We start from the raw sequence: 72,089 nt of genomic DNA, 5'->3' as shown, positions 1-72,089 counted from the left end.
CAACCACAACCGCAACCGCAGTTCATCAGGTATTTATGTTCACTGTAAGATATCTTACTCGTTCTTGTGACATAATATATGGTACATTACATGGCTTAAAAATACACAAGTGTGGTGACATATTTAACAAATCCATATATTTTTTGTAATTTAGGTAAGGCTTTTTACTATAAACATTCAGTTGTAATCACTGACAACCACTTCAACAGTCATTTACTCTTTTAAGTGGTTTGCAAGAAGTTTTGAATGAGATTTAAATGGTTTATTTTGCATACGTCAAGTAGTTTTTGATAGATAATACTGCTTCTGGAGGAGCTTTTAATATTGTACTCCAAACTCCTAATTGAATTAAAACACTATACTGAAAATTGGATAGGTCAAACTTAGTAAACGGACTGAAGGTCCAAGTCGTAAAACTGTTGAGACCATTTCTTTCCGGCATTTTAAGGGGCTGACACTGAATCCACGGTCCCAGCCTGGAACGTATTGTCTGATTCACAAGTTTCAATAACATTAAACACCTGGACTTAGTGAAACCTGGACATAATGAAATCTTATTTTATATTAAATTAGAGACCTGGACATACTGAAACTGGACTTACTGAAATCTGGAGTTACTGAAGCCTAGCCGTTTCTTTTGACGAGGGTTTCTGCAGTAACCTACTTGAAGGGGTGTTTCTACATCTAGAGTTTTGAGAAAAATTAATAATAAATTACAGTATATATTAATATACATGAATAATAATGTGGGGATCTTTGTAGGTTAATGTCATCTACCTTTTGGAGTATCAACAAATGATAGGAGCAGCCTTTCTGGGGGGGGGGCGCTGACCAACTCAAAATTTTGAAAAGGCATCTCTCCACATGAGATATGTATTTGGAACGGTGAATAAAAAAGAAAAATATTGGCGCAAACCGGAAGTCGCTATCTATCACCTTTCTAAATTACGGAAATGGGATTTTCAGCTGTTTACAAACGGATATTCACGAAAATGACGGTTGAAAATAAACTCGAATATTTCCAATGTCGACGTAACCTATTTTCGCACCGATAGATATTAATACCACCAGTCTGTATGAATGCTTGCGTCGCTGAGTTTTTTTCAAAGGCCTTTGATTTGTGACCCTATGATTTCAAAATAACATCTACGATTAAGATTACATTTGCTTTGTAAATTTTTCAGAATATGTTAACATTGTACACAGAGTTATAAAATCCATGTTGCAATCATTCTTATCTCAAATAATTTATCCGTTTATTAAGTCCTATAACTGTGCTATTAATAATGTATTAGCACATTTTATGTTTGCCAATCGTATAATTTCCATGGTAAGGAATAAAAATACATCATTAACATTTTATGATTAGAAATTATTTACAAATATCTATTGAGATTCTAATTAAGATTAGTTAATCAAACCTCAGTATTCAGAGTTGGTATAAAGAACTTCTTTGATTAAAATCAATTAATGTCAATCATAATTTAATTATAGCTTTACAATGGTTTATGTTCCCCATGGCAACATATATACATATACATACAAATATATATATATATATATATATATATATATATATATATATATATATATATATATATATAGATATACATATATATATTAATGTTTCTATACTAGTCTTTTTTCTCAATTCTATACTGAGATTTATCGTTAGTTTATGATAGTTATTGGTTTTTAATAACTTTGTAATATTTATAATGAATAAAGAATCAAATGTGATATTATCTTTGATCTTATAACTCTTCCTTTTTATTGCTCCTACTAGAACTATTAAAGAAGGATAAGAATTTTGCTCAATTGCCTACTTTTTAAAAACCAGTAATTTACAGATCACTTTACAAAATGTGCTACAAAATGTACTATATTAGCTAAACGTATTTAAACGTTTTAGTTTTGTAAATTTTAAATAAAGTTGTTTATATTAACTATTATAATAAATATTTTAGTATATTTCCTTATATTCTGTTAAATAATCCTAATAATATTATAAATGCGAAAGTGCCTTTGTTTGTTTGTTTTGCTTTCACGTATAAACTATTGAACCGATTTTACTGAAATTTAACATGGACATTCCTAGGGTCCCTAGGATGAATATAGGCCCATTCTTATTTCGTAAACCCTTCCGAGCTACTCCCCAACGGTCTTTAAAACAGCTAAAAATCCCATCTTGAACTCTAAAGGTGTGTAATGTGAATTCAAAGAGTCAGTTAAATGTATTCAACTGTCGTCAATGTGTAAACATTGTATTATGACAGCAAGGTCATGTGTTTGATTATTTTAACTAATATTTTTTATTTGTTTACATTTATAGAGTGAAAATATAACATAAGTAACAACACTTTTTACTCTAACATCGTGGCTACAAGGCAAACCAGTTTATTCTGCTCCACAAAGCAATACAAGAAAAACTAAATGCAATTTTATGACAGAAAATCGTCGAGGTGGCATTGCATACACTAATGAGGTATACGATACTGATTAGGTATATAAATAGTGATACAATTCCTAGACTGGACTGAGGAAATAGTATGATAGGGAAACAAGAACTTTACCGTATCATATAGATCGTATCTTATCTACCTTATATTTACATATGGGTGGCAACTGTCGTAATGTAAGTATTAAAATGAGTTAGTATTATTGATGTTGATTGTAGGTTTTTATTTTCAATAACAAAATCTATATAAATTCAATTTAGAAACTAAACTGTTTTGAATCCAACCTCATTACAGAATGATACACGAGTAAAGGTCTATTTATATTGTTTCTTGGGGAAAAATAGCAAACTCAAAATTTTCGCTTGAAGTATAATTAATTTGAACTAGAAGTTCGAATTCTGAAATAAACATTACTCACATTTTTGCTTAACTTCTGGTCCTCTTAAACATGAACACTGTAAAATGGGTGCTTTATTCATGATATATGACTAATTTTACTTTAAAAATACCGTAGGACCCATAATATTACAACAAAAGTGCTTTCACTAGGAAAAATATAAACTTAGAATTTGGAGTTCCTCTACATTTATCTAAAATAGTTCAAGTGTTACTTTTACTGTTTTTACTACTTTTACTTGTTTTACTGTTGTTACGTTCGTTTACTGTTTTACTGTTACTGGAATCGTAGCAGCTATTAAAACAAGTACACAGAATATTACATAAAAAATTGCGGGTGATGCCCCGGTTATGCGCTAGTAATTAAATAAATTGCTTTAATTAAAGCAGATATATACGATAATTCATCTATTGGCTCGGTTGATTTAACAGACTACAATAATTTGCACTAGTGAATAGTGTTGACAATAGTCGCAATTGTGCTAATTGCTGAATACTAACGAGGATGCTAATAGTATTATTGCTGGGATTTACCCAATCAAAGCCGTCCCCCAATTATTAACATAGAGTAAACCAATTCCAATGCCAATTTCCTAGAAATTACACATCACTATCAGTAGGCTACTCAAGACTGGTTCATTAGTCACCGATCTGTGACTCCTTGGAAATCTGTGTATTACACACAGGGTGTTTCAAAATTACGTTAAAACATTTAGAAAATTATAAGTAAGATAAATCAAAGAATACAATTCCTATAAACACGTGTCCTAAAATGCTTATTTTTCGGACTGTATGTATTTTTGTGTTTTGTATGTAAGGGCCCAAATGTCACAATTTATTTTAAACTACACAATTTTAATTGTGCATGACTATTTTTCTATTTTCGTCGTAACACTTTTCAAAATGTGAATAAAAAATCTTTTCCCGTTTCAAAATGGCATTCTTTTAGATACTAAAAATCTAAAAAACATAAAAAAACAAGCGATGAAGCGGTTGATATATCAATTGTTAAGTTGATCTATCTAAAGTTGTATTTCTAGCCTGAAGGTTATCGAGAATTTTATGAAGGAATTTTTTTTTTTGAAGGATTTTTTTTTCGAGGAATTTCGTACTGCACCTTATATACAAACTGAATATAGCAAATTCAATCTGAAGTATAATTTTAAAATTCAAAGTTTATAAAACGCATCAATTATACTATTTCTTGCATAACATTTATAACATTGATATAACAGGTCATTTTTTAAATTACACCTTTTGTTCAAAATGAACGAATCCAGGCGCCTTATCAGGGACTGACGGATTTGTTCAAATATTCTTGACTACTGCTAGATCAATTCCATGTTATTACGTATCCTTGATCGTAATTCTTCAACGGTCTCTATTGGAGAAGAGGGGTTTCAAATGACCCCATAGGTAAAATCCAAAGGATTTAGGTCTGGTGACTTTGGTGGCCATTAAATTGGCCCTCCTTGACTTATCCCTTTGATTTGAAAACTCCAATGTAGGTGTTGTCGGACAGCAACACTGTCGTGTTTAGGTACCCTATCGTGCATAAACCACATATTTTGTCACAACTGAAGAAGTACATCGTCTTGCAAAGAAAGGAATTCTTCTCCCAAAAGGCTAAATACACCATTCCATTGACCCTAGGAGGAAGATTGGACATAAAGAGATTGTCTCCTAAAATGCTAGTCCAAATATTTACCAAAAATTGATGTTGTGGACGATTATGTTTGATGGCATGTGGATTCTCGTCCGCCCAAACATGTCATTTATGAACAGTAAATAATTTATTCTTTTATTTCGCTCATATAATGTAATTTACTAGTCACACCAAAGTAGTCAGTTACGTTCACTAATCTTTGGTAACGAGTAGTGATACAGTATCCTTACCAACTGATATTTGTCCATATGAATATCTTCCTGCAACTAACACAACTGAATTAACACGTTCGCTGCGTCAACTGCAAAACAGTTTCTCACTGACCGACCTTTCGCAACAGACTAAGCATGGTGAGAAAGGTTTCTGTATGGACTATACATTTTAAAACATGTTTGCATCAATTGAGGTCCAGAAGAATCAAATATACATACCTCAGAAAAAAACTGATAAATTATACTTTAATTAGCGTTAATTAAGACGTTGTCGGTCTATAGCGTACTTTGAATTGTAGAGAAACTTGTTACTTTTCTCATAGACCGATGTCATTGTTGACGTAACGAACATACTCTCTATATGTGAATGTTGAGTTTAGCTCCAGTTTCTTCCTCTTCTTGCAGCGCCCGAAATCTGACGCTATCACCGACTTGACTCCAAGAATTTCAAGTCATGTTCGTCTGAAGAGATCCCAAACAATCGGTAACGAAGAAGTTCTAAGTAGTTTCGACATCAGAGAATCTGGAATACAAATTATAGTGTAATCTGTGTGAAAGAGTATTCTCTTTGTCTCATCTAGTGCACAGTTCAGTCTACTACGATGTCTTATGCACAATTCCAAAGCACGGTGGAGCAACAGAGTTTTCTACATAGAGCGTGTGATTTCAGTCGCTGGACTAAGAGGAATGTGACTGCAGAACACTGAACATTCACATTGAATCAGCCCTTCCTACTATAGTACGATATATTATATAATAGTTTTTTTGAATATTTAATAAAGCATGGCAATATATTACAATTTTCTATCACAATTTCCTCCCATTACAGTACGGATCAGACATCCGGGGAGAAGGGGATATAGTTACAAGATGAGGATACATAAAAAAAACTATTGAACCATTCCTGAAGACCTACATACTAAATTTAAGTTGATAACATAATGGTTGCAAGAGACAATAAAACAACATTGATGTTGATCCAGTGCATTCAGCCGAGCGTCACTTGTATTGACGTGGGACTATAAATAGAGTACAGCGCCCAATTATTTGACGTTGGGTTATGGACACAGTACTGCGCGTAAACTATTTGACGTTGGGCTGTGGACACAGTACTGCGTGTCAACTATTTGACGTTGAGCTGTGGAGACAGATCTGCGCGTCAATTATTTGACGTTGAGCTGTGGAGATAGTACTGCAGGTCAATTATTTGACGTTGGGCTGAGGAGACAGTACTGCAAATCAACTATTTGACGTTGGGTTGTGGAGACAGTATTGCGCGTCAATTATTTGACGTTGAGCTGTGGAGATAGTACTGCGCGTCAACTATTTGACGTTGGGCTGTGGACACAGTACTGCGCGTCAACTATTTGACGTTGAGCTGTGGAGACATCTGCGCGTCAATTATTTGACGTTGAGCTGTGGAGATAGTACTGCAGGTCAATTATTTGACGTTGGGCTGAGGAGACAGTACTGCAAGTCAACTATTTGACGTTGGGCTGTGGAGACAGTATTGCGCGTCAATTATTTGACATTGGGCTGTTAAGACAGTACTTCACGTCAACTATTTGACGTTGGGTTGTGGAGATAGTACTGCGCGTCCATTATTTGACGTTGGGCTGTGGAGACAGTACTTCACGTCAACTATTTGACGTTGGGTTGTGGAGATAGTACTGCGCGTCAATTATTTGAAGTTGGGCTGTTTAGACAGTACTTCACGTCAACTATTTGACGTTGGGCTGTGGAGACAGTATTGCGCGTCAACTATTTGACGTTGGGCTGTTTAGACAGTACTTCACGTCAACTAATTGACGTTGGGTTGTGGAGATAGTACTGCGCGTCAACTATTTGACGTTGGGCTGTGGACACAGTACTGCGCGTCAACTATTTGACGTTGAGCTGTGGAGATAGTATTGCGTGTCAATTATTTGACATTGGGCTGTTTAGACAGTACTTCACGTCAACTATTTGACGTTGGGTTGTGGAGATAGTACTGCGCGTCAATTATTTGACGTTGGGCTGTTTAGACAGTACTTCACGTCAACTATTTGACGTTGGGCTGTGGAGACAGTACTGCAGGTCAATTATTTGACGTTGGGCTGAGGAGACAGTACTTCTCGTCAACTACTTGACGTTGGGTTGTGGAGATAGTACTGCAGGTCAATTATTTGACGTTGGGCTGAGGAGACAGTACTGCGCGTCAATCGTTTGACGTTGAGCTGTGGAGAGAGTACTGCGCGTCAATTATTTGACGTTGGGCTGTTTAGACAGTACTTCACGTCAACTATTTGACGTTGGGTTGTGGAGATAGTACTGCGCGTCCATTATTTGACGTTGGGCTGTGGAGACAGTATTGCGCGTCAACTATTTGACGTTGGAGAGAGTTCTGCGCGTCAACTATTTGACGTTGGGCTGTGGAGACAGTACTGCAGGTCAATTATTTGACGCTGGGCTGAGGAGACAGTACTGCAAGTCAACTATTTGACGTTGGGCTGTGGAGACAGTATTGCGTGTCAACTATTTGACGTTGGGCTGTTTAGACAGTACTTCACGTCAACTATTTGACGTTGGGTTGTGGAGATAGTACTGCGCGTCAACTATTTGACGTTGGGCTGTGGACACAGTACTGCGCGTCAACTATTTGACGTTGGGCTGTGGAGATAGTACTGCAGGTCAATTATTTGACGTTGGGCTGAGGAGACAGTACTGCGCGTCAATCGTTTGACGTTGAGCTGTGGAGAGAGTACTGCGCGTCAATTATTTGACGTTGGGCTGTTTAGACAGTACTTCACGTCAACTATTTGACGTTGGGTTGTGGAGATAGTACTGCGCGTCAACTATTTGACGTTGGGCTGTGGACACAGTACTGCGCGTCAACTATTTGACGTTGGGCTGTGGAGATAGTACTGCAGGTCAATTATTTGACGTTGGGCTGAGGAGACAGTACTGCGCGTCAATCGTTTGACGTTGAGCTGTGGAGAGAGAGTACTGCGCGTCAATTATTTGACGTTGGGCTGTGGAGACAGTACTGCAGGTCAATTATTTGACGTTGGGCTGAGGAGACAGTACTTCTCGTCAACTACTTGACGTTGGGTTGTGGAGATAGTACTGCAGGTCAATTATTTGACGTTGGGCTGAGGAGAGAGTACTGCGAGTCAACTATTGGCGTTAGGCTGTAGTCACGGCTTTTTCTTAAATGTCGGAAAGCGAACGTGTTAATACCAAAGGCTTTAATAACTTAAAAACTGTGATTGTCTTATACTACGAAGGAAGCAGTTGCAAACTATACTAAAATATATAAAACAATAAATCAAACACACAATAAAAATCACACTACCACGAAAACAATCGTTCGCAAGAATACAAAGCTACCACAAGTATTGCCCGTAGTACGTGGTAAGGTATGAACAACGAACTACAGTATAATACAGTTATTTCAGTGACTATACTTTTTATTGGCAACATTTAAATTATTGAAGTTTATTATTATAGGTGACTTAATAATTAACGTTTTAGACCACGCCAGCCCTCTGAACCAGCGGCTCCGCGATATTCTCACTTCTTTCGGCTTAATCTGGTCAGTGAACTCACCAACACGGGTGACCGCCGCGTCGAGTACAGCCATCGACAACGTCATCACAAATATTCCGGATGTCTCGGTCTCTGTGCTGGGATGCGGCCATCTCCGACCACTTCGCCCAAGAAGCTGTCATAAATAATTCCAAAGCAAAATTCAAACCCCCATTCCGTAAAAATTAAACGAAATTTAAAGCCATCAAATGTACAGCTTTTTAATAAATTTTCTCGGAAGGTATCGTGGTCTTTCTTAGATCCATTCCCAGCGAGTGGACGATGCCTTTAATGCGTTTTTTAACACTGTAATTTTTCACTTAAATGTCCCTTGCCCATTTCAAATTTTCATTGAGCTTTCTCCTAGGAAAGAGGAATACTTGGGTCACTCAAGATATCCTAAAAATTAAGAGAAAGGCTCCGGTTTTATCATTCAATATACGTTAAGTCTGAAAACGAAGAATTTAAAACTTTTTCCGAAATTTTCAAAAAAATTATCGTAACGAAATTTAAAATGCTGACTCGAAATTTTGAAGAAAAATTAATTACAATCGGACAATTTTTCAAAAAGTGCATGGGAAATTATTAAAATCAGCAAAAACTTCAAACATTTTTCTAAATTTTTGCAACTCCTACCCTTAAAATTCAAAACAAAATAATTGAAGATCCTTTAAAAGTGGCAAGTGAATTCAACAAAATTCTTCTCAACAGTGGCCGAACCAGACAACTCATTTAACCCGGACAGCCATCGTGAGGAGCCACTGGTGGGTACCGGTCTCGTCCATGGCTCTCTTCCCCGTGAGTGAGGCGGAGGTGGCTCGTATCGTGCAGGAGCTGAAACCTAAAAAAATCCTGTGACATCAATGGTATGTCTGTGTGGTTACTCAAAGGGTGCGTCAAGCATCTTTTGACACCACTCACAAAATTGATTAATCTGTCGTTCGCACAAGGCGTCTTCCCATCGGCACTGAAGATTGCCAAAGTCATTCCAATTTTCAAAAAGACGATCCTTGCATGTCAAGCAATTATCGTCCAATTTAAATCCTCCCTGTGTTCAGCACATTTTTTTTTTTAAAGCTTTCCTCAATCAATTTCAAAAATTTCTTGACCGTTACGACGTTTCTCTGTCCCGAACAGTTTTGGGTTCAGAAAAAACAAGTCGACAATCGATGCCGTAACGGATCTCATTCATAATGTTGTCGATGGACTGGAGAGGCGAGAACATGTGATTAGCATATTTCTCGGCCTCTCCAAAGCCTTTGACTGCGTGTATCATGCGACACTGATGCACCAGTTGTGGAAAAGTGGTATTCGGAGTCTGCCACATAGTGGCTCTCGTCTTATCTGGAAGATAGGGGGGCAGTGCGTGCAGATTGGGGAGTGCTCTATCAGAGAAGGTAAAAAATGCCTTATGGTGTCCCCCAGGGATCAATACTTGGCCAGTCCCTTTTCCTGATATACGTCAGCAGGTTAAATTCAAAAATCCAATATGGAAAATAGATTCAATATGCTGACGACACGACTCTTTGCATCAGATCAAAATCAAAACACGATCTTGAAATAAAGTCTTTCATTGAACTTAATTCATGTATTGAGTATTTTTTCCAGAACCAACTTGAAAACAAACAGTTTAAAATCAATCGTCATGAACTTCTGTCTTCGGCAGCATGACGACCAAGAGGTCCGGTCCGCGGTGATGGTGGACGAAGTTCTTCTGGATGAAGCTGAATCCACCAAGTTCCTTGGAATTTACCTTTACCGAGGGCTGACATGGAACACCTACGTTGAGAGCGTTTGCTCTAAGGTTGCCTCGGGCATTTATGTCCTGCGCAACCTTGCAAATTGTTGTTCTTTGGGTGTTTTAAAACTGGCCTAACTTTGGTCTTATACATCCATATATGTCTTACGGCTTGATATTGTGGGGCAGTGGTTCCAAAAACATGTTCAAAGAGTTTTTAGATGTCAAAAGAAAGCCGTTAGAATTTTGTTAAAGTTGAACCCCAGAAAGTCGTGCAAAGACGCCTTCAGGAGCCTTGGATTACTGACTTTATCCCGTCTCTTTATTTTAGAGGTTATCCTGTACTTGCGACTCAAATGTGAGTTGGAACGGGGCAGGGATGTCCACCATTGCGGGACTAGAGGCAGGGACAATTTCCACCTCGATCAGCACAGAACGACGGCTTATGGACGTTTACCGTCCCAAGTTGGTGTCAGGCTAATCAACAGGCTCCCTGAGGGTATTAAAAATTTAAACTATCCCAATCATTAAGAGCTCGACTAAAACACTTCCTGGTGTCAAAGGCTGTCATTACTCTGTTGATGAGTTCATAATGGGCCGCTGGGATGAAAACATTAAAAATTAATGAAGTTATTCAAGAGTATTAACACATAACCCGGTTCTGATATGGATAAATAAAGACCGAATGACATCTTTATGATATACTGTGTTTATAAAAAATAGGCCTAACAATTTTATGATGATTTTATTTTAAAGTTTCAATTTAAGTTTCAAGTTAAATTCCATTTTATGACGCTTGCAATGCAATTGTAAAAATAAAATTGTTAATGCAATAAAGATTATTATTATTATTATTATTATTATTATTATAACATCGCACAATACACCATTAGCTGCTGGCAGTTTGCTAGCTAGCGCTTCTTTCAAATAAGCTAGGTATTTATTGTGTTTATAAGAATAGTTCAATAATCAAAAGACGTAATTTACGATTTTTATTTGCTGTTACATATTATTTTAGTTGTTGCCATTGTTACCCTATACCTATTACTTGAATGTTATAAATTTAATATAAGTAATATCTTATATTAATTAATAATTTATAATAATAATTTAATAAATCCCGTTCTGTAAATTATTTAATTTACTATTCCTGTAACCAAAGTTTGCACGAACGTCATCTTGAACCTTAATCCGAAAAAACGCACAGAAATACTTTTTTTGTATTGTGTAAATTTTTGAAAAAACGTACTATTTCGGGTTTATATTGAAAAATAATGCACTTATATTTTTTTCCAGAAATGCGAATAGCCACCAACCTTTTATCGGTTAAGACTGGATAGCGAAATCCAAGCTAGGTGCAAATACCAAATTTAGTTTGGATCTATTTAACATTGCGTCATTTATTGTGTTCACAAGTATTTACGCCATGTTATACGTACACTACACAAACTTTAGTACGGACACTGTCCGGAAGTTTTGCGATGTATACAAAAAATACTCGGACAAATATTATTGTAAAATACATTAGAACTCAAAATCAGTTTTCTATTTTGCTCTACAATGTAGAGTAAGTTAGATGTTACCATTCCTTTCAACCACCAAACTTGGTTTATTATTTTCAACCAGTGCATATTGTATAGAATATTTTATAAATAATGCTATAGAAAATTCGATCCTAGTTAAACCAAGGGAGTTCAATGCTGTGTAACCGTTATATGTTATAAAAAGTATAATACTACGTTTCAAGGATTGAAATCTATCCTCTTTTTCAGGTTAAAATAGACCCTAATGCATTAACAAATTAAAACCTATGGCGTCGGACTAAAGAAATAAGGCCAGAGGCGGCTGCGCGTTTACCCCTCCCCGTGCAGGCACCTACTCTCTGTTTTCTGGTTCAGATTACGCGCCGCGATATCACAGGAAATGCCGACAATAAGTTCTTCGCTTTTGCTCCATCGTCGTTAGTTCGGCTGTGATGTTTTTGTGCTCTTGGCTCCTGTGCAGTGAAATAGCTTGGACTCATTCCCTCCAGTCTGGACTTCAAACAGTTCTTTAGACATTAATTAAATTTTTGTAACTCTGAGTGGCAGCCCATTGCCACATTCTTTTTAGTTTTTTATGCCTAAGGCTTTTTTCCACCTAAAGAAGACGGTACATATAACGATATAATGTTGTAACATATCCGAAATTCTTTTACCTTTCAAACATTCCATCGTCAATAAAAAACTTTTTCCTAAAATCACTACTTTATATGAGTCAGTTATTTATCCGCTCCTTTAGTTGATCAGTAGACTGTAATATTACTATATAGTGAATGTCGTTGCCACTAATTAGTTACAGATATAATACCTGAATAATATTGTTAGTGCAAATAGATTGTACCTGACAATATTATTGTTAGGGATTGACACAGCCATAGCCGTCCCACCATTAGCATACAGTATACCCAATCCAATGGCATCCCTAGCCACTACACATCTTGAAGTTTGCTCACATCCGTTATACTCAAAATCAAATTAAATCAAATTTTATTTCAAAATTGTACAAACAAGCATAGTACACGTAATATGAATGAAATTAGTACCACATGGGCCATAGAGCCTTGTGCGTGGTGACGAGTCTGTTACTAGATGCTGTGCACAACGTTATGGTAGTTATTATTTTAGTTAGTTTATTATGATAGTTATCATTAATAATAATATTAAAGTATTTTATATATTTTTTAAAAACAATTATTATATATCAAATCTAAAATAATCTGTGTAATTTGTAGGCCACAGACAGCTTTAATTATACCACAATAACCCAATAGTCTAATTATTTTATATAAAATATCATAAAAAAATAAAGTATGTTATTTGCTATTGCGTAAATTATTAAATTGAACAAAATTAATTACTAACGATACTTACGTTAAATTTGGGTTATTAGAGGTGTTTAAAACCATCGGAGAGGCGAAACGGCGCAAGACGGTCATCGCAACAATAATAGAAAAAAGTTTGTTACGTGTAATAAAGTAAGTTAGTCCAGTAAATAAACGTGATCATATACATGTCTAGTATATAGATGAGAGCAGCGACTCAGCGTGTTCAGCGCCGACACCAACAGCCAGACAGAGACACGATTTTTGTACGAGGACAGCGGGACCTGCAGGTCCCTTATGTGTTGCGGAATATTTCTGAGTAGGAAATTTGCAATGTAATAGGGATTGGTGTAATTATAGGATTTTACTACTCGGGGAGCCTGCAGGCCCACGCTAACAGCGTTCCTTGTAAAATATCTATGTGTGACAGAGGTGCCTTCGCAGGCAGGTGTTCAATTCTTCAACAGATTGCCCGATTTTATAAAATATGCCCCTACACCCAAGGCGTCAAAACTCGTCTGAAATGCTTCCTAGCGTCAAACGATTTACAGCGTTGGCAAGTTTATGGCATTTAACTGGGAGACCGCTCGATTGGATAACTCATTGCGACGCTGGAAGTGGTTTGCAATTGGCGATGGGCCAAAGAGATTTGATTGTATGAATTTGTTGTAAGTTTGAATGTGATAGAATTGTGATGTGAATGTTCCAAATTTTAGAATAAATAATGACATGCAATGTTTGGCATGCATTGCTAATTGTAATGAGCAAATAAACTATTTGACTTGATTTGAGAGATGGTGTAGTGACTCCTTTTACTTCTCCACATCTCTCTGTCACTCCCCCCCCCACACTATTCACTTAACAGGTCACTTTCAAAGCGGCTCATCTATAATATATTGGTATACAGTTTGCTGATTTTATCTGACCACTGTAATTATCAAAATTGTACCAAACTAATTAAATTCGCGTGTTTTATATCTTAATCAGCGTAATATGTATGCTAAGCTCTCTACGATTACTTTTATGCAATCAGATAATTAGAGTATCCAGTTATGGGATAGCAGTGTAACAATATCAACATCATAAAGGGAATCTTTGATTTGCCTTTCATAGCGACAGTCAAAAGCACACAATAAATAGCTTAGCGGGCGGGGTTTCAGCTTTAATGTTTTCTGAGCTCCACATTTAATGCTACTTTAATTTTTTTTTTGTATACACTTATATACATAAGTAAAAGACAACTCCCCCCCCCCAGCAGGGATCACTTCTGGCTGGTTTATACCTTCCAGTTGAACCCACCACTGGGCACAGCAAAAACCGATGTGTCACTTAAATCTGGGCAACCTTATGGATGTCCAGGAGCGGCACATCACTAACCGCAAATGTTGAGATTCTGGTGTTCATGGACAATTCGATAGGTCTGGTCTACTGTGGGAGATGACTGATGGAGTTGGTGGGGTTTGTTCCCTAACTATCGGAGGTTCTTGCTAACCTCAACAAGGGCATGCCACCCCCTGTCTGCTTTTACTGGAGAGGCTGGTTCAGAGCTGGCCTCCCCTTCTTCCGGGGAGACTTAACTTTGAGATGTAGTGCCCTAATTTTTCCTCATGGATCTCGATAGGAGGCGGCCCCTACTCCCTAACCTTACCCATCCTGAATATCCTGTCACACCGGAAGCAGCGCAAAGGTTCTTACAGGACTACGTGCAGTTTATAAGCTTCTTGTCCTAAGAGAACAAAAAAAGACAATCCCTGTTTAGTTTTTATTTAAATTAAAATAATACTTATATACAGATACTAGATTACGACATTGTTATCAAACGCTTTCGGTAGTTAAGAGACAGGTTTAAAAACAATACATCCGGACTTGGTGGGCCAATAAATTTTTATGAGTGAGAGAAAATTCCAGCTATTTTACCTCGTGGTCGTAAGGTTTCTGAATATTGTGGTACTAGAGAATAAAATGAGAAGAGACAGATATGAGAAGGAAGGTTTGTAAAGAATGATGCTACTCGTCGTTCGCACTATTATTATTAATACGGATTCACCAAAATATTTATCTGAAAACTTTCAGTTTTTGGCGGCGAGTGGCGCAAGAGAAACTCGGTCTGGTGCACTAAGTCTCAGAATTCCAATACACAGAACCTGTAGATTATGGAACTCCTTACCAGATACTGTCAAACAAATTGAGAGCCGAAAACGGTTTGTGGCGGTGGCGGAGCTGAGACGAAAATACCTGGACCGGATGATCGGGGCGGGCGGCGGGGCTACACATCGTGACTGTGTGAATGGAAGAGTGAATGGAATACTGTAAGTGTAAGTTTTAGTTAATTAGCCTTAATTTGAATTATTAAGACATATTTTTTAAGAGGTTAAATGTAAGAAAGGACCATATGGTCCTAATTTCGCCTCAATAAAGAAGTGTTTCTTTCTTTCTTTCTTTCTTTCATGTCAGGCGCTTTGGACGGTAGAACCACGGGCGCAACAATGAAGGGGGAGTGTTTCGAACAGGATCTGTCCTCCCCAATAGCAAGTTATTTTAAAATAATCATTGCCTATTAGTCTTAATGGCGGGAAACAAGTTAGTTTCAGGCTTCATTAATAATCTCTTGAAACTATTAAAAATTTTCTAAGGGAAATCAGTCCAAAAAGTGTCACAGCCGTTTGTTTGTGTCCAATAAGTTCTACTCTGTTTATAACTTCATTGGTGTTATTGGTATAGGTAAAATATAATGGATCTGAAGTCAGTGTAATTTTTGCGTGAATGAAAAAGTAATTCATCGTTTCCCCAGCACTATAAAAAAGAGTATTGTTTCAAGAAAGTTTTCAAGTATTTCAGATAATATTTGTATTTTTTAATGCAAAAACAAAAGAAAACGTTCCTATAAAGTTATATGCTGAAATACATAGTATTTTACCTGCACGTGTGCAATTTTGAATGAAACCATACAAATTTTAAGAACCACTTACTGTACCAACTGAAATTGGGAAAAAATGTTTGCCCGATTCTTGATTGGCAGACATCTTAAAACTTTCTGTTAAAGTCACATTAAAGTAACAAAATCCAAAACATATGAATAACTTATATTATGAATTACCATTTCGAATCCAGAGATAGCTTAAGTGGTCATAAATAACGTATTAGTGCTATCAGCAATTATGTGTTTTATGAAATTACCAACATAAACATGTCATCATTTCTGATTATTCTACTCTGTTATTTACCATACGACCATCCTTTATCAGTTATACTTTAACTTATGTTATTGTAACTCCAATACTAATAGTGTCCATTAATTTTACCTGGATGTGAAACTACTATTTTTATGTTTTATAATGTACTAAAATAATAACTATTTTCTTAATTTTCTCAAATTGGTTTTATTGTCATCCTGTATTTTTATCATATTTTATAATTTTGTTTTCCCTTGGGGCGGCCTACTGCCATGCACTTAAGCCTCAAGGGCCTTTTGCGCACCCCGGAAACACCATGAGGCCTACCAGTCTACAACTTCAGCAGTTCAACAAACCGCCGAAAACAACCTATCAAGTCCTCCTGGGAAAACTCGCCACCTCCTGTTCAAGCTACCAAAGATGGCATACCGCTCTCTTGCTATTGCAGGGCAATCAAAGAGCAGGTGCTCAGCAGTCTCCTCCTGCTCATTACACCTTCCACAGAGCGGATCCTCCTGAAGGATGCCAACTCTGTGTAGATGCTTCTTCAGGTGACCATGCCCCGTAATGAGACCAATGACCTTAGAAGACATTGATCTGTTTAATGAGAAAAGGTCCGAAGCCACCTTGGAGGAAGGTGACTGTAATACCATTCTACTCACTCTCAAACTCGGATGCAACCTCCACCTTCTCCCATGCTCCGCGCGAATCCATTTCGAGACAACCCTAGAGGATTCACACCTTGGAACACCTATGGAACATTATATTAATATTTTATAATTAATATAAACACTATAAGCTAGCATTTTGTAATATGTTATACAGTTTATTTATATAAAGAAATAAGCAAAAAGGTGATTCACGAAGATGAACAGAACCTGTGGAAGCCCATGCTACATACATAATTAATAGAAAAGTGTATACAAAATCGGTCTGGAAATGCTTTGTTAGCGAGTTATGACTAGTGAAATATTTCGCTCAAATTTCAGCTCAGCATATAAATCGAGGTCTTCCCGATAAGGAATTTATTCGAACAGTTATTCGCTTCCTTTGTACTTTATTAACACCATTTTGTTTTTAAATAGTTTCTTTCTACAAGTTCTATTAAAACACTTATCTGTTTCTGGTTGAAATAACAAAGGTATTGTTGCCCAAAGGTGAACCAATTGTGAAAAAATACTTAACTTATAGTTCTGGGACCTGTATTACTCAATTGATCAGGTCAAAACCATAAGAAACGATTGAATTCGCCCCTTAATCTACCTTGCCAGAATTGTAGGAAGACCCCGTTTTACGTGGTGAGCTAAAATCCGAGCGAAATCTTTCGCTAGCCGTAACTCGCTAACGAAGCATTTCCGGACACGTGTTTATATAAACTTTTTTCATTGTGTTTATATGCAACATGAGCTCCCACAGTTTCTACAAACCCTATATACAAAATATGTCCTGAATGATTGACTGATAAACGCCCAAAAACCATTACATTTAGTAAAAAGTTTTATCTTATGCTCTAAATGCTCACTAAGGAAGGATTTTTCCTTCCGATCTCAGAGCTCTTATTTTTACTTTGGCCTCGTTTGGCATAACTATACAAGGTATGGGTATGTCGTTCGCTGCACCACAAGTTACGTAGTGGTATAAACACAACTCTATATTATTTTGTAATGGTATATTTCAATTCTATAGCTCAATTCAACAAGCTACATGTTACTATGGAACATTTTAAAATGTTATATGATTATAAAAATAACTACAAAATGTATCTATTCTGCGTTTTTCTGGTTTTCATCCTGAAAGTATCCATAAAAGCAATGTAAAATGGTTAATAACGCTCAGCCTAATTCCATGGAGTGACATGCACCATCATCGAATTATATGTTTTTTATACAGGGTGTCCCGTAACTCTCTGGACAAAGGTATACAACGTTATTGCACAGATTAATATACACATATTTCACCATATGAACATGGGTCTCCGATGTTTAGTTTCCCATCTGTTTGTCTGTGTTTTTATTTACAAAAAATAATTTCTTAAAAAGTAATAAATTAAATTATACCAAATTTGACTCAAATGTTTATGATAATAAGGCCAATATCATGAAATTATCTTTAGTATTTTCAAAATGGTGGTGACTAAAACTTTTAAACTTTAAATATCTTAAAAACGAGCATTTTTCAAGAATTGTAAAAATAGCAGTTTTTTAGGATTCTATCATAAATCTAATGACACCAAAGTTATTTAAATCTAATAATAAATAACTTCATCGAATTATATGTTTTTTATACAGGGTGTCCCGTAACTCTCTGGACAAAGGTATACAATGTTATTGCACAGATCAATATACACGTATTTCACCATATGAACATGGGTCTCCGATGTTTAGTTTCCCATCTGTCTGTCTGTGTTTTTTATTTACAAAAAATAATTTCTTAAAAAGTAATAAATTAAATTATACCAAATTTGACTCAAATGTTTATGATAATAAGGCCAATATCATGAAATTATCTTTAGTATTTTCAAAATGGCGGTGACTAAAACTTTTAAACTTTAAATATCTTAAAAACGAGCATTTTTCAAGAATTGTAAAAATAGCAGTTTTTTAGGATTTTATCATAAATCTAATGACACCAAAGTTATTTAAATCTAATAATAAATAACTGATTTAGAGCAGATTCACTGTGACAAGACATGGCCCACATTGAAGTTCTTAGCGAACACCCAACAATACAAAAACTGAATAAACGGCAGGTGTTTAATTTGGTATAATTTAATTTATTACTTTTTAAGATATTAATTTTTATAAAGAAACACATACAGACAGACAGATGGGAAACTAAGCATCGGAGACCAATGTCCATATAGTGAAATATGTCTTATCCAGAGAGTAGGCTACAAAATTGGACTCATATTTGTATGAGTTACTAAATTCACAAATTTTTTTTATTTTTTAGAGGTGCAGGACACAAACGTGGCAACTGTGAAACAATATAAACTTTAGTCTCTAACTTGAGATGATAAAGTTGAGACGGAAAACCTGTTTTTCTCCGCCTTGCAGACCTCAGAAAACTTTTCCATATTACTTATATATTCGTTCTTTCTCTCTGTGGATTTCTGTTTCTTATATAATTTGACGACAAATAAGAAACACTCTGTAAAACTTTTAATGTGCATTTCGTGTTTCTAACGTTATTTATAGTTTCGATCAACTGTGCGAACGCAAAATGGATTTTATTAATATATTATACGACTCAAGCACAGTGGCGTATATATTAAATTATTTTAGGGGTGCTAACTCACAGGGTGGTTTAGGAAGTAAAAAAAAGATCCTTCGAAAAATAGAGGCTCAGGAATCTTTCCACCGGAAGTCTTTGGGCTTTAAGGCCTCATAAATGTGTTCTAGCTTAAATAAAACTAATCGGTATAGTTTTTTTATGTATGTCTTTCAAAATGTCAACACATGTCGTTTTCGGGGAGGGGAGAATTGAGCCCCCTGAGCCCAACCTTATATACGCCTATCTCAAGCATGTTCGTACTAATTATTTTTAAAGATCGTGCGGATGTTAGATTTGATGAAACAGTGTTGAAGGGTTCATTTTTAAAATCTCCGAAGAACGAGTTTTTAATTGTTTTAATTTGTTATCTTTAACATTTTTGAACTCAGTAAATCATTACTTCACCTTAACAATCATGGTTTTCTTTAAGAGGAACATTTGCAATTTTTGGAAAACCAATTTTTAACCACTTGGAAGGAACCTAATTTTGATTGTGATCGTTGATTATGCAAAACAGAGTGTAAGGAACATTTTGAGAAAAGTTCTCCCGAAGCAATGTGGTTAAACCAAATATCATTAGAATGAAAGAACGCAAAGATAAGACGAGAAAGGAACTAAAGGAGCAGTAAACTTTTCTTAACATTGTTGGTACGAAGATCATCACATGAATTAATCTTGATGAAACTAGTTTTAAACATCATATCTGTTTATTGATCACACAGTTTAATGACTTTATACGCCCTACATCTTACTCATCAGATTCATCATCATCCGAGTTCTCTTCCGAGCCAGCAATGTTGTCTGCTTTGTCAGCTCCATCCTCTGGTTTATGGAAATCCTCGATTCTCTTGATGCCGTTCATTATGTGGATGTTGAAGTTATCTTGCATCTGTCTGGGGTCTTGAGGTTTTAACATGTTTTTGATTCTGTTGTTGAGCAGATTTTGAGTGTCGAAAGTCGAACTGTTTTTACGGCCGGATGGAACTCCTTGTCCTTGGTGATACTCGGTCTTATCAGTAGGGCTTGTGGCCCTTCTACAATGAGCTCCAGCAACGCCCAACCCGAAAGGGCTTTTAGCACGTGTCCGAAGGTAGTATATTCCACGTGCGCTGAAAAACACACAGTTTTTTATTAAAGTAGAAAATTTATTTACTCTTCAACTATCCATTTATAATAAATCTGTGATCTGACATACGGACAAATCCTCGCTATCCTTTCCATGCAAATGCTCTGAAAATAACTATCAAAGAAAGATACACAAAATACACAAAGAAAGAAAATAAGAAGAAAGAAGAAAGTGATATCAAATACATTCAATCAGACTACCTTGGTAAACATTGTCACAAAATTAACAAATCATTTTATAAACAAGGATATCAATTGGCTTTCTAAACTTCGAACAACCTCGGACTTTTAATCAAAAACAAAAGCAATTCAACAAACCAAAATCAAAATTCAAAATCCAACAATAGTGGAGTATACAAATTAAATTGCAACGATTGTCAATCCCACTAGGCCTATATTGGACAAACCGGCCGATCCTTCAAAATTAGATTTAATGAACACATAAAAGCATTGAAAACATCATCAAATTCAAAATATGCAGACCATTTTTAAATAACACCGACCATACATACACTAATATCGAAAACAATCTTGAAATTTTACACGCAAGCAAAAAAAGTCGCTTATTGTCTACTTTAGAACATTTTGAAATTTACAAAAGTGCCAAAATTAATCATAATTTATTACTAAATGACAAAGACTTTCTAAGAAAATATTTTTTATTCTATAGACTTTTAAACAATATACGAGTACATTGATCACACATAAAATTAAATACAACAAATTTAGCCACCAAGGTAGTGAAAAAACACATGACAATTTGGTTTTAATTATTTATTTTCATGATTTAACTTAACCTCAGTACCTGAAGATGAATTCCCAGAATTCGAAATGTACATAGTATGAAAATAAAAATTTTAAAAAGTGTTAAAAGGTTTATAATTATATACATATTTATCAAACACTTTTCGAGGCTTCATCTCTAATATAACTATCAAGATCGAGTTCTTGGATCGATGTTTGAATTTGAATATTTATCTCTTTAAACCATTGTTTAGAATGCAAAATACTCTGGTCAAATCCAGTATCTGCTAGTGTAAAATAAATAAAACACTCAATATCATTCCAGCATTTATGTTTAGCACTACATAACACATTTCAATCAAATTCAACAATTTTCTCCAATACAGACTATACTATATCTGAAATAAAACACATGGCTTAAAAAAAGTTCAGTATTATTGATATTTTATGTGTTAGTGCTAAAAAGAATGCAGACATTAAGGACTTTATGTTGCTTTTCGACTCAGTGTTTCTCCAGGTAGTAAAATTATTCTTAAATTGTATAAAAAAATATAGTAAACTTTCGCAAATTTTGAGTATGCAGTGCTTGATCTGTAGTAATGCAGATATCAAAGAGAAAGATACTAACTAACTTTTACAACAGATTAAAGACTGTTATAAAAACCCACCTTGGTTATTTTTTTTTTTTTATAGAAGTAACTTAGGCTTCTCAAACCTACGTATGTATATATTTTCTTGATTGGGGCAACAAGGTACACTCAACCATGGCGTTGAAATATAAATCGTTCATGTTCATACATGCGCAAAGGCAAAAATAATAGGCATTCGTAATTAACTTAACCCTGAAGGTCTTAACGATGAAAATTGAAATAATATGTACTTAAAATATACATACTTCGGTTGAAAAATGTAATTACTCAGTCCTTCATCATTTATTATATCATAAGTGCGTTAATCTAAAAGCTAAGGATCTCGTTTTAATGATTCCTCCACACTTGTCTAAAATAGTTCAATTGTCACTGGAATATTTGGAGCTTTTTTCATCAAACATCGTGGAATTTTATTATTTAATTTCACAGCTACTTATAAAACCTGTTTCACTATACGACTTTAGGGTCCCAAAGGGTTATCGGTGTCACATTTACCTTTGAGGAATAAAAGTTTTCTTTCCCTTCTTTAGTTCTTTCTGTTCTTTATTGTTGTATGTACCTTAATACCTCCCCCACCTGACGAAGAGGATAGATCCCAATCCTCGAAACGTTGTGTTATACCTTTTATAACCCACAAAGATGGCAAAATGTCCAAAATCCTGTTATCCTTGTCAAAATAAATAGTATCCGTGACTTTTGCAATGCAATAGATATTATTACCAAAAGCAATGAAGATATTTGTATTCGTATTCAGGGCTGGTAGGTAGTAGGGTGAGATTACAATTATTTAGAGTAAACGATCAATACGGATATGATGTAAATTGTTGTTGGGCGAGCAGTAGTGCTGTTGGCAGGGGTAGGGCTGGCCGATGTGATAAATGATTTCTAGGAATTTATTTACTGCAAAACAGTAATTTAATAGTTTCCGGAAAGGTCAGAAGTGGAAAGGTCAAGTAGCGAGTGGGAAAGTACAAAGTAATTCGGTCGAACAAATTGTTAATGAAATCCGTTTTCAATTAAGTATGTAAGTAATTGTATACGCTTTGAAACAAATTAATGTCAATAAATTAATGTAATTTCTATTTGTAGAAATTAGCGAATCAATAAAGCTGGCTGTGTCAGGGACACAGCGACTCAGATGGTTGGATAGCTGTCACCTTTACGGTACGTAGATATTTATAGACCTCAGAGGCTAGCCGACGCCACAAACTGGATTTTAATCTGCGCTATCTCTACGACAGGTCCAAAGTCCAACATCTTTAGACCGCCGACTAGAAGAAGAAGTTCTGTTTTATTTAAAACAGAACAATTGAATAATCAGGTACAGGCATGGAACCAAGGATAAACAAACACAATACAGCAATGGCCTATGGGCCGTCTACTGGGTTGGCTATTACAACGTGAAAATTTCCAGTATTGTTCATTATTTAATAAAGATTATATTAATAACAATTTTAATAAAAAATCATCATCTTCCGAATCCTGAAAAGTATAAAATGTTCAATTAAAATATTCATTTACATTAAATTTAAGAGTAAATGTAAATTAATAAAATACTAATATAGGAAGTACTTTACAAAATATTATTAATAATAATAAACAACACACAAGTTTGCAATATTATTACCGCCTTGGGTAAAACTCTTGTAACTACAACCTATAATTTGCACACATTAACACAATTAAAAACATAAGAAACTTAAAAGTTTTACATGTTGCTTTTAAAAAAAATAATAACAAAGTGATCAGTGGCGTGATAAGGTGGCTTTCAGCTGTGATTTTAATTCATTAATATTAGTAAAGTCTACATCGACGACGCAATTTCTGCCAAAGGCTTTTCATTCTTTATACCAAATAATTGTTCATCAATTATTTTCTTTGCTAAAATATGTGGTAATCTGTTTTCATTCATCCACAGAACTTTGCAAATATAAATTAGATTCAATGTCATGGTATAATAGACCAACCTATCTAATTTTGTTTCCAGGTAGACGACGTAATGCGGCGTATTATGTGGGAGACGTAACATTTTCATAATAAAAACCCTCAGTACAGATTCCACGAGTTCACTTTCGACGTATCCTCACTGGTTTATTAGAAGGATCTACGACAACGGTATGCTTGAAAGGCTTGTAATACGTATATTAAAACTAAAAATTGTGAAGAGCGAAGGAACGCTTGAGCAAACTAGTTGAAGCAATGTTGCCAACCCCCAAACTGGATTTTAATCTGCGCTATCTCTACGATAGGTCCAAAGTCCGATATCTTTAGACCGCTCTACTATCGCATCTCCCGATTAGGAGTTTTTGTTTAACAAATTTAATCAATCCGTTAACAACCACAAAGAAGCAAAATTACACGTTGTAATAGTGATGAAAATTGTGTAAATCCAATTTAGCACCGGATCACGGCTCAGTGGCTGCCTAATTACCGCATCAATAATAAATCTTCCGCGTACAAAGATAATACTCAGGGGATATTACAGTAATCACGGGGATTTCCATGTTAATTACAGATCTGAATTAGCTTCGCGTTGATTAGTTAATTTAATCATTTGCGCGTGTTAAAGTGATAATTGCAGTTGCAGGAGAAAAGTCTGCGCGGATGCGAGTTACAAATTTAATAAATTTGAGCGGGCGTTCAATTTTTTATTTTTGGTTCATTAACTTGAGTAACTACGGTAAATTGAAATAAAAATATTCTGAATTAAATAATAAATTTCAATTAGTAAATTTCATTACCTAGTAGTCTGATCTCAGAATGAAGGTGAATTTTGAGTTTAGCTCTCGTTCACCTTCCTCTTAGTGCAGGATCTGGTATCTGACGCTGGCTCAGATTTGACTCCTGAAATCCTATGATCTTCAAACGATGTAAAGAGTGCATTTTGATCTTCTTCGTCGCCGCCCTTATTTGATCACTTCAGACTTCAAACGAACATGAATCCAGCTTCCAAGAGTGAAATCTGTGACAGCGTCAGACTTCAGACGCTGCACTAATAGGAATGTGACTTGGAGCTAAACTCGATGCTCTCAATCACACCGTGCACATGGTTTTGCTGTAAAATGTTGACCACAATATTACAGGACCTTTTTAGCCGTTTCCTACGAGTGCTTCTAACGGAATTTGTGGACAGCCTGCACTTTTGATGGTGGTAAATACAAAAATACATTATGTATTTAGGAATAAAACCATTTAATTATAAATAAACACTCTTTACAAAATATATTATGCAGTTTGTTGTGTATAAATCTGACTTTTAAAATCAGATTTGGTTTTTTTCTCTTAGGACAAGAAGCTTAGAAATTACACCTAGTCTAAAAGGATATTTGCGCTGCTTCCGGATTGGACGGGTAAGGTTGGGGATAGAGGCCGCCTCTTGTCGAGATCCATGAGGAAGGATTTTGGGCATTAATCTCAGTCATGTCTCCACGAAAAAAAGAGGAAGTCACCTCTGGAACCAGCCTCTCTCCATCAAAGCAGGCAGGGGTGGGGTGGCACGCCCTTATGTCTAGACTAGCAAGAACCTCTAACTCCAACAGTAATCTCTCGCAATAGACTAGACCTATCGAACTACCCTTGCACCCCAGAATATCGAAATTTTCAGTTAGTGATGTGTCGCTACCAGACATCCATAAGGTTGCCCAGATGTAAGTGACACATCGGTTTTTGTTGTGCCCAGTGTGGGTTCAACTGGAAAGTATACACCAACCAGAAGTGAACCCTCCTGGGCCATCAGGTACGTTATAAAATTCGGTTGCCAAAATACAGAGAAACATTGTCAAAGATTTAATATTTTTGTTTTATTAAGTTAAAAAAAGAAGCCAATCTTCTTCAGTCTTATTCTCTCATCCTGATATCGCCTGTGCGAGAATCAAAATAAGGAAAATCGATACAGTATAAGGTTGACAATATTTATAAATGTGTTATGGTCAAAGCAAGAATTTCAACCTGCACTATATTTAACTCTAATTCAAGATCCGATGTCTTAGAAAGTGCGGCTACTGACTTTCCTAATGGGGAAGAATTGTATTCCTATTGCATTAGAGCCGGGTAAAATAGATAAGTAATTTCTAGTTGCTAAGTTTAAAGTATTGGTCAACTCCACCGTTTTAAAATTAAGGAACGAATTACAAAATGATTTTACGAACTCACACGTGTATACGAACTTGTTAATGCATCGGGAGGGTTGAAAGGATAGTATGATAAGTAAAGTAATATAATTTGGGTATATATGTTACAAAATGTATAACAAAACTGTTCGAGGGTTGAAATCCATCCTCTTCATCAGGTATCTATCCTCGTTTTCACGTACTAATATTATATTCGCACCTGACGAAGAGAATTGATTTCAATCCTCGAAACGTTGTGTAACATACAACGATGGCAAGTGTCCGTAATCATATTATCAGAATTTTTTTCTCGCTCTTCGAGTGACAGTGTTGTCTTTTCATTTAAAACAAAGCACACTAAAGGGACCTGTTGAATATCGTTGATTTCTATAATACCGTACATGGACGGCAGGTGGAAGCTGATAGAAAACTTTAGTAGGTCATAAATGTAAATTGGATATTGATGACCTATGGGTGATCACCAAGTTGAATATCAATTGAATGATGATTGAGCATTAAATATTAAATTAACTGTTTCATGTAGCCCTACAGGAGATTACAACTATGATTATTTTAACGTCACGTGACCCATAACTTGAAAATAAAAGTGCTTATAAAACATTACTAATAATATATATCATGTTTCCGCTACTTGGGTACACAAAATACTATTATTTTATTAATTACTCTGTAGAATTTAATGCAATATAGTAGGTTCTGTACAGTTTTTGTACGATAAATCTCTTCTACGAAAGTTATTTTGAGATTCTTTGTTTAAAGTTTGTTATTGACGATGGAAGGGTTGAAAGGATAACAGGATTTCGGACATTTGCCATCGTTATTGGTTATAAAAGGTACAACACAACGTTTCGAGGATTTGAATCTATCCTCTTCGTCAGGTCCTCTTCCCCACCATATTATATAACCTATAATATAAAAGATAGATCTTTTATAACCTATAACGATGGCAAATGCCCGAAATACTGTTATTTTGAGATAGTAAACGTTGTTTTTTTTCCGTTTTCGTCCTTTCATTGTAAGCTTCAATTACATTTTAAACGAAATTCTCAGTAGTTTTGCGCGTTTATTTACAGGTTTATTTTATAGTTTTAGAGCGTCTAAGTAAAAGCCAGTAAAAATTATTAACAGTACAAACACCAAACCGTTAGTTACAGCAAAGTTGCAGGGTTGAAGAATTTATAATAACACCTCCACAAAATAATATTAGAACCTAGACGTCTCGCACTGGAATTTGGAATTACGCCAGTGGTAATACTAGGTCTGTCCATCAGATGGTGCTTTGAAAAAATATTCGCGTGAGACCTCCTGTGAACTTCAATTTTCCAAAAGTCCACCAGCGATTTGATTAACGAGAAACCCAACTGATCTCAATAGGGAAAACATTATACTATTTGGAATTTAAAAGGACAAAACCCACTTTGATGTACGGGGGGCATGTTCCACTATAGTATATTCATACATTCTGCCACTGTTCAGTGCTAACCTAAATATGTTCAAAACAAAAAGAAATTTCCCTCTCGGAGTTACCTCTGATCTGGAGGGAAAGTGAGGAGTACGCTGTCATGTTGGTCACACTGACACTGCTTGAATTGAGCCCAACTCGGACATCTTCTAGCCACCAGATTCCCAGGATTGGTGATAGCTTCGATGTACAAATTGGGGATTCTTACATGGCTGCAGTTTAGAGCTGGAAATTTAAAATGTTGTGAGACTGTTCTTGAGTACCAAAGTTGAAAATCCTTTAGTACATATCCAATATTTTACCTATTAAATATATTATTTTTATCGATTAGATTTAAATTTATTTAACTTCTCTTTAAATAACTTTATTACTACACATGGTGTCCAAAACATATCAGGACGGTTCAATATTTTTTATGAGATTTAATATAAAGCTATAAAGCAGAATTACTGGACATAAAATATAATTTAACACAAATCCAGTTATCCACAAATTCCTCAGTGGAAAGGCCTAAATGGATTCAGAAGAAACCCTTCAATCTAAGCATAGTTTGGCATCAGATTAAAGATATTTCTTATTAGAGGACAATGCCACAAATCCAAGCTCAAAAGGACAACCAACCCGGAAATGGTAGGCATTCAAAGATTGAAAGATTGAATTTACAACTATAAGGTAAACGCAAACAAGTTCACGGTACTTTGGTTAATCTATTCACAGGCAAAACTAGAGTAATTAATGATTACTGAATCCAGTTACAATCTAGGATTCGAATGGCAATGATTCAAGCATTATTTACAATTCTTAATTGAAAATTCAAGCCAACTTTGAACGACTGCCATTTTCAAGTCAGTCGTTATTTTGTGTTTAGATGATCTCTTTCTCAAGGTATCTTCCAAAAATAGCAAGAGTACATGTATTATTGTGTGCATATTAAAATATCATATGATCGTACTGTTTGTTTACAAATTTATATATTATTCTGCAACGGTTTCGTTGCCATCATGGTTACCAATGAGATTGTAACATCATTTGCTAACGTTTAGCCAAACCCCTTGGAGTGAACGATCATCATCACCGAACTCGATGTTAACTAGATACAAATTAAGGTTCATGCAAAATTTCAAGTCAATGCCTCGGTTCGTTCTCGAGTCATCGTGTGGAATGCGGACAGACGTGCAGAAATGAACATTTTCCCGCTTTTCGAGTATAGGCTTCGCTAACGCTCAGCTAATAAACTCCTGTATTTTTGTTTTTGTACACTATTGTGACAAAATAAAAGATTGCTTGAAAAAGTACACGTCATTTTGCTGCTTGTGCTTTTAAATGATTGCTGTTAACCACGAGTAGAAAGTGTAAGCCCGCTGAAAGATCCTATTTTTGACAAAACTCTGTTCTCACAATTTTGTTCTCAGAAAGGAAATTATGTGAGGCAGCTGTGTCGTTGGCTTTTTTAAATAAAATTATTCAGTTCTATATTTGGAACTTTTGTGTACAAGCTGCAACATTAGTTTCGCAACATTCATGAATTTAAAAGTATGGATTTAGCCTTATTTTGCTCGATAAGGCTAAGTGCGTGTATTCAGGAAGCGTACACTGTAGATCCGTCCAGTGTGGAATAATTTATTATTTCTGCGTGTCTGGATTGCGTGTAGTAATCTCACCCTTTATTGGCTGAGCGTTATCAAAGATTGGCACAATATTTTATCTCCCTTGGGGTTGTAAAAATCGATTTTCCGTATGTTGTTTGCAGGATATGTGAAGAATTGATTGAGCTATTAACTTCAAATTTTACATCCAACCTCAGCGAAGCCTATTAAGTGACATGAGGTGTGACTAAATAAAGATGTGAATATCGGGCTTAGCTCCAGCTCAACTTCCTCTCATGACGTTGTACTGAAAGGAAGGCTGGATCTAAACTGATCATTCGTACTGAATACTCTCTTCCCACCATAGCTACGTTACGTGCAACTAAAGGAAGATACTAACTATAATATATCTACTATGGTACAATATTTATATAGTTGTTTTTAAGTTTTTAATAACTATTTCTATATACGAAACAAATTAAACAATATAAACAGTAAGTCACTAATCAGCTGTTCACAATGATATTGGTTACAAATCAAGAGTGTGTACTCCTCTGTGCGGAATTCACACCACTAGAAGATCGAAACTCTATTTTGAATCACCACTTGCTGATTTTATTATGGCAATTCCAGTCATGGTAAAGGAACAGGGCAGAACTCTGAGTCTTTTGAGAAAGGAATATGTCTAGTAGAGATACGTTAATTCCTTTTAGAGAATATTCTCGCGTTAAAGTGAAGAGAAGTGAATTAAATGCCACCTAAGTGATAATAAATAGGATTACATCTATGAGCGAGAATCACATACAAGATTCAACGAGGCAGCCTGGCTGGAGACCTCCGCTGTTGAAGACAAAGTCAGCTGTTCCCACCCGGTCCCGGGTCCCGCAGGAGACAGAGTTGGTGTGGAAGAAGTGAGCGGTCCCAGCGTCCGCCTGGGATACATGGGTGAGACCCGAGACACGTCCGAACAAGTTGTGGAACCCGGGTCCTGCTGGATCCAGTCCTCGAAATGGAACATGTCAGTTACATTATAAAATTACAAGAAACTTAAAAATTACATGGATTAAACTTATAAAACTGTAAAAAAGTTAGAATAACTCTCAAATCAACTTTTGATGATCTCAATATTTTTTCGATCTTCCCACCGGAAGAACAATTCTCAGATTTACGTTTTAGGATGAAATAATGTTCCTCCATTCACTCAACCATCGTGTTCAGTAATTTTAATATATATATGAATGATGATTTCTGTGATACGTAGGTACCTAAGTCATACATCCCAAACAATTTGTGACATAACCTTACGTAATTCAAAGTTACGACGTCATCATCAAACTATGCTAAGAAATTCGTCAATCCGCCACACACAAAACGCAACACATGATACCATTCTTCCAGCTGAGTTGGATGACGCAAGTACATTTTGTGACAGTTTAACTGTTAATTCATGCATTCATTCTCACAGGATATACATGTACTGAATGTCTCGAAAAATGTCCGAGATACAAAATATTGTGCATGACAAAAAGTGTTGGAAATTGTATAAGTTTACCAGAGTACAATTTCACTAGGTTCATAAATAACGGAGTAATGAACTTTTTAAAGTTCGAACGGCCTCCTTAATGAAACGAATGGTCTACCAAGTTGGCCAATTTGTCGATATATCTTATTCATACAATCAATTTTACCAACTTCAAACTTATCGTTACCTTCACCAGTTCTAATAAACTTTTCTACCTGTTGGGAGGAGGGGGTGTCTGGGGTTCATGTTCCGTGAAGTTATGCACAAGTTTTCGCTGTGCAAGGACGTGCCAGCGAGGGGGTCCCAGGGGTCCGGACCCCCTTCTATATTTTCAATTTTTCCAATTACGTTTTTAGTATACGATTATTATTATTTAAATAATTCAATTCAGTATTACTGACATGTACTGCTGAAAGGTCGTTCTCAACAAAGAAACGGGTCTAGAACATTTTAAAGAACAGAATGGGGCCTACTCTATGTCCACTACGGGAAAATATCAATTGTCTGGACCCTCCCCCTCCAAAAAAATCTTCTAAATTCTTGGCTAAGTGTCCCTAGGAGAAATTTTTCCATAACTAAACAAAACTTCAAAAGATTTAAAACTGATAAGCCATTATCAACCACGTCAGCAGTCGAACGAATGAAACCGGTCCTTTGTGCCATTTATAACACCTAACACGTTTAGTTACTTTACGGTTTTTTAATACATAACGGAATTTATGCATTAAATTACTAGTTATGTATTAAGAAGCGTTACCGGAGCTAAAGGAATATGTATGATATGATATATGATAACATTTGAATACCTTTTAATAGAAATGTTTTCATTTTCTACTGAATTGAAATTGAGTAGATGGGGTAAGAGCTGCAAAAGTGTTTTCAATTAATACCAAAATTCGCTTAAATTAGTTTTACTATCACATTTAGTATTTTGATTGAGTGACACATTATTTGTAGTTATTCTGTTACTAATTATGAATTCAATTGGTTTTTCTGAAGTTTTTGTCGGTTAAAATATTATGTTTTAACATCGAATGGTAGGTCAAAACAACATGAACTATTTTCACTAATTTACATAAATCATAAATATGATCAAATATATACTTAATAATTACATCAAATTAGTAAGAATTATTACCAATAAGAAGTACAAAAAAATTGATCTACCTGATGATTAATGGCAATTTGTAACTTAAATTTGTACACTAAGGGCATTACTCGTGTAATAATTTACATTGTACTATTACCTATTACTTTATGCTAAACCGCTGAAAATAAAAATAAAGAATTGTGTATTTTCCTACCATTTAAATGATCACTCGTTAGTAAAAATATGTTTTAGTGAATTATACTAATGAGCTATACACAAACCTTTAGAGACATAACCTAGTGACAATAAAACTACAATTTACTTCTGCTAATTCCTATGCTACAATATTTCTATTTTATAAATAAAACCTTTCGCAATTTGTATACGATACATTCAAATTATTGTACATTTTTCTTTTGGGGCTTTAGGTTTTTTTATCACAAATAACATTAATTGGGTTTAAATTATAAATAATAGTGTTTTTTTATTCAAAATTTATTACACATTTTACACAAATTTTGAACTATTCATTAAAAACTAAAATTAGTAGTGAAAAAGTAACCTTTATTTAGATTATATTCTCTTGGAACTTTCATCAACTTGATTATCAGAGGTATAATCAATATATTTTGGTATCAAACAATAGCGTATTATAACAGCAATCAGCTATATAGACTGCCAGCACACACTCGGTATTACCTTGATTGATTTCTGAACTAATCAAACCATTTATGTTACCTGCAATGTAATTAATTTGGCCTGAGACCTCCTTTACTAAGCGTGCTGTATATCCTGCTATCTGGGCCCCAATGCTGTAACCTATCAGGCTGACGCTTGCTGGTGTTGTCAGGTTTAGTTTAATAACTTCATTCAGGAATTCTCCAATCCGCTTTCCTGCAGGCTGAAAATATTTTTAAATTTGAAATTTGAAATACGAGATTAGTAAAAATGTTTTACGATCTGAAACAATTAATATCGATTTTATCAAGTGCTCCTTATTGGTACTAAACTATTTGACAATCACTAAATAGTTATTTTGCATCGTTACAAATATTAAACATCAACTAAAACAGCATTTAAAAAAAACGTACATCACTGTTGATCAAAACAATAATTAAGATTTAGTACAATCATCAAATGACCTTCAACGAGCGTACGGGTAAGGCCTCAGCAGTCTAATCGAGATTCGATTTCCTGGAAGAACAATAAAAATGTTCAAGTACTTTTGGACAGTCTTCCCATAAAAAGGTTTACAGTGTGATCAAGAAAGATGCCATTGGCCTCGAAAATCGACCCTAAAATGCTTGAAAAGGTGTAGATATCATTTTTTGCGCGTTGAGACTACTTCTAGATGCCTTTACCATGTAGAGATGCCTTCAGGAGTTCTTGGAATTACTGACTTTGCCCTGTCTCTATATCCTGGAGGTGGCCTTGTATTGTAGGTACAAACGCGATTTGACACAAGGCAGTGACGTCCACGGATATAACACGAGGGGAAGGGACGACCTGAGGATTCAGTCTCACAGAACGATGGCTTATGAACAAATTCCATCTCAGGTTGGTGTCAAAGTGATCAACAGATTCCCGGAGTACATCAAAGGATTGGCAACAAAGAAACGTTTCAAAGCTCGATTGAGAGATCTTTTAGTGTATATAATGCGTTTTATTCCCATGATGAGTTCATGACAAAACGTTGGGAAGAATAAAACTATTTTGTTAACTCTGTTGCCGAAATGGATGAAATTTTTGTGTTAACGATTGTAAAACAATGTTTTAATTACGGTAACATTTGTCAAAATTGATGTTTCAAATTTCAACTTGTATCAGAATAATTGTACTACAATAATACTACCGAAGCATGCAATACAATTGTAAAGAATTGTCTACTGCAATCAAGAAAATTTGAATTTGAATGAATAGTTGTTTGCATTTCATTCTGCCTATTAATCTAAGATACAGGTCTGTAACACTGTCAGTAACATAGTGAAGAAGAGGAATTATGAGTGTTACAATTTCACCTCTTGAAACTTCTAAAGGAACCCCAAAATTATTAGTTAAATGTGAAAAGGTGTATTGCCGTGTACAAATAAATAAATAAAATATAGTGAAAGAGAAAAAGTGTTACAACTTGCAATGCACGGTACATCGATCAAAGAGTAGCTATAGCAGTCCGCACCAAAGTAGTCCGATTGTGACTGGTGCAAATGAATCCCCCTCTACACCCCTCGCCCAACACTGTTGCCAGTTTTACATGTACGAAAAATTACTGATCATTCTCATCGTCTGTTGTAATAAAGAAACATCATCAGTTGTAAAGTGAATAAATATATGCACGCCTGTGTTCATTCATGTTTTGCAGACAACAAGAAAAACAGACAGTAGTGCTCATAGTGGGAACAGCTGCCGGTCAACAGAAATATGGCAACACCGCATCAAACGTCATCGGACTATTTTCGTGCGGCCTGCTATAATCCGATGATTTATACTGGGTATAACTCACAAACATGGGTTCTTTTCATCGGCCATATTTACAAACTCCAACTTTCTCCCCTTCTTTTGAAAATCCTAGGTCTTGTGGAAAGTAAGAAGTAGTTTTAAAACACCTGTATCTGTATTTTTTTCCCACAATCCAATACTAAGAAGTTCAGTGACTTATCCATATTCTTTCTATATTCTTCTATATATTCTTTGTATCAAATACCCTTTGTCCGAAACAGATAAATACTAAAATACCTGTACGTTGCTCAAGACTCCAAAATAGAAGTTGTTGAATAAGTTGTTTTGAAACAGCTCTGGCATGTCAACAGCAAAGATGTTGTACTCCTTGTCCAGTTGTCTTCCAACCAGAGCTAAGCGTTTTCATTTCCAACAAATAATAATACCAAAGTTAATATAGGTATATAATGCAATTGTAATAAAGCTTTCTAAAATCACAATTTTCAGCATACAGTTTATTATTATTATATTTAGATTCTATACCTTTTTTGTATGTCAGAGCAATTAATACACTTTAATAATATACTATATACACATATATATATACATATATATATATATATATATATATATATATTATATATATATATATACTCGTATGTATGTATATTTGTACTTTAATACAAAAAAAGATTTTTAATTTATATTCACCAATAAATATTAGAAATTTCATCTCTTCTTTATACATTATTTTATCGTTATAAACTATATTACTTATTTACTTGTATATACATACATAAAAGGAAACGTCCTGACTGATTGACCTATTAATTCATTAACGCCCAGAAAAATCTTAAAATATTGAAACGTTAAATGTGATACATAGTTTTTTTGTAATTATTTTATTACAAAAAATAACTTGTTAAATTTGAATAATTTCAAGGTCGATTTTAGTTCTAGTTAACCTTCCTCTTAGTGCAGCGTCTGGAATCTGACGCTGTCTCATACTTGACTCTTGGAATCTGGAGTCATGTTCGTCTGAAGAGATCCAAAAATTTCGGCGACGAAGAAGCTTAGAATGAACTCATAACATGGTTTCGACATCAGAAACACTTAGACTACAAAATATGGAATCAAGATAAAGAGGTAGTATCATTGTCTCATCAGGTACTCAATTGAGTGCACTACTACGATGTGATAGACACGATCTCTAAGCACGGTGAAGCAACCGAGTTTTCAACACATAACGTCACTACGGAATATCCGTTCCATCTCTCACAATATCCCATGTAAAAATTTAAAGGTTTTTAGTATGGGATATTCATAAATTCAAACAGTGAATAATTCTTTAAATAGGCTTGAATATTTTAGAATTCTAAAACACTGGTAAATTCTTTTTTGAATTCTATAAAATAATAGTTATTTATATTATCACTTTGCAATAAATATGAAACTACTATCCAATTTTTTTATTTTTCTTATTGAAGTAGAGGATTATATTTAAAAAATTGTAATAATCCTGGCTTTTGGGGTATCACTCGAAAGGCATCTTTATTAACAGCAATACATTACGCTGAACTGAATGTTAAACGCAATTCTAAGTTGGAGATTGGGAAAATAGAAATCCCCTCAATTTTGGATATTTTTGTCACCATGTTGATTCGGATATGGTTAAAAAATTTAAACGAAGTTTAAAATTTTTTGTTTAAATCAAGCATTAACATGGTCTATGTTAACATTTAAACTTTTTTGAGATTGAAATCCGTAACGCTGCGTCAGGAACACCCTGTAAATTAATGAATTAAAACTATTTTAACAGGAAAGCGATAGTTTATTCATCTGGTCTATTTGGTGGTTCTAGCTCATAGAAATGGTGGAAGAGTGGCTTAGGAGACTCTGTATATTGTTATTTATACACGAAACATAAAAAACACGATGCATTGAACCTCACCATTTATTACTCCATTGACGAAATAGCTGTCCGCTCCCATCGCCATGCCATGGACGATCAGGACCAGCGGCAGTGTCTGGTTGTAGCCAAAGGCAGGTTTGAACAGTGAGCGCCCTTTTTTGATAGGAGCCTCATAGTACTTGTCGCTAGTCTGGCTGAACACGCAAATTTATCAGTATCTTGAAATTCAATTTAAAATTGTTGCGAGAACAACGTTTATTCCCATAGCTCCTAAACACTATATATAACGATTTTTCAATTAATTAACAGGTTGTAAAGTTGAAAGGAAACAAAACTTATCTGGCCAGTATTGTTGTGGCCGATATAAGGTTGGGACACACATAACCGCACCGTGCCCGACACGTGAGTCGGCCGATTGTCGGTGCGGGCTCGGCTCGGTTACCGTGAGGCCACACATGTCCGTATGCAGTCCGAGCGCAGCAATCTCACTGTTTGTACTAGAACATGTTACTTTTGAATTCGAAGTGACAGATACTTAAAAAATATTCGGAAGATTAAGTATTGCTTGAGATAATTGTTAATTTCATTGTTGTTATTTTTATTAATCGCTGTGGTGAATGAAATATTGCAATGCTACTAAAGTAATGCTAATGTAGTAAAGCTTTGTACAATCAGCTAGTATGTAAAATTTGTAAATATCATTATCTTGGTTATATTTTTTATCCCTATAATTCTTGTTCATTGTGTTTCATTGCAATGAATTTCGGTCAAATACACTATAAACGGTATATTTAGTGTTTTTTGTATTAAACCCCAAGAGCTATAGTGTGATGCCAGAGAGTTTGCCATGTTGCAAGCCCTTTTATAATAATTTGTAAAACATAGTAAATATTTGTAAAATATATACTGGAGAACTTACAAAAAACAGATTTTACAAAATTTTTTCTTTTATAGCTCCAAGGACAAATGATTTATTGCCAGAATTAGTTAAAAATAGTAGAAACATAAATATATTTTCTAAAAAAATTAGAGTATGGTTGATCGGTCAAAATGATATTGAGTATTTGTTTAAGATAATACATTAGTGTATGGTTAGTCTTGTCTGCTAAGTTATAATAATATTTAAATAGACACTTTAGAGCATTATAAAATAATTACTTATAATATACAGTAATATTTTTAATGTTGCATGTGTAAAGCCTAATATTTGAATTGTAAATCATGCATAAATCCTTTTTGTTTAATACAGCACACTAGTTATACTAAATTTAAACTTTGAAACGTAAGAGTACATTATTTACTACATAAGCTACAATAACTCATTTTTATCATTTCATTGTTGCTCGATTCAGCTATTTTTATTTTTTACCCCTTTTGTATATAGTATCCCCAACACAGGCACAGCCTCTTATGGGATACCTAAATTTCTCTTATTTTGTAAATCTATTGGCCTAATTATTAGTTTAAAAAAAAAGAAAAAAAAATCTAAAAGGATGTAACCTACTTTTTATATATTTTATTACTCTATGTACATAAAATTGAAATAAAGTAAGTAGAAAACATTTTTTTTTATTTGTTATTTACTGCTATTGTAAATACGTTATGTCATAGTATTATTTATTATTAAGCACTGGCAATAATATTTATTTGTAATATTCAGTTTGTTATTATGGGGAAAATAAATGATTTATTATTATTATTTATTTTTAACATGGATTTTTCTTGCTTTAAAATCTTATTGTAAATAAAATATTTTTATTTTTTACTTTAATTGAAGTGAAAAGAATAAAAAAATAAAAATGTGATAGAAACATTCTAAATATTATGACCCTTACAAAATACCGGAATAAATGTATCAAGTAACTTCAATACATCAAAGAAAAATAGATTTTCGCGCAAATAATTACATGCTTGTTGTTTCTTAATTAATGAAAAAATGTTTATAGATTTTTCATAATTCGAATTTAGTTGTTTAAAAAATCACTTAAGGTACAACATGGTTTTCAAATTTGTTGTAATAAGAAAATATGTACAATAAGAAAATATGACTAGTTTTACTATAAGGTAAGAAAATATAACGATTTTTAAATTAATTAACAGGTTGTAAAGTTGAAAGGAAACAAAACTTATCTGGCCGGTATTGTTGTGGCCGATATACTTGTCCCTATCTTATCTTATCTGTCTCAATACAGTTAACGGTTCTTCTTCTTACCACCAACTGTCTCAAGTTGGAATGTTATTCTGTTATCTGATATGGACTATCTCAAGGAATGGTTTTCGTTGGAGAGACGTAGCAGCCTACATTGTTAGTGCATTGGAATGGCCTCGGTACTTGAGAGGCATTTCAAGTCCCCGGTGCGCTGGGCAACAAGGTGGGCTTCCCGATGGGGATGCTGCTCAGGACTGTTGCTAGAACCCGGTTCTGTACCACTTCGGCAGATGGTCACAATCATATCCTGTACCTCTGGGGATATACCGTAAAAACTGGCCAAAGTTGCTGTATCCCAGACTCTGCTGGGTAACGGTTCCTATTGTTAGAGTCTACAGAGGAAGGTAGGTAATGCTCACCGTGGCCTGTATCTTAGGGTACACATCAAGGGGTTGGTCACCCCGGTGTATCTTGTACCTCTAGAGGTATACTTATAGAACTGGTCTTTCGGTATCCTTGGCTAACCACGGATACGGAGGTTAGAGATCACAGAGAGAGGAGGTTTTGGCTTCCAGCATCTGTACTTTAGGGTGCAGAACCTGGGATTGACCATCCTGGATAAGAGGAGAATTTGTATGAGAACATTTTTGTTGTCAAAATCCTCCGATGATCTGCAGTACAAAAGATACTGTAGGGAGCAGGGGGGCAAGGTAAGTTAGAATCAGAGGAATCTGACATGCCCTTCCATTCAAATGCGGGGCGTCGTGCTGCAGAAGGTGGCAATCCTTAAGACAAGAAACGGTAAGATACGATCGAAGAAGAATCTACGATAACAGCGGGAAGATGTGAGACAATGTCGGCTTGAGGAACTAACTAAGGAGGCCTTGCACCTATAGTCAGGGGTGGAGGCGGGATCCTTGGAGTAGCCCTAAATCATCCGTGTTTCCTTGAGTTGCATCACTATTTCAGTAAATCAGGGCATCAGTATGGCCTGCACCGATGGTGACTAATGAAAAATATCCCTCGAGATAGTGCCTATCATTTAACAGAATAAATTTCTTCTGGGTGTGATAAAAATTTCTGAGAAATCTATAAAATACTTAACTTCATTTGGAAATTTTTATTTTACAGAAGAAAGGTGGAGCTTGAAGTCCGGCTAAACATTTCCAAGTCCGTTATCTTTATAGCAATAATACATATGATAGATTCAATGTTAAAGTCGGAAAATTTTTTTCATTATTAATATAGGATAAAGTATGGACTTTTTCTTTTCAGCATTAAATAGGTGTATTGAAAAAGTTTTAAGAGTTGCGAGCACATAACAGGTTTTAACCAACAACTCTTTTTGATATTTAAGTTGTTCCTCGAAGTGAAGTTGTATTCATTTTCTTATAACAGGTCATAATCTAGGAGCCCAGGACCAATTTACATTGCATACGCACACAACCTAGGTTTCTTTGAAATCGACGTGTCAGAATATGTTGTGTAGTTGCTAGATACGAATAGCCTACCACTAATTCGGTTTACACATATGATCACAATATTCCAGAGATGTCTCAAATATTTAGACTTCATGAACCAGATTTTTTTCCTATCTGTACATCTCAATACCCATATAACTAATAGCCCAGGATCATTATATAAGTGCACAAACTGGTCTTTATGGAAATCAATAGACGAATTTCCCCTGAAAAAGGAATTGACCATAGGCTACGCCAGTTTTGGTGAAGGCCAAATTAGGATGGTATCTAAAGGGTTAAATAAAACTTTGAAACAATCTTTTTTTCTCAGCTGAGAAAAAAAATTATTGTTTTCATTTAACCCTTTCGATACCCTACCATTTTGACCTCTACCAGAAATAACTGGCTGGTAATCAATGTTTTTCTAGGGAATATTCCTCACCGATTTTATGAAAGACCAGGTTGTGTGCTTATAAAAAAAATTGGCTCTGCTCCTATAATATTATTGTTCTGTAACAATATTTACAACTACCTATTAATTAATGGCATCATACTCAGTTTTTTCATCTTTGGTTATTCAATTAAGAAAATAAATGTTTTAAGGCATAGATCTCTTAAAATTTTCATGGGTCAGTTCCTAGGCATCTAGATTTCCTTACTCTAATTAACATACTCACTTGTATAATCTGATTTTAATTTTTCTTTCAACGTTTTTTGCATCAGTCAAGGTGTAGAAGCACAACAGATGTATCAGCTGGACTGAAAATGTCAAATAAATAATTATATGTAGAATTAAAAGCATTAATCTTTAAAAATCATAAGTTATTATTCAACGTTAGAAAATAACGTTACATATGGAATATATAAAAAATAGAAGATGATTCCTTTGGCTAAAATTTAATTCAACCATCCAAGTTTTAGTCAGTATGGATTTATCAGTGCAAAACAATTCAAACTAGTTTTAACACTACTATTTTCAGGATGAGAAGCTGAAAAATCACACTAGTCCTAAAGGGACCTTTGTGCTGCTTCCGGAGTGACAGGATATTCTGGAAGGGTTAGGTTGGGAGTAGGGGCCGCCTCCATTTGAAATCCATGACGAAGTATTTTGGGCATTAATCTCAGTCATGTTTCCTTGGAAAAAGGGGAAGCCAGCTCTGTACCAGCCTTTCCAGGTAAAGCAGGCAGGGGGTGGCACACACTTATGTCTAGGCTAGCAACAGTCCTTAACACTTAGGGAGCCCCACCAACTCCAAGAGTCATCTCCCGCAGTAGACTAGACCTATCGATCTACCCTTGCACTATAGAATTTCGACATTTGCGGTTAGTGATGTGCCACTCCTGGACATCAATAAGGTTGTCCAGATTTAAGTGACACATCCATATTTTTTTCTATTCAGTTATAATTTTTAGAAACATTATATATTTTTATTTAATTAATCACTTTTTTGGTAATAAAAACATATCACTCACTCTAGTTACCTTCAACTTTGGTCTTATGTAATTCATTTTATAATTAAAATGCCTGAACTTTCAGCTCCAAATGCCTATTACTCCTTATAGATTAGTAAAAAATATTCTTTTCTGTTTTTAATGTTTTCTGAAATGGTATCTCAATTCTCTACTTGGCAGTATGCAGTGAGTTACACTAATGACAGTAGACACAGTCGGGATTATGTATCTAAATTGATACATACTAAGTAAAGGGATAAAAGCATTTTCAGAAACATTTTCTTTAAAATTTCAAAACATTTATTGCAACATAAAACTGACTACATGTCTTGAACTGTTTTTGGTTGAAAGCAGAATCAAGAAATCTTTGTAATTTGTGTTAATCTCTTAAAGGTAATGTGTTTAAATGTAAACATTGAATTCCAAATTTTTCATAGAATAAAAGTTTTTTAGTCAAAAAATTGTAAATAATAATACTCTTCTATAATTATTTGTTACCTTTATTTAGTTACTTTGATTTATTTGCTATTTATTAAATAGTTTCTGATGATGTACAAGTCTACTTTTTTCTAAAAAGTGTAATGTAATAGTAAAAAAATTAAAATTTAATGAAATAAAAAATATGACTTTATTGGAGGTAAAGTTAGTATGATAAGTATTATCTTTTACTAAACTTCAATACAATTTAACATAATTAAGAAACATCAAGAAATTGCTTGAAAATACCATAATAACTAAACAAAACCACATCAAATAAATTGCTTATTTGCACCTTAACCAACTTAAAATATACGATTGACTTCAGGTTAATATGAAACAAGCATACATTCATAATAAATTAATAAAAGTACATTTTAAAGTAATAAAACAATAATTAAAATCTTATAACTGGATTGACATAAATTACCAAATGTACAATTTACATAACATAATATACATGCATGTTTTAGTAACCTTTAAATGTGCTTAAGCTTATGTTTCAAAAGTTATATCAGATAAGAAATCAAATATTTAATAGTTTATTTGTTATCTACCTAATACTTATTTAATAATTGCTTAATGAATTTTAATACCGTAATTCATTATATATTTTTTTGTTAAATACAGTAACTGATAGTAGTATATTACATATTTATTAATTGATTATAAATGGTAAATTATTTAAAAAACATAATTTTGTATATCTTATTTAAGAAACAACTCAACACAGTACATTATACTATACTCTAAAAAGCAATAAAGTTTTAAAAGTATTTGCCTCTATATCTCTGGTAAGATACATGTACAGTGCACACTCGTATGAATTTTCAATTCCGTAAAACATGAAAAATACAGTACGGCTTTCAGAATAATAATCCTGGTGCACTTACAGAATTGAGAGAGATTTTGTTGTTAAAATGCTGGTGGAAGAAAACCAGTGCCAATTCCTCTTGCAATTTCTATTCCAAACCCAATTACTTAGTGTATTCATGTTTATTCAGTCCGTAAACAGAGGAAACAATCCAGTTCCCTAGAGTGAACTCCAACCCTTTAACTTATTATCCGAAAAAGTTCCTTTTAGTTTAAGTGGCTTTACTAAAAAAGATTTTACAAATTATAAGATTTTATAGACATAACCATTTTATTAGTCTAGCAACTTATTTTCATTTTAATAGTTTTTATGCATTTTGGCACCCTAATTGGTTTTTAGCCAATGCAATATTTTGCTAAGCCATTTTAAGCATTTTACTTATAGGAATTTTAAAAGGTCTAGATTTTTGGGTGACATTGAATTTATTTAAGGCTGAGAAGAGGGGTAAAAGTAGAAGTGGATAGCTGTAGAAAGGAGCACCATAGAAATGGCAATAAAGACTAAAATATTTATATGATTAGTAATAAGCAACTTCTGAAAATATGTAAACCTTCCCATGCCGTAGGCGGATGTATTAGAATGATAGACTTTGACGAAAAGGCCAAATACAGTTATATCAGATATTATAGATTATGTCTCTTAGATTGTTTTTAGTTCACAAAAGGCCTTTGAAACTAGCCCGGTGCACGGTTCGTGCTTAATGCCAAGGAAGTATTTATGCCTTCTTGTCAGTTCTGCATCTCCTACAGAGCTATAAACAATCATATCCGTGACATGTACTACTGCTTTCTCGGTTGTCATGAGTGAACATCAATTACGTATCTTGTTATTATTCTTCATCGTGTGGTAGTGTTGTGATAAGTTGGAAATATGTATCTTGTTTTGTAGTAAAATGTAATACAACTTTTCAGTTTAATTATATTTTACAATGAAATTAAAATGTAGTAGAAATAAACAGTTTTTTAAATAGTTCTTTTTTATTTTGATCAATAAATACGCTAATTTTAACTAAAATGCCCTTTTTATACTTTTTTGCTTTTACCTTTTATAATAAAAATTAGCTTTGAACTTCAAGAAAAACGTTTTACTTGTTTTGGCGTTATATGAAAGTTAATGGATTTATTAGTAGCGTGTGAAGGGTTGAATGTTTAAATTTAAGGGTTCTTCTTTGAACCCAGATGTTATTACTAATAGCAAGGCTATCAGTAACCCAATTGTGCTATGCTCAGTTTGGAGAGTGACTACTAATAGAGTTTGGATTTAGTGGAGAGTATACAGATAATTTTGTTACCAAGTCAGGAGTACCTCAAAGTTTCAACTTGGAACTTCAGTTTTTCTTGATGATTGATTATTTCATGGTATAACATCTGTCCTGGATAGTGATATAAATCTTCATCCGCTGTGTTATTTACTTATTGTTGAACTCTAAAATAGATTTTAAATAAAGGAAGTAACAAAAAATATTACCAAGTGTCAGGTGTACTTGTGACCATTTTGAGTTTAATCCCATAAGAACAATTTCAAGCCTCCAATACTTGTACAACCTTATATTTAATCTTAGAACTATACAAGGTGCCTCATTATTAAGGATTTGACAGGGCCTTTTTAAAATTATGTTATTGCCTGTCTGTGCAATAGATAACTCTTGATAGACAGGCGACGACGAAACATTTATTATTTTAAGGTCTGTGTAGGATCTCATCAAACAGAATAAGAGGGAGAGACAATACAGTACAAAGTTCAATGGTCACAAACAGTATCTGTAACTCAGATCCAAAATCCGAGTCAGACCGCGGCCATTGACACCCCCAACTTGGTGTACAGGTTTTTTGGTCTAAGGAAGAACCCTATTGATTTTTGGACTGAAATTTCCAAGAGCAGTATGTCTGTCTGTACGTTTGTCTATGCAGTAAATCTTGATAGAATATTCTAAAGACTTGAAACTTGGTACATAGGTTCCTCTTAGTTAAAGAAACAACCCTATTGATTTTGGGGTTGAAAGTTCCAAGAGCAGTATGTCCGCCTGTATGTTTGTCTATGCAATAAATCTTGATAGAATAATCGTAGGGACTTGAAACTTGGTACATAGGTTCCTCTTGGTCAAAGAAACAACCCTACTGATTTTGGGGTTGAAAGTTCCAAGAGCAGTATGTCCGCCTGTATGTTTGTCTATGCAATAAATCTTGATAGAATAATCGTAGGGACTTGAAACTTGGTACATAGGTTCCTCTTGGTCAAAGAAACAACCCTATTGATTTTGGGGTGAAAGGGGCAGTCCATTCCATTTGTCCAATAACTTTCTCTTTATTTACATTGTCTCAGGCCCTTTGATGTCCCATTGTATGAGTTTATTTTTAAAGGTATAATTAATACAAGTCCAAACTTTTTTTGTTTTTTATTGGTTATTTAGGAAAAATCTTATACTTGTTTATATTTAATTGTTTCAATAATAGAAAATATAAACTTCACAAGAGAAATTAATTGTGTTTTGATGCATATCAATTACATCTTTAAAATCAAACATACTCTATAACTCTAAGAGCAAAAAGAAGTGTATGAAAAGAGTGCTTGAAGTTTAATATTTCTTTATAGGGTGAACAAATTTTTCATTACAACCAGCTCTTAAGGTCTCTCTAACATTCATCAAAGTTGCAAATGAACTACAAGCCCCTAAATTTCAACAAAACAATCGTAATTCTTTCTGCTAATTTCTGCATGAAAAGGTTGCATCAGCAGATAGTACAAATCTAAGAGTTCCACATATTCATTTTATATGAGGACTACTTTCTGCACATATATTGAAATATATGACCTGTTAATTAGATGTACCTCCTTAAAATGTCAAACATTTTCAACAATTTGATATTTTTGTAACAAATATAGGACTTTTTTGGAACTTGATAGAAATTGCATATGAGTTATAATAATTGTATAACTGATTTTCTCACTCATCTTCTTTTAGGTAAATCCTAGTGTTTTCAAGTATTGTGTGTTTTTGTTTCAAAACTGTTAGATCGTTACTTTTTTATAGTGTTTTATTGGTCAGAGTTGTTAGCCACAGGTGAGATTGGTAAGGTTCAGGAGTAAGAAAGAGCATTGCTGTAACAAAAGTAAAGTATGGGCAAATCTCTATTCATGTCCTGCATGATTCTTCTTTTAATGATAATTGTATGACCCAAATTGAAACATTGTTTGACAATTTTTACATAAAATATATGTTGTTCATTAAATAATATGTCATGTATGAAAAATGTCAGTGTCGTCAAATTGTAGATTTAAACAAAAACTCTAAAATAGTTCATTTCATGGCAACATTGCTGTTGGTATTGAACTATATTTCTTGCATCTGCTTTTTTCTGGGTTTAAAAATGTCATAGTTCATTTTAGAATGAGGATTCAGAAGTTCAGGGAGTAAGGATAGAGTTCTTCTATGACACTCAAGAACATATTAATTGTGTCTACCTTATGTCAAAAAAGTCCTTCCGGCTTAAGCGGAAGAAGTAGGTAGATTTTGTGACCACTGGAATATTATTATTCCATTGCAAAATCTACAAGTATTCAATATCTCAAAAACCATTTAAGACACAGAAAGTGTCTATTAGAAACTGTTTAAAAAGTCTTATAAACCTTTCAAGATCACTTTTTGTTTTTCTCCAGGTTCATTTAAATAACAGAGTTGTGAATTTGTTTCAAGTTTAAACGGCCTCCACAATGGAATAAAATGGTTTACCACGTTTGGACTTGTTTCAGAATTCTTTTTCCATTTCTTGGTGATTATTAGAGTTCTTTCGGGATTTACAATATCGATATCCGAAAAAAATCTATCTAATAAAAAGAACATTTTTTTTAAGGTACTGCACTTGAAGAAAATAAAGACTTATTTGCCCTTAATTGTTTTGTACTGATATTCACAATGTATTCAAAATTAAACTTACTCTTGGTGAAATGTGGAGGTAAAATGATTACGAGACATTAAATTCAAGGTGAGACATATTCACAAGAATTTAAAGGCGCACTTAAAATGGTAGATGAATAGAAGAAGGTTATTACAGATGGCATTGATGCACTTACTTGAAATCACAGCTATTGCTGCCGAAGCAAGACGCATTTAAACTGTGATGACTTTAGGTCGTAGAGCAAGAAAACGCTGAAAATTACTAAAAATTACCTTGATGTTGCGCACCTGTGTAAGTACCATTACATCTGTTTATTTAGTTCTCAGTTCTACTTAACTCATTAATTACCCCTCTCCCCCCCACCCAACTTTCTATCTCTTTCTGATGTAACGAAATCGACAGATTCCATATATTTTTGAGTGGAATAAATGATAAAAAGTGGCATTGTAGATTGTGTTTTATAAATTTTAATTCTAATTCATTTTGTTCAGGTAGTGGTTTTAAAATCTAATGGCACCTTAATAATTAAACTATGAGTATCATTAAACCACTTTTTTATCGCTGATCAAGTATTTATTTTTGTAACTTTGCACTTTGAAATTTGTTGTCCATATATATATACTTATTTATCATACTATAATTATCATAGTTATAGGCTAGCTTGTCTCTCAAACAGTTAAGGAAATAAATAAAAATTGTATTAAGCACCACTTAAAAGGTGTTCATGCTTTCCTTTTACAATGTACAAGACTTAAAGAATTCATCCTTATTTCAAATATAGTCCACTTTTCCTTATTCTTTTCCATTTATGCAAAGGTAAAAATTTTTTTTACTGAATTAAAATTTAAGACAAACCTGTTAAGAAGAATTAGAATAATGTCAACAAACATAACTAGACAATTAATTCCAATACTCAATTTCTAACACAGATTTTTTTAAGCATGTTTTAAGAGAAAGAGGGGAATTCAACATATTAAAAATTTTAAATTTTACAGTGTTTACAATTAAACTCAGAAGATTTAAATGAACACAAGCCTATCAAATAATACGTTCTAAGATCAATGTTGAACACAAATCATTATTCAGTTAGATAAATGTATCCAGAATAAATGAGGTAATTAATTGCTATATGTAAAAAATGACTAAATAGGAAGAACCATGTTCCCACTGAAACAAAAAAAGACCTAAAAGATACAAGGAACACACACCAAAGTGATGCAATACGTATGCTACACTTAAAACACACGATAAGCTTTAAGGAAATTAGTTGAAACAAATTCAAAAAAATAGGCACCAGTAAGACAAAACTCTATTGAAAAATGTCAGGATGTATAACCAAAAACTGCATTATGTCCTCATAGGATTATATTTTAGTTTGAAAGAATTTACATTACGATATGACACTATCGTACCTAAATCAAAATCTATGAGATCCATTTTTTATTTCTTGAAAAAAAAATTAAATTAATTTATACTGATTAAATCCACAATTTTTAGCTATAGTGTTCCAGAATCTTGTGTCTTCTGAGGAATATGGGCAGAAGTTAACTTGTGTAAAATTTTTAATTTATATACACGACAACATGTATGAAAACATTTTTGCTTTGAACAAGTTTTTGATTTTTTTTTTGTTTTCACCAAAAAGTTTCTCTTTTAATTTTATATGTCTCATATGGTACTTTGCTGTTAGTATTTTGTAAGTTTAGGTTGGGTTAGGGATGAAAAGGTTGACTGGGGATCGACTTTTTAACAATTTCCTCTATAGAAGTACATGTTTACAACAAACGTTGTATTTGTATGTGTTTTATTTTAATAAAGAAGGATGCAAGGTATTAAAAACATTTCCTGTAAACATATTTAATTTTCCTTTGTAAATATTGTATTACTTATATTTATTGAATAATTACAATACAATAATTTAAAATAACATCAAGATAGACTTCCGAAGAAAACTTCCGGATTACTGAAAAGCTATTGAATTTTCAACATTTAATCCTCCAGTTTGAATTGAATGAGCTACAAAGTTTGAGTAAACTTCCTTTATTAAACAAAACTTGAATACAAACAGCCCTATTGTCTTATCAACTTTCACACTTCAAGCACGTATTTTGACTTCTCCTACAAACTTTAAGTCTGCTTAACTTGTTTACTTTAGCTCTAAAATCAGCATAAGCATTGTTTTTCTCTTCTCTACTTCCCCTCAGTGTTAGTGTTATTACCTGTCTCGCTCAATCTCTTCAAACTTTTTTATCTTGTATTGTTATGTTTATTCAGTATTGTTATCCATTGTTTATTGAGGAACTTAACAAAAGCTTGGCAGTTTCATTTGTCTGACTGTAGGGTCTTTGTTAACAGTAATTCTTTATTGCAATATGGGTAAAATCTTTATAGTATTTGATAACTTTTGATTTTTTTTAATAAATTTAATTCAACATTATCAGTAAAAATATTTTCAAACTTTGTTAAAAATAAAACTTAACAAATAACTTAAATAAAACATGTCAATCTTCAATTTTATTTTTAAAATTTGACACATATTAGAGTTTGAAATAAACAGTTCGGTTTGTGTAATTCACAATTTTTTTATTTTACTCTGAAATTGTAAACCCGTAATTGTATATCATATTTATTTACTACAAACAGGAGACGCCAGCTAAAAAGGTTGGAACGAAAAAAGACATTGTTAATTTACTTTGCAATTTAAATGACAGTGCTCATTTAACAAACGGAACGCCTGGGATGTGAGATCAAATTTGCACTGCATAAGAACATAACCTTAAAATCTGGTCATTTTTAGAATCTGAATGTTTAGTTTGGAAGGAAATTATCCAAATGTAAACTCCAATACTGGAAAATAACAAACATAGCATTGAGGTGAGTCCAAACTAAATTAAAAAGTCACATTGTGCCCAATTTGAAAGGAAATAAGTTATATAAAAACGAACCTGCAAGGTAAATACATTTTTTGTTTACAGCCTACATATTAAACAGCATTAACTAATATTCAGTGATTGCAGACTGAACATCTGTAGTTCGCTTTTTCTTGAATGTGGGGTCAGGTTTATTTTATTAGATCTAAATTAATCTGTAAATTTTCATATTAAGAATAAAGATCTCAAATTTCTACCAAGATCTCTGTTTTTTGTAGCTATTTTATTATTAAATTTTGCAAGGTGTCTTTTCTTTTGAAGAAAAACCCCATCATTTCTAATACGCCAAAATTATATGCCCTATTATCATAAGCGTATTTCTAAAGTCTTATTTTTTCTACAGACTTCTGATATTCCCCTATGTAACATTTTATTAAAGTAGGAACTGCCATTTAACAAATTTTAATTAGATATATTTACAGCAACATGAACTTCATGAACCTAGTTCCCTAGTTCATAAATGGATGGGTTTTAGTTGAGCATGTATAAATATTTTTCCTTACAATACGTGAAGTACTTTGTTACTAACTAAAATTTTAAGTTCCTTCTACTCAATAATATGTTTAGCGTTACTTTTTTTGTTAGTAATGTGATCCATTTTTGTTGTTCTCATAGAACAGGAAGCTGAGAAATTGCACCTAGTCCTAAAAGGACCTTTGCACTGCTTCCGAAGTAATAGGATATTCAGGATGGGTAAGGTTGGGGTAGGGACCGCCTCCTGTCGAGATCCACGAGGATGGATTTTAGGCATTAATCTGAGTCATGTCTCCTTGGAAGAAGGGGAAGCCAGCTCTGTACCAGCCTCTCCAGCCAAAGCAGGCAGGAGGTGGCACACCCTTATGTCTAGTCTAGCAACAGCCCTTAACACTTAGGGAGCCCCACCAACTCCAACAGTCATCTCCTGCAGTAGACCTATTGAAATACTCTTGCACTCCAATATCTTGACATTTGGGGTTACTGATGTGCCACTCCTGGACTTTCATAAGGTTGCTTAGATTTAAGTGACAAATCAGTTGTTGCTGTACTCAGTAAAGGTTCAACTGGAAAGCATAAACCAACCATCAGTGAACCCTCCTGGGATAATGTGATCCGTACCACAAATTTTATGGTTACTGTTACAATTGAATTCATGGCTTCTTAATACATTTGCTCCTTGTGTCAATAGTTATCATATCTGGATACCATTCACTAGCCAAGTTCTACTCACTTTAGGGATGGGATAAACTTGTATTTGACATACTAGGAAATAATATAACACATCAATTTAAATTGATTTAATTCTCATTTCATTATAGTACTGCTCGGCCCAGTCCATCGCCATGTCAAAAACCGAAAGTGGACAGTTCTTTATGAAAGTTTTGCATTCACCTTCAGATACATGATATCTTGTGTCATCATCGCGTTCTGCATTTTCTGATTGCCTGAAACAAGATTTTTAAGCATTTCCATGAAATAAAACATGTGTTCAATTAATTCTATGTCATAGCTATCACTTGACTTTGGTAAAGAGATTATAGCATTAGCAATTTATTGGCTGGATAGCAGGATATTATGTACAAGGGAAATACAGGAACAGCTGGATTCATTCAGTAGGCAAAACATTTTTTTAACTTTAATGCAAACTATATAATTAGTTCTTGGTAAAATGACAACAACAGGAAAAAAGAACAAAGGCTGATGTTGGATGAGTTTGGTACTTGATAAAGATATGATAAAGAAGTAAATTTTTTATAATGAAATAATGTAGTGTAATGTACTTTTTTGTTATCTTTTATTACCTTTCATAGTTTATTTTCTAATTAGTCTCTTTTACTCTCCATCCATAACTTATATTATAGATCTTTTATGAATTTCTTATTAATATATTATTTATTTAGTGCTTGAACATTTTCAAGGGAAAACAGACCAAATTCATATGCTTCTATTGATTTCCTCAAGAACAAAACCCATAACCGGTTCAGAGAACCTAGGCTAATTCCTTTAAGGGGAAAGAATAAGTTGCAAGTAACAAGATAAGGATCTGTTTAGGAGCAGTATAAGAATAACTAGAAAGGCATAATAAGGAATGAAATCATAAGGAGAGTTTACGAGAAGGAGAGTTACAAGAAACAACTATTAGGAAGGATTGTAAGGAATTTACTGAGAAGTTTTTGGACAAAAAAGGGATGAAGGTACAATGGTTTCTGTAGTAGGTATTTGAGAGAGAAATTTAAGAAAGAAGAAAGGGAAAACCTAGAGTCAGCATGTTAAAAGAGGCATGAGGAAACTAAAAATAAAAATGAGAGGATGGTTGAATAGAGAGAGAAGGGAGTAAGATAAAATGAGTTCAGGCAGATTTTATACAAATCAATGATGCTGAAAACTGCTAAAAATTATGATACGAACACCATCTTCATCATTATAATGATGATTGTAATCCATACCTCAAGGACCTTAATACACTTCAGTGTTCTATTAGACAAATTTTTGAGAGCGATTAATCAAAGTATTAGTCCCTCATTTTTTCATACTTTTTAATTACTGTTTTCATAACAATTAGTATCTGCTACATATATAGGAGGGGCCCATGGGACCCAAGCCCTCCCCCTCCCTCCCCCCCCCCAAAAATTATGAAATACAAGCATTAAAAATGAACCCAGTACTTTGCTTCAAGCTAGAACACATTCATAAGGTCTTAAATCTGAACAATTTTCCTCGGGATTAATTCTGAGCCCTTGTTATCAAAAGCTGTCTTATACTTCTTAAACCAGTATTGGCACAGGAAAAAGTGGATGGTTTCATGGAGAAGGGGACAGAATAGCACTTTTCAACAGGCTTCTTAAGGTAAGAGAGTCGGAGTGGAAGGTGGCAAGCAGAGGTGCCTGAACCAAACAGCTGATTCGGAACCTCTAACCATGATTAAATAGAGGGCATGACAAGGTCAACTTCCATCTGACCTAGAAGCTTATGGGTTATGATTGCTTTTTTGGGTATTTGCATAAAATTAGGAGTGACAATAGCACCTTCCAATACTGCCAAGGAGGAAAAAGAGAGCCTGCTGCTAGGATGTTTTGGATCAGCTGACACCAGAGACTCTGGTTGTCTGCATGACAACTTTCCAGGCACAGAAGTACTGGGTGGCTTAAGTAAAGCTCCACAGAGGTTACAGCTTGAAAGAAAGGAAAGATGTGATAAGAGGTTTAGCAGGTCAACGGTCTTTATAACATAGATACTTTCATTCCTGTATAACCCAAAAGGGAAGGTTAGAAGAAGTGAACCATTTAGGATACATGAGTAGCAGACTCCCCACTCCTTAACCCAAAAGCTTAAATAATTAGTCTTATATATACTATCCAAATGTCTATCTTTCAATATACTTAACTTTATAATGACTCACCTGAAAAGTACAAGAAGTAAATCCAGCATCAGGTTTTCGACTTCTTGGGGTACAGTTTGTCTGGCTTCACACAATGCCTTCAGGATACAGGTCCTTCCATCCACTCCATGCCTGGACGGTAACACATAAAAATGAATTAGTTAGTAATAGCTACTTCTTAAAAGTAATACAATTAAACCAGTTTTAATCCAGAAATTATCTACAACATGAAAATGTGAAATAATTATATACAAGTACTGGAAATCGTGGTCATTGCCAAATTATGTGAACTGTTGTCATGCATAATTAATATTTTTACTTAAATAGTTGACAAATACATTTATAAATACAGTTAACTATTTTGATTTGAGTTATATATGAGTATCTTATTTTTCAAAATACAAGAAAATACAAGGGCTACTTTTTTTCAAGCTCTTATGATGCTGTGAAAAAGCCAGTCGAACACTATGATGCAACAATGAGCAATAAATAGTTGGTTACACATCTTCCTCTAAAATTTCACACATTTCCGAGCATCTGATGCTATTACGAGATCATCTAACAACACATAAACATGGCTACTACGATTGATTCTCATGCAAAGTGTGAATTTGTATTCTATATTTCCAAGTTGAAGGACCAAACGCAGCAAAAGTTCACTGAAGAGTGTCACAATTATATGGTGAAAACTTTACGAGTCACGGTGTAGTGAGTGAGTGATGCAGAAAATTTCAAGATGGATGAATTGAAGTTTGTGTCGAAAGAGGCCAAGGACGCAAGTCTTGTTGCAAAAGAAGATCTTGTTGAACGTTGATGAAACAGTTAAAGGCAATCGAAGGTTTACCATTAGTGATTTGTGTGATAAATTCCCGCAAATTTCAAGATCAGCCCTCTGCACTATCATAATAGAACACTGAGGCGACAAGAAACTTGTAGATAACGACAAGACATTGTTCCTTGTTCGTTATGAAGCTGATGGAGACTTTCTTGATTGTGACGGGAGACGAGACATCGGTTCCATGTACTACAAAACTCTGTGGTTTATCTCAAGTCATTGTTGGCAATTGCTCCATGAAGAAGGTAGGTATTTGGAAATTTTTTCCACCATTATGGCAAACTCATCAATGGCGATTAGTTGAAAAGTAACTGTAGTTGTATGTAACCTTTGATAATAAAATTATTTCATTATGCTCCTAGGTTGAAAAACAGCCCTCATAGCATTAATGAGTGCTTCACCTCTTTTGAACTCATGGAGCATTACATCATGAACGTGAAAAGTGTTAAAAATTTAGGATTATTTAGGGTTAAAAGCATTAAAATCATCTCTAGCAAATATATTAACAACAATAGCAATGGAAATTAGTGAGTTGTTATTAAAACTTTTACAATTAACTGTCATTTAAAGTTAACTAATGTTAAAACAAGGTTGGTTATTGCTGTATTTTAACTAGCACACTTGAATTTATCAGCATTGCAGTTGTAGTCACAAAAAGGAAGATTCAAAGTAGTCCTTAAAGAAGAAACATTCTAAGATTCAAGAATTTCCCTAAAACAAAATCGCAATGGTATTAGCCATTTATCGAGACAACTTAGTCACAACAACAACATGACCACTATATCTATATTAATCTGGCAAATAAAACATCTAATCTGACAAAATAGATGTATTACATTAAAAGAGTAATTTATAATAGGAAAAATGTAAATTTTACTTACGGACACAGCGTGCAAGATGTAACCGGTGAGCTGTCAAACGGCTATAAAGTTCAAGAGAAAAAATTACTATACCAATTAGGTTATTATTCTGCGAAGACTTTAGTTCCAAGAACACCAGAGAAAAATAATTCTAACGGTAACAGTATAGTCTGATATGATCTTTCATATGACAATGTTTGCTGTTGAAGCATGGTTGGAATTCTGCTATGATTGCTTACTCGTTGTAACAGTATACAAAATAGCTAGACACTTGGTAGAATTTACCTACAGGATGTAACATAGGTATTATTTTCAAAACTGGGATTTACTGAGAGTTTACACATATGCAAAATGGAAAAACCCAAAAAAGTGATCATTTTGAAAACTTAGGAGATCTTACAAATAAAGAACGTCCTCCAGTTGTCTGAAGACATCTCTGCGGTGTCGACTGATAGCATTCTGGAAGATTGGAGGCTGCCCAAGAGCCGTTTGGGTGAGATCGAGAGGGCTAGGGTCGTGGGGCAGTGGGAACAGCACGTCCAGCTCATGGAACGTGATGACATTCGTTGTGGGCCCAACTCGATAATCTCGGGCTATACCTTTCAGCAGCGAAAATGACATCTACAAGAAAGAAAATCAGTGGAAAACTGGTGACCAAGTGCTAAGTCTAGTGAATAGCAGTAGCTTCACATTCTGACATACTTTAACTTTCCAAAGGCTTGCTTTCACACAGTTGAGAGTGTACTTCTAGGAATTCATAAGCCGAAAGTCTCTAATAGTCTGAATTTGAATCTTCTACTTTCCACTTCTAACTTTCCTTGCCTACAAGCTTCTAGAGACTGGCATAGATCTAAGTTCAGTTCATAAATTTTTATGGTTAGGGTCTACTGATATTTATGTTGAACTACACATACCTATAAACTCATCTATATATTATATAATGACACATAATGATAATAACAGATCTTGTAGGTACTACATATGCTTGCCATTTGTAGGATTCAATACTCAAAACATATCAGATCAGTAGACAACTTTACTCCTTTACAACTTATATTTTAAGTGTTTTTGATTTACGTATTGTAGCCAATCAGTTACGTTATGTTTTCCAAATATACCGTACTAAAATGAAAATTCTGTCAAAACTACGTAATTTTGGCAGTTGTCTATTTTTCAAATTAAATTGCTAAATTACTAGTCTACATGAGGATATCAATTACCTATATTTTAACACAAGATTTAAATTTAACTTCTTATTGATTTTTAATTTTATTTGCTTTTGTACGAATTTTAATTAAATTTGATACCTATTGATTTTGATATATGTTTTTTTCTGGAAATTTAGTTTTGGGTATTTTACAAGGAATTTGAATTTATGTGTGAAATTTAATCTAAAGTATTAGTGCTGCTTAAAAGAATTTTAATTTTTATTAAAAATTAATAACCAATAAATTAATTAACTTAAATTTTTTAACAATTAATGTTTTCCAAATGTTTTTTTTTTTTTTTATTAATGGTTGACTTCCATTTTTCTTATACATTTACATGTTCTATTTTTTAAATTTTGATCATCCATGTGATTGCTAGCAATGATCTTTTACTCAGAATACTCCAAAATGAATATTTCCACAAAAATTTCACAATTCTTTCCACAATTCTTTCCACAATCTAGATATTTTACTTGTAAAGTACTGTGCTAGAGGTTTAAGTGTTTTTAGTCCATATTTCTGAGTATAAAATCTTGACCAAACGTGAAATTAAGCTTTAAGGCATGGAATGTAATAAAAAGTTTATATTAGAAGAAATTCAGAAACAAGTTTAATAGGAATTCATCATATTAATTTTTATTGTTGTTCCACTTTAAGCTGGGTCAGATTATTCAACATTTAACCTTAAAATATAAAATTATACAATCCAAATTTATCTAAAAGAAAGCTGAAAGCATTATTAATACTGAGAACATTCTACAATATTTTGAAAATTGATGAATTGCAATAGTAATAATTGATTATAACCCTATTCTATAAAGGAAGAATATTACTTTCCTGCAAAATGGTAACATTTAAACACTTACCACCACAGTTGCCTTATTGGGAAAATTCAAGTACCTCCTTTTTCTGCTAATTACAGTGGAATTTTCTGCAAGCACAGCAGATAACAGCGTGAAAAACAAAAACACTATCTTTGTTTTTGACATTATAAGTGAAGCACTCTACAGAGTAGCGCGGTCTGAGTAACCACGGTCATCTAATTGTGCTAAGTGATATGGAAAACACTCGATGACGTGTCAACGTACGGAACATGTCAGGAACGTTATTTTCCATTAACAACCAACCTCTTTCTCGCTCCAACAGCCATTTCTTTTGCCACCAAAACTGTTTTTGTAAACAGGTCAAACCTATCTCCTATTCCTGAAAATTAATTTTTTTTTTTTAATTAAAAATTAAATTAAGTAAAATTATAAAAATTAGTATTAATTACATACCAAAGTAGGGCCATAAAGATAACATTGTGCTGATATAGCTCAACCCCCTCAGTCCACTCATATAGTGGCTGAATTATTTAATTTCAAATTTTTCAAAAATTATCCCATCTCACTTGTGTACCATTCCTTCACATTCTTCCATGTTTATTCCAAAATTATATTTCAATGTTCTGTACAAACTAACTACAGTATTAATACCTATGTTTTACCAGATTCCTACAATGTTTATAGGGCCACCTTGCAAAAATATAAACTTTTCAGAACAGATAGCTACGTAAACATTAGATAAGCACCATTCAGAGAATTGCTTGGGTTAGAGTATGCATCATAATCATTATACACTTTAGAGTTCATAAATACACTTTCACACATTCCTGCTTTCTTATGTAACTATGTTGTCTTTTATATTTATATTTAAAAAATGAACCAAATGTATCGATAATACCTTAATTTTCTTTTTTATTTGTTCTATTAGGCAAGGCAGTTCTTCAATCTACAGCTTTTCTTAACTTGTCGCTAGAGATGGTTTCATTATTCTTAGGATGAAAATAAAAATTGGACAGTTGTACCGTACTGTTTGTAAGGTAAGTAAAGAAACTTAAATGTAGAGATGCAAAAAAAATGGTCAGCGATTGAGAGGCTGAAGCAACAATGTTCCACTATCTTCAGCTGATAAAAACATATTTAGTTCAAACTGTAGTACAGTGAACTATATATGAATTTACTGTCATCATCGGAAAACAAAACCGATCATATATATGACTACGGAAATAAAGGTTATTCCCAGTAGTAAGGTTAGATTTAAGATTCAGGAAGGATTTCAGTACGACATCTGCTCTACTAAGTTTGACAAGCCAACTGTTTTCCGCCAGGGATAAGAATTTATGTAGTAGTTTAGCTGCTCTTGATTTCTCACATGCATTCGATTCAGTGAATTTTGATATGTTTTTGGCTAAGCTGCATTACTACGGTTTTGATCAGGTTTCTACAATGTGGTTTCGCTCTTATCTGATCGACAGAACCCAGGTAACCAGGGTGAATGATCGTCTTTCAGGGATTGCTCTCAAGGAGTCAGGGGTTCCTCAGGGTAGCTGCTTAGGTCCTATTATGTTTCTATTGTATACTGCGGATCTTAATCTTGAGTTATCATTCTGTTCCCTTTACTCCTACGCTGATGACACTCAGCTTGTGTTGTCATATCCTCCATTACAGTCTTCCTTGGCAATGCAGCAGATTAATGCTGATTTGTCGAGGGTCAGGCTCTGGGCTGACGATCACGGGCTTCAGTTGAATCCAAGAAAGTGTTCACTTGTTAATTTTTACCCCTCTTCAAATGCAGTCTTTCTTGGTAATGGACCCTTGGGAGGTGTTCCTTTGCAGGTTTCAGACACAGTAAAAATCCTTGGCGTTACTTTTGACAAGCAGTTAACCTTCTTGAACCATGTTCAAAATATCAATCGTGGTGTAATGAATAGGTTAAGAGTGTTGTTTAGGTTTAAGGGGTTGCTCCAGGAGGAAGTGAAACTGAAGATTGTCAAAGCTGTGGTTTTCCCAGTTATTGTTTATGCTCTTCCTGTATTTGGGGGAAGATTGACCCTTGAGGGTGCGGTCCTGATTGATAGGTTACAGAACTCTGCTGTAAGATTTGTGTACGGCCTGAGAAAATTTGATCACGTTAGCCAGTATCGCCGTACAGCAAGGATCCTCCCGATAAAGTACATTTTCAAACTCCAGGTGGCTTGCCTTGTTCACAAGGTGTTGCTGACGGGAAAACCCTCTTACCTCAGGGGGATGCTACAGACCCGGGCTGAGATTAGGGACTGTCACACTTGGCAGGACGCCATGCTGGAGGTGCCCAGGGTCAGGCTGGAGATGGGGAGGAATGGATTTCAATACTTTGGCCCCCAGATATACAACAGTGTCCCCCACAATCTAAAGGCTTATGGATATTCCTCGTTTAAGGACAATCTGAGACTGGCTTTGGAGGAGGAGTGTTTCACCTCTAAATAGCTGTGTAATGTATTAGATTAGTTTAAGTTAGGTTAGATTAGTTTAATTTTATATTTCTCGGATGATAATATAGATTTGTATGTGCCTTGATTTAAAATGTATGACTTCAGTTATTTTGAAAAACAACAATGTAATGTTGAAGATCGCTGCAAATAAAGACGTTATAAATAAAGACGTTATAAGAGGTTTCTTTCCAGCTTCTTGTTTGTGGAGGGGCAGTGGTAACCTGGTAGACTGATATGAGAGAGAGCCTTCCACTTACAAATACCCCTCCCTCCCATTTTCAGTTTCTTCACCCACCTCACGATAAATAAAAAGGATTGTTTGGGTAAAGGTTCAGTTATTAAAAAAAAACTAAATTCAAATGGTTTATTTTTTATTTTTCACAACTCAGCAGAAGATTTTATTAAAAATCACCATTATAAAATTTACATTTATTATTAAAATAAAACTCAAAAATTTATTAAAAATTCTAATTTTTAGGGCACATACAGTTTTTAAGAGATATAAAATAGGTGATATTTTCTACAGCCTAGAAGAAATTAAATATTTAATCTGGTTATTAGAACTTTTATTTTATTACCTACTTGTAACTCCCTTTTCGAAGATCCTGCAAGGGGTAATCAATAGTGGCATTTCATTTTCTCCCTATGAAACTATGAACTTTTATTTCAAAATTGTGAATCCAATTTGGTAAAACGTTAATATTTATCAATGAATCATCAATAAATGGAGAGAAAATTTAAGTTCCCCTGTTTATTACCTAGAAGCATATTTTTTCCCTCAACATACCCTAGGTACAATGGTGTAACAAAAAGGGGAATGAGGAGTTTAGAACTGCAGAAAACCCTAAAATATATACATTAATGACAGTCAAATTCTTTTGAAATACAACAGTTAAACTTTTGACTTTGAATTAGGCCTATCTAATTTATTCACATTTAGATTTATTCCAGAGGGGTGTGGTGTGCTCTTCAATCATATTCACCCCCTCTTAGGGACCCCTCTCTCCCCCCAAAAACCAAGTCCTTGTTACACCACTGCCTAGATATATTACTTATACCTTCCTAAGGTAGGTAGGAATGGATTTAAAGGGCACTTTTTTGTCTGGTAAGATTTTTTACTAAGTCTACAAGTTGAATTGTGTTTAGAAAATCAGTACAATTTAATAACAAAGGGCTATTAATCAACTTTGAATGTTTAAATAAACAAAATTACCTGGGAATGAAGTTTTTTTGAAGGAAATCTTACCTGAGCTGTTGGAACATGTTCCTATTGAAACTAGACAAAGAATGTGGTTCCAATACGATGGAGTAAATAGAACAAATATTTTGTTCTAGTTCAAATATTTCAATTCTAGAGGAAAGTTGCCAAAAATGTAGACATTACGTCAAACAGGAACAAGGAGTTTCTACTTTGACTGCTTACCAACATTATCAGTAATCGGTTCATTATTATGGTAAATTGGTCAAGTAGAGAAAGAAAAAATGCTTTGTTAAAGAATTTTACTTTTTATGTAATTTTAGCCATTATCTACAACAAATTTGCTGTACAAGACAAAGTGTAGGCCTACATCTTTAATTAGTTTTTACACACTTTATTTTTACGTTCACCACTTCCAATCTAATTTATTTCATATTTTTATGCACTGTCAGAAAAAATTGTAACATTTCAGATGGTTTTATATGGTGATTTATTTTGTACTTTTTATTAGTTTGTTTCATACCGTGATATTATGCAAATGGCCAGCAATTCATTACAATCAAAGTCCTTTTTTTAATTTGTTTGCAAATTATTTTACAGTAATTGATACAAAACGTTTGGAATATTATTGATTTCTTAACTTTTGACAAATCTTCAAAGTAAAGTAGTTCCAAAATGCATTGATTAAAATTAAAAACATACACTTTTGCCTGATTTTTGTACTAGCACCATTTTACATTGTAATCCAGTACATGAACATTTTGCTTTTATACATATATGCTTATTTCAAGATAAATATTATTTAACAATGAAAACAGTAATTTTTAGTAATACACTTACCAAAACTAAAAAAATAATAAACACTATCACATAAATGTATGCAATTCATTAACTTTCATATAATTTACAAATAATACACAAATTTCCACATTTTTACAACTTTCTTTTATTTATTTTTCTATGATTATTATGAGCATTTGCTTGGGCGTTTACTCAAGGAGCTGGATAAACGCCCTACCTGTTTATCTGTCTGTCTATCTGCAAAAACCTCTAGAGAATAAAATGAGTTACAGATTTTAAATTTTGCATAAAACTTCAATGATGTCTGTAAAACAAGATGTGGTTTGCCATACTCTTACCATTTATATAAGAGGCTGATTACTCAATATGATTACACTTATGCTTGCATTTATGATGTACGTTTTCGCTTGAGTGAATGTATCCAAAATATAGTAATTACAGTGTTATATATTGAGAGTTATTACATTTTCAGGATACAGTTTACATAATCCTTAATGAAAAACAGTGAATGATTCAACCCCTATACAACGATGAAAAATAATGACCCCACTCTAAAGCCATATCGAATATTGAGAGAGGGCAAAGTTTATCGTAGAAGAGACAGTCTTTTTCATCAACTTGGTAGCCTTCTCCAGCTGTCCCAGTCGTGTTCTGAGGTTGTCTGAAACAAGTGCATATGTATTATGAACCTTTAAAAATCTCGTATGTGTAAATTATGCAAATTAAGGTTACATTTTTATTTACATTCATTTACTTTCAAAGGAGTTGTTTGAGAAAATCAACTTATCTGGATCAATTAAATTTAGAATATATGTATGGCCAATTTCATGTATGTGAACAAGGACTTATTAAATAATTCCCAAACAAAAAGCATTACATCCACTTTTTATGATACATTGATAAGCCTTTTTCCTGTTCTTTTAGGAAAATCTTAGAAATTTTACCTATTCAAAAAGGACCTTTGCTCTGCTTCCGGAGTGACAGCATATTCTGGATGGATAAGGTTGAGGGTAGTGACCGCCTCCTGTCGACATCCATGAGGAAGAATTTTGGGTATTAATCTCACTCATGTCTCCTTGGAAGAAGGGGAAGCCAGCTCTGAACCAGCCTCCGCAGTCAAAGCAGGCAGGAGTGGCATACTCTTATCTCTAGACTGGCTAGGGCCTTTGACTCTTAGGTAACCCCACCAACTCCAACAGTCATCTACTGCAGTAGACTAGACCTATCGAATTACCCTTACACCCCAGAATCTTGACATTTATGGTTAGTGATGTGCCGCTCCCGGACATCCATAAGGTTGCCCAAATTTAATTGACACATTAGTATTTGCTGTGTCCAGTGTGGGTTCAACTGGAAGCTATAAACCAGCCAGAAGTGAACCCTCCTGGGGAACTGATAAGCCTTACCAACATTTCAACTATTTACTAACTACTTAAAATCCTTTCTAAGTTTTATTTCCAGCCAGGAAAGATATTTTTAAATCACAGACGTTTATACACCAAGCTGTTATACAGTTTTAGAGTAACACAATAGTTAATTTACAGATTTTAACATTATAACTTTAATGCAGCTTATGCACTGATTAAATTTAACTGCTATCCTTGTACATTATCAAAGTGATTTACCAGGAATTATCGTATTTTCAATATATACAGTAATTTGAATGTAATGAAATTTCATTAAGCATCTTAATAAGCCAAAATGCCGGAGATCTGCAACCCAATAATATGAATCTGGTTTAAAAATAACTTAATTTTAAAGCTGTGTATTTTTGTAAATAGATTAAAAACAAAAGTGACTTTTTCAGTCATATAGTTAGTGTTATAGACTATAAATAAACCTTGCATCAAATTCGTTTTTTAATTCATTACATAATGAAATAGCTATGTCCCTAATTTACAACTAAAAATACAAAAACGAAATCCAATGCCCAGCATGATTAAACATCATTAATTTGGTTGGGTATTTCTAACTTTTATTAAAATAAAAATAAATTAATCCAATTTAAAGTGAAAGAAATTTTGTTCTTAATATAAAACCGCACTTGCATTTGGAAAATATCTGGCTTATCTGTACCTATTTAGATAACTATAAATCAGAATTGGTAGTAATTTCCCTCATAATCCTCCAGAAACATAGAAAAGCTTTAGAAAACATGATTGCGTTCGGTGGAGGGTACAGTTCAAATCAGATTGTGTATTTCAATACAAGAGTGTATATAAGTGGGGGGGCACTCAGGGGGCTTAAACCCCCCATCGAAATTTTAAAGGCACACCAGATTTCACCCAGTATTTTGCTGTAAGGTAGATCACATTTATGAGGTCTTAAAACTAAAAAATGTCCAGTGGAAAGATTCTCAAGCCCCTATTTTTGGAGGGTATTTAATACTGTCTTGATAAACCTCTCAGTTAACCAACCCCCCCCCCCCCGAAACAAGTTTCTGTAAATGCCACTGTATTCAATAAAAAAAAACATTCTCTTTTGTTCAACTTAAAAATTGATATGAAATAAGTGGTGGGAGGAGTTTTATATCTTTAAGACTTTGCTTAAACTATGATTCAAATTCTTTTTTACTATTCAAAATCTTCTTTAATTGTGATTCTAATTTCTTAGCAAGACTGTGTTTCAATTTTTTCACAATCAGATAGTTATTGTTCTGTTATAGTTGCAACTAATTTCAAAATGTACTTGACAATTTGACAGTTCTAGTTACAACTGTTAGAAACACAACCAGGTTAGTTGGTTGTCATTTTACACAAATTTGAATTTACAGAATATACAGGGTGTCCCGTATGTAGGCATTCAAACTATAAGAGGTTATTCCAAAGGTCAAAACAAACAAAAAATGTCATGTGAACATATGGTCTTATCTCGCTCCATTTCCTAAATATCTGTTTGGACGTGACTTTTACAAAAAGCTTAATATCGCAGAAGTTACTTAAGATAAGATCATGAAACTTGGTATGAATATTGATTTTGATAGTTTACATATTCCTCAAAAGTTTCATTTTTGTACAACATACCTTTTTCAGTGGTGGTTATTTTAAATTTTTCAAACTAAATATTCGAAAAACCTTAAATTTTAGTAAACACCTACCTGCAAGAGACATAAATGTTAAAGAATTTAGTTCTAAAAATTATGCTATGAAAATGTTTAAGATCGGACAACTATTAATTGAGAAATTACAATTTTGGTCAACTAAAAACTTGCTTACAAGAACTTGTACTATACTACAGAACTTACGAGAATATTATGTGCAGCAGATCTTCTATCAGATTCTCCTCTGTTGATTTGGCTAACTTCTTTGCTTCACAAAGAGCTTTCATTATGCATGATTTTCCTTCAAGTCCTTGCCTTAAAACACAATATTACAAAATGTAATAAGCTTGTATACAGAACAATACATTTTTAACTATTTACATTGAGTGTTCATATAACGTTTCTCCATTTTCATTTATGGCGAATTAGCCATGTCAAAACACAAAGATTTTTGTGAGTATTACAAAATTCTTGAATATTTCAGATGTAGTCTAAGATTATTATCCATTTTTATTTTATAAGTATAGATAGGAATATATACAAAAAAATATAATAAATCCATAAAATAGATTTAGTTTTGGTATAAACAAAAAATAAAGAACAAAAAAATGTATTATATACATTTGAAAGTGACACAAGAATACTATGTTTCAACATAGTCATCTTACAAATTTAGGCACTTATCAAAGCAGTGAACTAGTTTTGAAATTTCAGCGTTATACAATTCTGCCATCTGGAACTTCAACCAGGTAGTCACACCCTCCCAGTTCCACGTCGTCATCAAAGCGCTGCGTGGCAAGACAGGTCTTCATTGCTGGAAACAGGTGGTAGACGCTGTGTGCAAGACTGTAAGGCGGATTTTGAAACACCTTCTACTTAAAGCATCCAGGACTTCTCTAATTCGATTTTCCGTGTGTTAACAATTTCGTGCCACAAACTCCTTGAAATTTGAGGAAAAATAAATGAGAGTTCTACTATTGTGAATCAGCGATCTTCTTTAATCTCCTCATCGACTTTAGAGACAATTTAATCGGTCACAATTTTTGGCCGTCCATTTCGTAAGTCATCACGCATATTAGATCGGCTATTTTTAAACCTAATGTACCACTGACAAACTCTATCATCAGTAATCACATCGTTCCCATAAACTTCACAGAGTTGGAGATAAATCTCAATTGGTTTATTGTGATTGGCCAACGAAAACCGTATTACAGACCACACTTCACAACTCGCTGGATTTTAAATTGCGTCACACATTTTCAACTGCTATTTTAAAACAACAAGGAGCGTCAATAACAACATACTAGCACGGCTGGATAGCTACTGAACGGAGAAACGCCTTGACATCAAAATGGCCGTGATTCCCGCCCCTAGCGGCTACAGAGCGAAACGTAATCCACTAGCTCTCATAGTTACTAGCTGTAGTATGAACTTTTTCACAAGCCTAATTAATTAATAGCCTATTAACCAATGGCAACAAAATCCTACAATTCAACTTGTAATCCAATTCTGCCGAATAGTCCGCTTATATAAATTCTCACCCCTTCACCAATTTTTAAAGTTGCCTTAAATCTGAAATTTGTAAATGCACACTAAACCAACATGCATAATAAATATTTCTAGCTGTGTTGAAACATATTGTTATACACGAGATCAGTACATGCTTACAATTTGAAACCATAGTAAGCTTACATTTCTTTAGAATGTAAATTCAAATTCATTTCTTTCTTGGAAATGAATTAAAAAAGTAAAATTAAAATGTTAAAATACAGTAAAACTTGCCTAATGTGTAAACGGGGTGGATATTGAATTGTGATATGAAGAACGTTCATCAAGGAAAGCTTATTAATATTATCCTAAATGCACTAGTTTACTACTACTTTCTGGAACTGTTCTCCGCGGAATGTTATACAATTATGATAAAAAAATATTTTCTATTCGAAACCTTGAAACTAAACTATTGCACTGGATATTTTTGTGGTTATGTATGCACAATAAAATACAGTACAAAAGGGTATAAGTACAGATTTATTTTGGAGAAAAAGAAATAATAGAAAGCTGATACAGTTTCGGCAAGGTAAGTTTTTTTTAAAAAATTAGCTTGAAAGAAGTCGTCGTAAAGGGAACAAACCTCCCCCCTCACCTCTCGCGGTTGACGTGTGGGGAAAATTATCGATCTTGTCAGTGCAACTTTTTTCCTCTCAAAGTTTACAGTTAAACCCCATTTTATCGTTTGCCATCAGACCGGTATGACAAGTTCTACTGTAATAACAAAAAAAACTCACGCCAACTCACTCGTAAAGTGCGCCTTCCAGCTGCCTATAGAGATCTCTGCGATAGCGTCTGTGCTGCTGAAAGATGGGTGGCTGTCCAAGAGCTGTCTTTGTCAGGCGAAGAGGACTTGGATCGTGGGGGAGAGGGAAGTTGATGTCCAACTCGTGGATCGTCACCACCCTCACCGTCGGGCCAACTCTGTAGTCACTGGCAATGTTCTTCAGGAGAGAGATCGAGAGCTGAAGAGTAAAATGGGTATAAGTCGCTTTTTGAATAGGGAGTGCACTTTACTATAGGGTCACTGGACCATTACACTTTGATACAGGGTTTGTTCTAAAAATAATAAGCCTTAATTAAAAAATATGTATGAATCAAACATGTAATACAACGATACTATTCAAAATAGTCTCCCCATGCTTATATAAACCTGTGCCAGTGTGTTTTCCAAGCATTGTAGGCCATCTGGAACTCGCTTTTCGGAATGTTGTTAGAGCACCTCGTCGAGGTCTTTTGGACGTTGTCGGGGTTCTCCAGATGCTTTCCTTTCAGCTCTCTTTTCACACACGGAAACAAAAAGTCTGCCGAGGCTATAGGGAACTGTAACACTTTTTTAAACTTCGGGTACGACACGGAATTATCCGTGAAGGCCTGAGTGAGCAAATCAAACGTTTCCTTCGCCGTCTTTTGGAGTTTGACGCAGGATTTTATCGCATAGTGTTGCTCCAAAGTTCTCTCCACACTAACCATGACTGGGCTCTGAGCGGAGTTTCGCTAAAAATGACGTACCACAGCTGCGAAAGCTCGTACGCAACTAGAATAAAAAGGCTAGAGCACCACCCCCCCCCCACACACCACACACACTTACAATCGGAAACACAGGTGTTCGATGTACGTGGCAAAACGATTCAACTCGTTATTTTTGGGACAAACCCTGTATTCAATCAAAAAGGACTTGTTAATAAACGTAAATACTTCGTGATTGTTGTTTCCCGATAATGCTACTACTAGACAGTTAATTGAAAAAGAAAAACTGTAAGATAGAATTACAAAACCACATTAAAAGAATATGGACAATATTATTCAGATAAACCTTATTTTAATCATTCACATATAAAATTCACTACCCTCAAGCTAACAATAAATGTCGTTTGTATTATCCAATAGTAAAGTGTCCAAAATTAGAAACATTTTTTCATACGAACTTGTAATTTTATTTTAAACGTGTTTTCCAATTACAAATATTATTTCTTGTACTTGGAGTGTGGCCATTTTCCCCGTAATATGAACATTTCTTCCCATTCTTCTTCATAAAGTTATGCGATCCGGTTTTGCGCGAATAGAGCACATGGTGTGGGCACTTGATTCGAATGAACTATACTTCCGTTGGCTTAGCTAAGTTTTCCTTGTTGCTCGCACCAAGAAAATGTGTACATACATAGGTCTGACAAGCCCTCTTCGGTCTAGATGATTTTACTTCCGGCCCTTTTAATCTATTTCCGGTCCGAAAGGTTGGACTGAAAAGGTCCCTTACTATTCAATAGACCAATTTTATGCTACAACTTTCTATTGTAAGCCAAACCATTTCGAGATAATGAGCGAACAAACCTAGAATTGTCGTACCGGCCCGATTTATTGAATAATCTTTTAGTTAAATATAAAACACAACTGCACGTAGGATGCAGTACCGTATATAAAATAGTATTGTATATAGTACATAACAATTTAGGCATTTCTTATGAAATCCTACCAGATATTTTTAGCCTCTATTATTTTGTACTTCAGTAAGTATTATATAGAGTGTCCCGTAACTGTCTGGACGAAGGTATACCACATTATTGCTCAGGTCAAGACAGATATATTTCACCATATGAACATGGATCTCTGATGCTTAGTTTCCCATCTGTCTGTCTGTATATGTTATAAAAAAATAATATCTTAAAAACTAATTAATGAAATTAAAAAACAAATTGGCTCAAATATGTATGATAACAAGGTCAGGTACTGAAAAATATAAAGGGTGAGTCAGAAATATGGTAAAATATTTTAAGACGTGATTGTAGAGCTAAAAATAAGAAAAAAAAAATTATATAAAGGTAGGTCCGGAAACGCTCCATTAGTGAGTAATGGCTGGCGAAAGATTCTGCTTTGCTTCAGTTCACCAGGTGAAATTAAGTGATTCTAAAAATGTTTTGTTCTTACTTTTTTAACTCAAATAAGTTGGATTTATAAAGGAAAATCACCTGAAAAATCAAATAAAACAACTCTAGAGGTTGTAGTGTGAACAGTTTTTTGAGAAAAAGTATGAAATTTGCCAAAAATCTAACAACAAAAATAACGTCTTAAATGTTTGATGTCCAATAACATTGTTTAAATGACCAATAAACAAATTGTTTTTCTTAATACAGATTGTAGAGAATTTAATTCTGAAAACAAACATAATAAGCAAAGTTAACTAAAATGTGTATAAAAGTTATGAAATTGACTCCTCACGTATTACACTACACAGCAAACTTTTGCTGTTTTATAACAAGGAATGAGTATCTGATTGGTAACAGCTGGTAATAATCATTTAAACAACAGCTGTTTAAACATTTTTTAAATAATAATCAGCTGGGCATTTATTATTAGATGACATATGTCACCTCATTGTTGAACAAAACAACAAACTGTAAAGATACTGTGTGTTTGTGTTAAGTATTTTAACCAGTTATTTTTCATCCATTTTATTAGTGATTTTGTGTTGCGTGTTTCATTTATTAAAAATTGAAGGTAATATTCATGTGTATTTGAAACTCTGAATTAGCAGCAGACATGCATTTAATGTATGGTTTTGGGACGCTGCAATCGTACTGCAGCAAGACGTCTGTATCAAGAGAACTTTCCTAACCGCAGGGGTCCAAGTGCAAGATTTTTTGCCACTATTCATCAACGCCTATCTGAAACAGGTTCTTTAAAGTCTTCGGAGCATAGTAATGCAGGCATCGCCCGATCATGTAGGACTGTTTGAATTAGAAGAGTTGGTTCTTAATGAAATTTCTGATTATCCTGAAAAGAGCACCTAGAGAATTGTCAATATCAGCCAATCTAGTATTCGGAGAATACTATACGAGTACCAGTTTACACCCATACCACTTCCAGCATGTCCAAACTCTTTTTCCACAAGACTACACTCCCCGTGTTGCTTTTCGTCTATGGCTTCTGGGGAAATGTGCTGATCCAAACTTTTTATATACAATTTTGTACGATGAGGCTCGCTTTACAAGAACAGCTATCATTTAACTTCCATAACAACCACACTTGAGCAGACAGAAATCCTCATGCTATCAAACCTAATCGCCCACAACATCAGTTTTCAGTAAATGTTTGGGCTGGAATCTTAGCAGATCATTTAGTCGTATTCGTGCTTCCCTCCCAGGCTTAATGGCGTGGTGTACTTGAACTTTTTAAGAGACGAGCTACCTAACCTGCTTGATGATGTACCTCTGCTTTTTCGCCAAAACATGTGGTTTATGCATGACGGGGGCACCTGCGCACTACTCTCTGGCTGTTCGTGGACACCTAAATGAGAGTTTCACAAATCAATGGATAGGCCGAGCTGGACCAGTTTCATGGCCAGCAAGATCACCGGACTTAAATCCTTTGGACTTTTACCGTTGGGGACATTTAAAAACATTAGTTTACTCTTCCCCAATAGATACCATTGAAGAACTCCGATTAAACATTTCTAATGGAATAGAAACCATTAAGCAGACACCTGGAGTTTTATGAACGAGTTCGAAACCCGATGAGAAGACGCCTGAACGCGTGCATTATGAACAACGGAGGTCATTTTGAGCATCATCTTTAATCTGCCGTTGAGACTTAAAGCGATTGTAGATATGTTTATTGTATTTAAAAATACAATTTTGAACTAAAAAAATGTTTGTTTTTTCACCAGTTGTTACCAATCACATACTCATTCCTTACTATAAAACAGCAAAAGTTTGTGTTGTGTAGTGTAATACGTGAGGAGTCAATTTCATAAGTATATTATACATTTAATTATTGTTTATGTTTTTCAGAATTAAATTCTCTACAATCTGTATTAGGACAAACAATTTGTTTATTGGTCATTTAACAATGTTATTTGGACATCAAACATTTAAGACGTTATTTTTGTTGTTAGATTTTGGCAAATTTCATACTTTTTCTCAAAAACTGTTCACACTACAACCTCTAGAGTGGTTTTTATTTGTTTTTTTCAGGTGATTTTCCTTATAAATCCACCTTAATTTGTGTTGAAAATTAAGAACAAAACATTTCAGAATCACTTAATTTCACCTGGTGAACTGAAAACAAAAGCAGAATCTTTCGCCAGCCATTAGGCCTACTCACTAATGGAGCGTTTCCGGACCTACCTTTATGTAAATTTTTCTCTTATTTTCAGCTCCACAATCACGTCTAAAAATATTTTACCATATTTCTGACTCACCCTGTATAATGAACTTACTTATCTTTATTATTTTCAAAATGACGGCCATTAAAACTTTTAAACTTTGAGTATCTTAAGAACCAGCAATTTTGCTCAAGAATTACAAGAGTAACAATTTTAAATGATTTTATCACAAATCTAATGACATCAAAATTATTTAAATCAAATAATAAATAACTTATTTAGAGCAGATTTAATGTGACAAGACAAGGCCATATTCAGTGTTTTTATTGATGGGTATTCACTGAGAACCTTAGTGTGGGCCATGTCTTGTCACAGTAAATCTGCTCTAAATCAGATATTTATAATTCGATTTAAACGATTTTGGTATCATTAGATTTGTGATTAAATCCTCTAAAAACTTGAAATCATTTTGAAAATACTAAAGATAATTTCGTAATATATTTTTCAGTAACTGGCCTTGTTGTATACACATTTGAGCCAAATTTTATATAATTTAATTTATTAGTTTTTAAGATATTATTTTTCACACATACAGACAGAAAGATGGGAATCTAAGCATCGGAGACCCATGTTCATATGGTGAAATATGTTTGTCCTGACCTGATCAACAACGTGATATACGCTTGTCCAGAGAGTTACAAGGCACCCTGTATATTTTAATGATCGATATGAGACTTACCACAACAGACGCTTTATTGGGAAAGTTCAGATACCTCCTCGGTCTGCTGAGAAGGCCGGTAGAGTTCGCATCCACACAACAGCTGATTGCTAGCAGACACATCGTGACCTGGGACAAAGTCAGGACACATTGTGACATCTTGTGACTGATAGTGTCAACGTTACTGATGGTGCAGACAAGTTAGCATGCGTTTCTCCTGTGCTGGCAGCACCTAAACTTTCTAACACTGAATATTAACGAGGCTATTTGTCGGCACTTAACCTCAATCTCTAGTTTAGTAATGCACTTCTTTAACATGCAACAGAAAATCTAAAACTGTAATGTTTCTAAAAAAAAATAAACTTATTTGTAGAAATTTTGGTAGGCTATTATTCGGTGGCCACTGTTATTAATAGTTTTTCTTGCCGTGCAACTGAAAAAATTACCTTATTACAAAGAAAAAACTTTATTTAACTTGCTGTTAAAATTTCAAGTCATTATGTCAATCGGTTCTTCTTTTCTACCTCCCGAAAGGAAGCGATGTCGGCGACTATGTCCCTATCTACTATTTGTTATTAGGCTATACACACGTAGGCTACGTAATTATAAGTGTAAAAGATTGAAGTCGATATTTACGAGTGCTCACGTGATCTGAGCTTGAATTTAGGTACTATCTCGAGGGATGTTTTTCTTTTTTCACCATAAGTGCGGGAAAGTATCTTCGAAGCCCGCACTATGGCCAGGGGCATTTCCGATCGGTACTTTCCCGACCTCAGATCACGTCCCAGATCATCTAATTTTTCCGACGTCAGCAAGGACGTAGCCAGCGAAGGGTCCAAGGGGTCCGGACTCCCTCCCCCAATTTTCAATTACTTTATTATTATTATTAAA

At 34.2% G+C, this 72,089-nt stretch overlaps 2 protein-coding genes across 2 annotated transcripts; both read right to left on the bottom strand.

The window, feature by feature from the left end:
• Positions 1 to 20,035: 20,035 nt before the first annotated feature.
• On the bottom strand, positions 20,036 to 46,608 carry LOC124366512 (phospholipase A1 member A-like). Its single transcript, XM_046823100.1, has 8 exons — positions 46,488 to 46,608; positions 40,291 to 40,372; positions 36,044 to 36,198; positions 34,390 to 34,505; positions 32,395 to 32,557; positions 29,850 to 30,047; positions 27,524 to 27,683; positions 20,036 to 20,456 (listed from the first exon to the last, which is right to left on the bottom strand). Exons 1-8 carry the CDS (start codon positions 46,522 to 46,524, stop codon positions 20,096 to 20,098), a joined length of 1,272 nt encoding a protein of 423 aa, XP_046679056.1. The 5' UTR covers positions 46,525 to 46,608; the 3' UTR covers positions 20,036 to 20,095.
• Positions 46,609 to 50,501: 3,893 nt separating this feature from the next.
• LOC124366511 lies at positions 50,502 to 56,512 on the bottom strand. The gene is made up of 4 exons (XM_046823099.1): positions 56,367 to 56,512; positions 54,693 to 54,913; positions 52,619 to 52,729; positions 50,502 to 50,663 (listed from the first exon to the last, which is right to left on the bottom strand). The coding sequence occupies exons 1-4, from the start codon at positions 56,487 to 56,489 to the stop codon at positions 50,507 to 50,509; spliced, it is 612 nt and encodes a 203-aa protein (XP_046679055.1). The 5' UTR covers positions 56,490 to 56,512; the 3' UTR covers positions 50,502 to 50,506.
• Between the last annotated feature and the right edge of the window lie 15,577 nt (positions 56,513 to 72,089).

Source organism: Homalodisca vitripennis, chromosome 7, assembly GCF_021130785.1.
Source record: "Homalodisca vitripennis isolate AUS2020 chromosome 7, UT_GWSS_2.1, whole genome shotgun sequence".
Lineage (NCBI taxonomy): Eukaryota > Metazoa > Arthropoda > Insecta > Hemiptera > Cicadellidae > Homalodisca > Homalodisca vitripennis.
The sequence above is the reverse complement of the archived record's forward strand: the minus strand, read 5'-3'. Positions and strand labels throughout refer to the sequence as shown.

Coding starts and splice junctions, on each gene's coding strand:
- LOC124366512 (XM_046823100.1), bottom strand. CDS start 46,524: ATGCGTCTTGCTTCGGCAGCAATAGCTGTGATTTCAA. Junction 40,373..46,487: donor AGCAATAGCTGTGATTTCAA/GTAAGTGCATCA, acceptor TGACATTTTCAG/TCCAGCTGATACATCTGTTG. Junction 27,684..29,849: donor AGGCTGCCTCGTTGAATCTT/GTATGTGATTCT, acceptor TTAAATTTCCAG/CTCTAAACTGCAGCCATGTA.
- LOC124366511 (XM_046823099.1), bottom strand. CDS start 56,489: ATGTCAAAAACAAAGATAGTGTTTTTGTTTTTCACGCTGTTATCTGCT. Junction 54,914..56,366: donor CCAATAAGGCAACTGTGGTG/GTAAGTGTTTAA, acceptor TCTTTCTTGTAG/ATGTCATTTTCGCTGCTGAA. Junction 50,664..52,618: donor TTACTTCTTGTACTTTTCAG/GTGAGTCATTAT, acceptor ATCTTGTTTCAG/GCAATCAGAAAATGCAGAAC.